Source organism: Callorhinchus milii, unplaced genomic scaffold (assembly GCF_018977255.1).
Source record: "Callorhinchus milii isolate IMCB2004 unplaced genomic scaffold, IMCB_Cmil_1.0 Scaffold3, whole genome shotgun sequence".
NCBI classification, from domain to species: domain Eukaryota; kingdom Metazoa; phylum Chordata; class Chondrichthyes; order Chimaeriformes; family Callorhinchidae; genus Callorhinchus; species Callorhinchus milii.
Genome location: NW_024704744.1, coordinates 31,739,898 through 31,811,986, shown reverse-complemented (window position 1 = coordinate 31,811,986; position 72,089 = coordinate 31,739,898). Strand labels below are relative to the sequence as shown.

Genomic DNA, 72,089 nt, shown 5'->3' with positions numbered 1-72,089 from the left:
AGCTTGTCACACCAACCACAGGAACTCTGCACCTACTCAATACAATACTCAGCGTTGATAATACCACAACCAGCATTATAATGGGGAGCTATTGTTGACCAACAAATCTGCATTCACTTGAGCACATGTAGAAAGCTGTCTCAAGGACAGGCGCTATGCACATGTAATTTATTGTTGTTGTTATTGTTGGCTCGCTTCACAGAGCTGATCAGTTTTTTTTCTCACATTTTGGATTTTTGGTAATTAAATGATGGCGTCCCATTCGTGCTCTAAGCAAAACCATGTTAAAATGAAGCACTTTATAATGGGATCCAATTGAACCTACATTAACATTAAAGTAATGTAACTGAGCTCTTGCAGGTCATCAGAATCCTGTTAATAAATCCTGCAGAATAGACCCCATAATTTTGCATAGAAATGATGCTGGAGCTGGAGAAGCTGGGGCATCAATTCCAACAGTGCAGTTTTTCAATTTATTTAAGTCTCTTTAGTTTCGGTTAGATACTGGAATCATTTCAATTTCCTACCCCCATCTGAGTTATTTCTGAAGCCTGTAACAAAGTCCATACGCTGAACTCGAACATAGAGAGATATACCTTGACCTGCAGATCCACTTTCTCAATTTTTTTGAAAAGAATGTGACATTAAAGAATTTTGTAATTTGTTACTTAGCATCATTGTTCCTAAAGTACAGATTTAATATACTTCGAAACATTTGTTTAGTTTCTTGAGTAGAAAGCTATGTGAATTTCTGAAGGCTGTGGTATGTTAACAAGAATGCCGGGCAGTGTTGTTCCAAAATATAATAGGTGTCGTCTGTCTAAAGAGGAATACTATCTCTACAGAGGAGATAAGAACTTAACCTGGTATTTCTGACCTGGGAAAAGGTCAGCAGAAACTTAAGTTCAGGAGGTTTATGTGCATCAAGTTTTCAGTAAGCCTTTAGAATGGTGTACAATAAATTGAGTGTTTTAACTGAAACGTGAGATATACAAATAATATCAACAGGCCCTAATTTCATTGGAATGGACATTTTTGTTTAAGAACATGAGGAGATAGAAAACAATTCCTTGCCCCCGCCGAAGGTTTACAGGAATGTTTTACAAATACCCGGGTCTGGGAGTCACCGATCCCTGCACTCCGCAGCATCAAAGGATTATGAACACGCACTCGGGGCTTTCTGGAAGAACATGCCGTAGACATGAAGTTTTCATAGGGATTAGGAGAGCTAGAGTGAAGAGTACGGGTTTACTTCTCCCTATATTAACTGGTGCATTATGTTCATTCCAAGAAACCTAATACACACTATAGGAAACTGAGTTCTGATGAAGGTTTACACATTCCTGAGACGTCAACCTATCTGCTCATAGGTGAACTTTGGTTTCCTGTGTGTTTCCAACCTTACCTTATTTTACTTACAAACTTTAATTACATAGAATTACATTAAAAAGTTGCAGAATTCAAACAGACCGTTTGATTCAACCAGTCTGTGTGGGTATGCATGCTCCTATTCCTCTCTCCTATGCTCCTCTTATACTTTCTCCCTCATGTATGTATCACGTCACCTCTTGAATGCACTGATGATTTTTGCTTGAACCACAGAATGTGGAGTAGTGAACTCCACATTCTCACAACTTGCTGTGTAAAGAAGTTCCCTTTTAGAAACTCCCTTTTCTAATAGCTGCCTTATATTCATGTCCTCAGTGGAAACTGCCTATCAACATCCACCCTATTGAATGCTAACTTTAATGTTGATTTGGTTTCCACACCAAATTCAGAGGTGCTTCTGAAAAATTTACACAAGTAATTGAACAAATATGACAGCAAGCTAAACTAGTTTACCGATTTACGGAATAATAAATAATTATTTCCTCCATGTTCTTTGCTTCTTAGCAATTTCATCACTACCCCTAATTCCCCTTTGACTTTCTTCTCACTTCTATGCTGTCATCCTTCAACTGAGATGGGTGGGCCACATATGTCTCCATGGGGCTCTTAGTATTGCTCTCCATCAATTGACAGGAAATGAAACTTTGTGGGCAGTGATGGATCTCACTCCTGAGTTTTTTCTCAATCCACAATGGTGTGCTCTACTGTCATCAAGATTGCCACCTGGTGGCTGAGTTGCGAGTCAGCGTAATTTTGACGATAGAAGGAACTTTGAGTTTAAGCGGCATTGAAGGCTGGGATCAGAATCAGGATTCCTTTAGAGAGAAATAACAAAAGTAGTACTTTACTGATGGCTTGCAAATTGGATTTCCTCTAGCTATGCGCACTAAAGAGCCTATATCCGTGACCTTGTTTCCCTGGTTACATCGTATAACAGTATAATGAAAGGCTTCTTTGAGCTTGCAGACTACGGACATGTAATATGCCATGTTCGAGTGCAGTATCTGTCTCGAATGTGTTTAGGTCAATCTGTTACCTTGAGATTCTTTGCTGTTAATAAAACATGCTAAAACTAATAATGTTATGTGTCAGTTTTGATGTCAGCGAGTGCAGAACGATTCCTGGTAAAAAAAAAGCTGCTGTATTCCCTGTCCAACAATGCTTGTTAATGTCAGGTCAAGGTCCTAAATTTAAAATCAAACAGCCAGTGATATCCATGTACTCCGGCTGATTAGAACCAGGGCTGTGGAAAATAGATCCGTGCAACAAAATGTAAAGTAACATTAATGGTAAGTGATCAGAATGCTCCAAACCAAAATCACTGTACCTCTTGTTTTTAGTCTTGTAAAATTGCCCCATTAAATATCTATAAAACTTTTCAAATCCTTTGAGAGCTGCATTGTACAGTATTTACCTGTACTGTTGAATATTACCAGCATTTACCAGCTAGGCTTTCACAAATTCAATAATAGCTCAGGTAGCGGGCGCTGTTGTGCTCTACCTTGAAGCTCTTTGAGACATCCTCCTCATGTGAAGACGTGCAAATTAGATAACGGGATAAAACAACAAAAATAAATGATCCATTTGTTTTTTGAGGTAGAGGGATTTGTGAATATGATGCTCTTTAAATTGATGGATGTCAGCGATGGGTATTGCAGCTGGCTACACTATAAAGTTCTCGATACATTGTCCAAATTTGATAGAAGTTCAAAAATTTACAGGCAGGTTAATTAGGGGCCATCTGAAGCAGATATTCTGTACCATGACCATCCATAGAGCTTCAAAACAACATCAGTCATGTCAAAGGTGATGCCTCTTGCTAGATGCCCATGGCTACATAATGCACTACACTAGCATGCGACAGTCTGGACAAGTCAGCATCTGTAGTGCTATCTTTGAATGCAATAAGCTTACAGTAAGTACACCACCAGAGAGATCACTCAGGCAGAAGTCACACTTCGCATGCACACTGCACAGTACCCCTGGAACAATTAAATCATGGAGAAAAACAAGAACTTAATCCTCACTGTCCTGCTCAAGAACTGATTCAGGATGAGTGAGTCATCAGGGGGAGTTCCAGATAAAGAAAGTTGGCGATCAGTGCACCCTGCATTTCCTCACAAAAAGCCCAATTGACTACGTTAGGAAATTAATTGGTTACAGAAACTTAGATCTTGCCAGATGTGATGTTTCTGCTGGTTTAGCTGTTTATGATAGAGGCTTCAGAACACCACTCTCGCCTTGTTCACCATTCACCCTTTTTGACCATTGCTCAATGTTACTCTTTCTCTGCCTTTATCTGTTGAAATATTACAATGTAACATACAGCATACAATTTTAAACGAGGCCACTTTCTGTGCAATGTACTTCCCACCAATGCAAACAACAGATTGATTTACGCTTTGTTTTTCTTGTTTGACTGATTTTACAACCACAATTTCTTCCTTTTATGGTATACAACCATATTGTAAACCAATGCATTTGTTATGGAGGCACAAATGGCTGTGTAAATGCAATCTATGATTTCCTGTACATTTGGGAATCCGTTACATTAAAGAGTGATGCTACCTTTGGATCTGGTGCTGATGCTTACGACTTATATTGAGTTGCATTGAGCTGCCGTCTCATACTGGACATTAGTTTCCTCAGGGATTCTTACTTGAACAACTCTCTCCTGTTTAATAATAAATAATAAATAATAATAATAATCCTTGCATTTGATACAGAACCTTTCACTTTGGGAGGACCTCTCAAAGTGCTTTACAGGATTTTCTGTAATGACTGTGTATTTTATAGGCGAATGAAGCAGACAATTTGCACACAGCAGTGTCCCACAAACAGCAAAGAAGTAAGTGAATGATCAATTTTATCTGGGGGGTTGGTCCCCGAGACACTGGGAGAAACATCTTTCTATTTCAGATCTATTGGATCTATTTCGCAATGAAGACACATGTGAAACAGAGCCAGATTTGAAGTAACTATTTTACAACTTAGCTAAATGCTTGAATTCATTTTTCCATGAGAAACAATATCTTCTTTCACCCTGTGCTTACTGTATGTATATACATATGAAAAATCCTTCTAAAAAAAGTATTTAAATAATCCAAACAGCCGTTGTTTTGGCACTCGATGAGTTAACTCACTTAAAAAGTTGAAATCTTGGAAAGTGATGGACAGTAACTGGATTTTTGCTTCTGAAATCCGATGTGGGTCAACCTCAAAGCCCCCTCCTGATTTAACTTTGTGTTTCGCACAGTGGGAGTTGGTAGTCAGTTGATTAAATAATTAATTTCAGTACTCATGTCAACTTTAAATTTGGGTCAAGACCTTCGCCCATTGGATTTTCCCACCGTTACGATACCCTCACATTCATTAAAAAGAGGTTCCCTGCATTCCAGCTCTTTAAAGTAGCTGAGATAAATACTCGCGGTTCTCAGTGCAGAGAATGTTATTCAAAAGATGTTCGACATGCTTCAATGAATCTGACACTTTAAGGATATTAAATTGACCCATTTTAGATTGTAGGTCTCATGGAAACAAGGTTTTTGGCACCACAGGCATTTGCCATGTCTACCTGTTCCGCTGGTCACACCTTAACATGTATGGCATTTAATTAATAAGAAAAATTTTACATTTCATATAATACCTTTCACATCAGAAGAATATCTGAAAGTGCTTCACAAGGTATACTGCAAAGTGCAGTGACTGTGTGATTTGTAGGCGAACGTGGCAGCCAGTTTGCACGTATTATTGTTCTGCAAACAACCATCATCTGAATGATCAATTTTTTATTTGGAGGATTGTTGACCAAGATACAGAGTTAACTCTCTTCTCTTTTTGAACTGTACCAAGGGATTCTTTAACATTCAACCGAACACCCAGACGGGATCTTGGCTCAACGTCTCATCCATAGGATGGAACCTGAGACAATGCAACACAAACCTAGCACTGAATTGGAGTGCCATCTTAAACTATATGGATTCCAAGTTCTGCAAAGGGGCCTGAACCCACAACATTTTGACTCGGAGGTGAGTGTGTGTGTGTGATCAGTTGGGCCAGACTGACACCTTGATAGGATCAATGCACGAAGCGTAAACTGCATACAATGAATCTCTGGGCTGAATAAAGAGGAGTGTATGAAACAACATGAAACAATTACCAAAAGAGCATTCCCGACTTTCAAGATGCTTTAATAGAATCAGAGAAAGTTCTGCAAACAAAATATAGACCTACGGTATTCCCTGGACATGTTTAGCCAGCTTCCTGTGCTAAAAAATACCTGACTGCTGGGCAGTCAGATCACAGGTGATGTCACTTCCTGCATGTTGTGCTTCTGCGCTATGTGCAGGAAGTACTGCTGTAATCAGTGCTGAAGGAAGATAGATGGTGCAATTGAATTTTAAATCTTTACAGACTTCTTTTTAGTTACAAAAAAAATCTTGTCATCACAAGAGATGCACTGACTCTTTAGTCTGCAGTATCATCTTTGTAGTCAGCTATGAGATTGAGACTGATTGTTATGTATTTATTGCATGCCAAGTGGATAGAACAACAGTACAAAACATACACATAAGGGAGACATCTGTGCATGTATCTAGTTATAAACATATTTTTTCAATATCTTTATAGTACAATGCAATTGTTTGGAAAGTAAAATCTAATGCGATGTGGATCCTACCTGTAAGTGATCCCTTTTTGTAATTTCTAGGTTGAGCAGATTTCCTGATATTGACAGTGACAATAAATAAATATTGTATTTAGGCTTCCCTTGTGCAGATTACCTTGTCAGACTCTTCCAGCCTGTGACCTTGAAAACATATGTCTGCATGTTTCTATCTGCTGCTATTGGATTTCAAGGCAGCAATAAATCCCCTTGGTTAAATAATCCCCCATTGCTGAATCAAGAGCAAACTGCACAGAAATTGTCTTGTTTCCTAAACTGATATTGCATCAACAGTCAGATTAGTTTCAAGCACTTTAATGGTTCTTCGAGCCACTTGTTAACAAATATCCAATTCGACACAAAAGCAGGAATATGAAATACAATGAAGATGACATCCATTTGCCATCTCCTTCCAGATGAAAAATTCTCAGTAACTGCAACAAAGGCCGCCCTTTGTCCAGTGCTCAGGGTGCTGACCTGACATCCTTTTTACTTTAATAGGCTAAAGAGGAGAAGGCAAAGAATAATCTTCACGTGAAAAGCATTGGATACTACTATTTATTACATATAATGCCTAAACTCTTTGGGAAACTTTTTATGAAACAAAATCTGCACTTAAATTTGCAAATTAATAATAGCTAGATTTTACGAGGTAAAATGAACACTTTACTATCTAAACAATGCAAGTCTGAGCTCAGGACTACCTGTCACTCACATCTGTCAACTGCACTTATGATGAGTTCCGTTAGTTTTATTCTGAGCTGCTAGGTGCACATCTATTGGCAATCGGCATGGAAACATGTTTGTCTGGAATGTCCTGGCTTTCCAACTGAAAAGGGATGAATGAAAACAGTAGGAGCCTAAATGTATGAGGCTAGAAGTGGCATCAGTTGAGAACAAAAACATTACAGTATCCATCATTTTAAACCGCAATAAAAGTTGGAGTCAGCTTAGTTTGTCCTTGGCACCAAGCTCCTAATTTCTTCTATAGCCTAGCTGTTGTTTATAAATCTTTCAGATCTGGTCTGAGAGGATCAAATATTCATAGCAGTTCATTGATGAATTTCTTTTAAGCGTTCATATAATTTTCATCACGTCTTTTTTTTTAAAACTCCCTTTCACTTTGCTTACGTAGGCCTGAAAATAATTTATTGATGGTTGACAATTGTTTCTCAAAATTGAAGATCGGGCAGATTTGTGGAAAATAATAATAATGATAATAATCCTTGCATTTGATATAGCGCTTTTCACGTCTTCTAGATATCTCAAAGCGCTTCACAGAATATGTGAAGTGACTGTATATTTGTGGGTGAAACGCGGCAGCTAATTGTGCACAGCAGTGTTTTTGTTTTTTGGAGAGATTATTATTAGAAGTGTGGAGTAAAGAAACTTACCCAAGGTTTCGCCCTGCCTGGAATTGAACCCAGGTGTCTCGCTTGCAAGGCGAGTGCTCTAACCACTGAGCTACAGGACTCCACATAGCTAAATTTAGCCTTCATTTGGAACCAGTTCTTTTTAAGAACTGCGGGAAAACTGGCTTCCAACTTAAAACTGAGTTTAAGAATTTTAATACAAAATGGTCTTAAGGTCTGAGACTAGATGGAGTTTCAGCCCTTATGTGCTTCCTTTGTCACCAGAGGTCACCACAAGCTTCCAGGAATGACTACTTTCATGTTTGTGGCAGAATTGGAGTGGGTAATAATTTTTGCAGTGTGTCCCCGTCACACTGTAAATGTTCAGAAATTAAAGTACTTTAAACGAGGATTCAATTGAAGTCATATTTAAATTGGGATTCTGCGTGAACTATCTTCTAATTTCTGGGTTCATTTGCTTCTGTAAAACATGCAGTACTGGCAGCACTTCCGACCAGATCTGTCTCTGTCAAGATATGTTACTGACACTCTGGGCACAGTATGACTTTACTCTTTGTTTAGCCCTCCACTACACAGTCTCTCCATTCTTTGAAAGCTACAGACACAGAAAAACACAGCCAGCCATGAACAAAAATACTCCCTCAGTTCAGTAGTTCTTATCAACAGGTGAGAAAAAGGAGTAAAATCTTATCGGTGCTGTTAATCTCAACAGAACAAAATCACAATCTTTGAGACCACTCAGTAAAGGAAGAGAAACCTTATGTGAACCTTTTAAGCATAGTTTACATTCTACTCTTAACCTTTGAGCATTACACTTTCTGCCCTTTTCTCATTTTATTGCACACTTTCTGCTACACAAGTCTTCTTACTTGCATAATCCTCCTCCTCACCATCAAAGGAGGGGCGACCCCTTGATGTTGAAGCAAAACATTCTGGCACCATTATTTTCTGTATGGCATCGGCACTCCATTACCATCATAGGTCCTTTTAAATATGTCTTTCCTGTACAAGATTCACAGCCTCTTTTTCACTCAATTCCCAATCTTTGATCAGTGAAGGAGTAAATACTTTAATCCCTTTCATGTACAGGCCTTTCCAAAAGTGTTACGATAAGGTCTGCAAGAGTTCCAGGTGAAACACCTGATCCTTATCCACTGGACATGGAGACCAGCCTCTTCCCTTCCATCCAGTCCCATTACTACTGAGTCAGCCGGAATGCTGGAGTTCAGATACCGGCAATTGAACAGACTCACACTGTGCACAATATCTATTACCTATCCATCAGCACTACTCAGCAAATCTAGTTGTGACCTAAACACCTCCTCACATATAAGAATATTATTTTTAGTATAACTGCACTGTGTCGAGTATCTAATTTTGTGTGTCTTAGAATAATGTATTATTCCTTGAACTGTATTGTCGGAATATCGCCAGACTACGGCACTACCTCACCCCTCACGCTGCTGAAACTCTGGTCCACGCCTTTATCACCTCAAGGCTGGACTATGGGAACTCTCTCCTCGCCGGCCTTCCCGGCACCTCCCTCCACAAGCTGCAGGTCATTCAGAACTCTGCAGCTCGTGTACTGTCCCGCACCAGGCTTCGCGACCACATCACTCCCACCCTCGCTCGCCTCCACTGGCTCCCCATCCCCCAGAGGATCGAATTCAAGATCCTCATCCTTACCTACAAGGTCATTCACGGCCTTGCTTCCTCCTACCTCTCCGACCTACTATCCCCCTACCTCCCTGCCCGTACCCTCTGCTCCTCTGGCTCCGGTCTGCTCCACATCCCCCGCCCCCAACCGCCCTACCATCGGTGGCTGTGCCTTCAGCCTCTCAGCCCCTAGGCTCTGGAACTCCATCCCCCAGTGCCTTTGCCTTGCCTCCTCCCTTTCCTCCTTCAAGGCCGGTCTCAAGACCTTTCTCTTTGACCGAGCCTTCAGCTCCCCTCTCAACTCTCTACCCCCTCCTCGCTCCCTCGCTTCCCTCCCCTCACCCCCTGCTTGGGTCCTGACCCAACTGTACAGCGCCTTGGGACGTCCTCCCGACGTGAAAGGTGCTCTATAAATGGAATCTTGTTGTTGTGGTTGTCTGATTTGCTCAGATCCCTTGCATCACATGGAATTCCTCTATTTACAAAGTGGAATCTATGTAAAACTTTAACATCAATAATACAGGAATTTATCCTGTTAAGACTATTAATGAAAAACTTGTCCAGCAATGTCACCTTGTCAGTAAGGAGTCCTGTAGCTCAGTGGTTAGAGCACTCGCTTTGCAAGCGAGAGACCTGAGTTCAATTCCAGGCAGGGCGAAACCTTGGGCAAGTTTCCTTACTCCACACGCCTAATAATAATCCCTCCAAAACCAAAAACAATAATAAATTGGTCATTTTCAATCTACGACTGTTTGTGGGATATTGCTGTGCGCAATTGGCTGACGCGTTCGCCCACAAATATACAGTCAATTCACTTTACAGTGTGTTCTGTGAAGCGCTTTGGGACGTCCTCCCGACGTAAAAAGCGCTATATCAAATGCAAGGATTATTATTATTATTGTATGACTCTGTTAACCCATAGGTAGAACATCCATAAAGCTATCATGGGGAAGTTTATTACACACAAGGGAGCAGAAGTATTAAATAGTTTGAGGTCCATCAAGTAGCTGTAGATGCAGGACTTCTTGTTCTATGTTTGCTTGCAGTTGTAGTTATCACCTTGGTACTGCTTTAGCTAGTCGGGCAAAGGAAGGGTTTCTTTTTCTTCCTTGAGGTTGAAACAAAAAAACACTGACATGATTATTGTCTGTATGACAATGGCTCTCCATTGCATTCATTGGTCCTTGTAAATATTGTATGTCTTTCCTGTATAAGATTCACAGCTTCTTTTTTCACTTAATTCCCAATCTTTGCAAACACAATACAATACAAATTTACATTTATATAGTGCCTTTTATGTTGGGAGAATGGCTCAAAGTACTTGACACTGCTGGCTGGGCACCCACACTCAACTGGTAAGGAGACATTTACAGCATACAAGGGACAAACCTGAGAGTAAATCACAAAAAAATACAAAAAGTACTTTGACTAGACAGAACATTTCACATCATTATAACAACATTATATCAAGGTAAGTGCATTTGTGTTCCTCTGATTGCAACTGAGCCTTCAGAAAGATGCTGACAGGTTATATTTAGCGCACAAGGGAAAATTAGAGATTTTAAGCACCTCTGAGTAACCGTGAGTGGGCTGCCTCTAAGTCATAAAGGTGAGGCATGTGGTGTGTTATGTGATGATTATCCCCAGTGAATAATTTATGTAAAATAACATCTTGGAGCAACTGACAAAGGGAGCAAGGGTGAAAGGGAGGAAGGGGGATGTAATTGTCGGCTTTAACACTGGATTTAGATGTAAATGTGTTTTGAGACGTCTAGAAGACGTGATAAAGTGCTACATCAAATGCAAGGATTATTATTGTTATTATGATATATTTAAAGACAGATAGAAAGGCAGTGAGATTGGAGAGTTAGAGTGAGGGAGTTCCAGAGGTTAGGAGTGTTAACGCTGAACAACCTTGTAGGGCATCAAGGAAGAGCATTGAAGCAAAGATTGGTGGATCAGATTGTTTTAGTTCATTATTTTCACAAATATAGAAAGTTAAACAGTTCCTGAGATGTACAAATGGATTCTAGGAAGGTCAGTTTGCAGCTGTTGGAATTAAAACTTTGGATATACAATATTTGATTTGCTGTCAGCACGACAAGGGATCCTCTTGCCTACAGACTGGTTATATTCAGCCTGGAGGAAGGGCACCTCCAGCTGGGCGGAGGTCTGAGCCCATTCTGGGCCCAGAGACACTCCGCTGTTTAAAATAAGTCCTCCCCAAGGGAATACTAAATATTGTTAGAGAATAGCACCGTCTAAATAATAATATTCCTTGCATTTAATGTAGTGCCTTACATCAAAACACTTGCACAGGGTTTTCCTGGAAAGTGTAATGAAGTGTGTATTTGGAGCCAAATTTAGAGGTTAAGTACTGTGCATTTGGAGTCCCAGTGAATCACATAGGACACTTAGAATTAATCTCATTTTTATCTGACCTGCGGGGGTTGTGGGAAATCACGTGGGCAGATTACAACAAAATTATCATTTTACGCAATATGCTCATTATCATTATACTTGCATTTGATATAGCACCTTTCACAACAAGAGTATGTGCTTCACAGGATTTACTATAAAGTGTAGTGGCAATGTATTTTGTACTTGATCAGAGCAGCCAATTTGTGCAAAGCAATGTTCCACAAAAAACAATTTGTGGTATCTTAGAGCACTTTAATCTGTCATCTCAGCAATCATATCTGTATGAATACAGTATACAGTACAGCTGTGCACGCATTACTTATATCAGCAGTAATTGGTACTCATGTTATTGTTTGATTGTAATGCTTTCACAAGTACTAAGACTTATAGTAATTAATAATACTTGCTGTAACAAACATGTAACTTCACAATAACAACAAAATTACATTTGTAAAGCACCTTTCATGTCCAGAGAACATCTCAAGGCGCTGAACAGTCGGGGATCAGGACCCGAGCGTGGGGGGGCAGGGTTGGAATGTGGGAGGGCAGAGAGGTAGGAAGGTGGCTGAAGGCACGGTCAAAAAGTAGGGTCTTGAGTTATGCCTTGAAAGAGGCAAGGGAGAGAGCAAGGCCAAGGGATTGTGGGATGGAATTCCAAAGGGTGGGGCAGAGAGGCTGAAAGCTCGACCGCCGATGGTAGGGCGGGTCAGACAGCAGACATGGAGCAGGTTGGCACCTGCTGAGCGGAGGGAGCGGATAGGTTGATAGGGTATCAGCAGGTCAGGGATGTAGAAGGGGGCAAGGTTATGCAGGACCTTGAAAGTTAGGATGAGGATTTTGGATTCTATCCTTTGAGGGATGGGGAGCCAGTGGAGCCGGACTAGGCTGGTGTGGGAGAGAACACGAGCTGTATAGTTCTGGATGATCTGCAGCTTGTGGAGGAAAGAGTTGGGGGGCCGACAAAGAGGGAGTTTCCATAGTCGAGCCTTGAGGTGATGAATGCTTGTATGAGGGTTTTGGTGGCGTGAGGGGTGAGGCAGTGGCGGAGTCTAGCAATGTTACGGAGGTGGGGGAAGGTAGAACGGATCATGGCATGGATACTGGGGAGAAAGGACAGTTGAGGATCGATCAAGATGCCTAGGTTCCTGACTGGCTTGGTGGGGTGGAGTGTGCATCCATGGATGCTGATGCTGCCAATGCCAGAGGTGCTGGCATGAGCCAATCTGGAGGGCATCAGTCTTGCTGACATTTGGCTTTCATCCAAGACTTGATGTTTGACAGACAGTTTGTTAGGATGTCAGTTGTCCTGGAATCAAGGATGGAGGCAGAGAGATAGAGTTGGGTGTCATCCGTGTACATTTAGAAGTTGAATCCATGTCTGCGTATGATGTCACCAAGGACAGAGCCCTGAGGAACAACGAGCGAGAATGTGCGGTGGCTGGAAGAGAAACCGTTGGCAGAGACAAATTGGAGACAGTGTGAGAGATAAGATCTGAACCATTCAAGGACAGAATCTTGAAGATTGAGGTGAGAGGAGAGGAGGATGGAGTAGTCTATGGTATCGAAGGCAGCAGAGAGGATGAGGAGGATGAGGAAGCAGAGGGAGCCCTGGTCATAGATGGACAGGATGTCATTTGTAACCTTGACCAGAGCAGTTTCCGTGCTGTGAGAAGCATGGAAGCTCGATTGGAGAGCTTGGGAAGGGAGCGGCAGGAGAGGTATGAGCGAAGCAACAACTCTTTCATGAACCTTGGAAAGAAAGGGAGGTTGGAGATGGGCCAGTAATTAGAAAGCAAGGATGGGTCCAGGGAAGGTTTTTTTCTGGATGGGGTGATTAAAGCTGTTTTTAGGCGGATGGGAACCGTGCCAGATGATAGGGAGAGATTGATGGTTTTGGAGAGTAGAGGGGTGAGAAGGTCGAGCTGGGAGGTAAGGAGTGGGGATGTGGTCAATGGAGCAGGTGGTGTGTTTCATGCTGGATATTGTGGTGATGAGAGAGTAGGGGGAGATAGGTTCAAAAACGTAGAGGGAGGGATGGGTAGGTATTTGAGAGTGGGGGTGGGGGAGAAGGGGAGTGAGGCCACTCTTAACGGATTCCCTCGATTTTAAACTCGAGGAAATCCAGCATTCCTCACAGTCAGAGCTTGAGGAGGGAATGGGTGAGGTGGAGGGTAGACTGAGGAGCCTGTTGGTGGTGGAGAATAGGAGCCTGGGATTAAAGTATTGGGGTTAAACCACAGCACTGAGATTAAAGTCAACCGCTTAGGCCCCAGCACAATGTTACCTAATTGTAATAATAGGTACATCGTAAGGTATGCATTGTGCAGAAAGAGGGCGCCAACAACTAGTGCAGTTTATATACCAATAGAATATCTAAATAGGCAAGAGGTTCTACATTGATATTGTATGAATAAGCAATACAGTTTCTATATTGGTATACTGTGCATAGAGAAGTAACATTCAAAAATACCTCACAGTAAAATTATGAATATGTATTGAGGGAATCTTCCCTGGTGATCAGATGGCTAAAGACACAATCTGAGCCACACAGAACAGAACCCACAGAATTAGATTCTGGTTCATGCTTACTTTCAGCTTTCATCTGAGGCAGGTATTGTAGAGGTATAATTTAACTCAACTGAGTTATAGTATCCAACTTAATATCAACTGAGTTATAGTCTGGTGGGGAAAATCAAGTACAGTTAAATCCCTTCGCTGATCACTATCCAGAGTACTCTGCTGGAATGCGCTTGGATGTTAGTTGAGGACAGCATTGAGCTTGACTGAGATGTTCTCTGAAGGCAAAAAGTCTGCCAACACTCACTGTCAAGTATCACATATGAAGAATGGTCTCTAGGTCAAACTCTTGAAGACAGCCAATGCTTATTACAAAAATACCCTAGTAGAAATTAGAAGGAAAGAGTAAAATGCTTTCAGCAGAGGTGCAGTGCAGAAAATTAGAAGAATAAAATAAATAAAAATAGAAAACAACAGCTTTACTATATAACCTACCAATGGTATAACTATTATAGATCTGAAATTTCACTTTGTATTAACCTTTTAAGACTATTTTGTCTCTCCTTCAATTTCCTTAAAATTTAAAAGTGCAGAAATATGATTTTTTTTCAGAAATGTGAAAAAGTGTTTAAATTAACTCCTAATCTGCAAGTTGGTTTTCTACAATATTTAAAAAAAAACACCCGTTTCTAAACCAAGGCTGATTTTCAGAAATTTACACATTTCTGTACAATCTTAAATTTTAAGACACAATGGTCCTATATGTCAAACCAAAGTGGAATCTCTGGTCTTTTATTGATAAAATTCAATGTCTGCTTCCCTCTGTATCCTCTTAAATTCTTTTGATATTTGCTTTTTGTTTGCTAACAGCTAACCAGTGCTTAAGTAGTTGTTTTGTCATGTTGTTGGATTCTGGATGATCTCAATTCATCTGAATTTGGACCAATAGCATAAGATAAAGTACCTGAATTTCTGGAAGTACTTTAGTTTTGTGTTACTCAATATGAGTTGATATTTTTCAGGAGCTGATGCATTGAAATTAGTATTGATGGGTATTACTTTAAATAAATTGACCTGGTGAATTGGGTGGTTTAATTTCCAATAGAATATTTCATTTGTAAGTTTGGCATCTTTATGTCACCCGAAGTTTTCAGATTTTATGATTGGATTGGAAGTTTATGTAAGGATGACAAGCCACATCTATCTTATGAATTTTGAACTATTTCACAGTTAATAAATATTAATAATCTTTACATTTGATGTAGCACTTTTGCATTGGGAGGATGTCTCAAAGAGCTTCACAGAATATAGTGGCTGTTTGTGGGCATTCAACATTTTATTTATAGAACAACTGTTACCTTTATTTTAGTGTGTGGTATTTTTTACAAGTGTATTTATTTAGAGTTTATATATATTGCAGCAGTGACACTGTCCAGAGCAATTCATTCTTAAGGGATTGAGAACAAAGTTAAATACAAAGGGAAAATCCAGGAATTTTACAAAGTACAGTACTAAAGGTCACACAGGGGATTAGATTCCCATCAGTAGAAGCAATACAATAAGACTGCTTGGGTATCTATGAGAGTGTTGGATCAAAAGAGACAATCACAAGCATGGTCTTAGTGTTATCAGGTGATGTAAACCAAGATGGGTCTAACTACTTAACAGAGAACATTTAGTGATTGATTCACAGGATACAAATAAGCGTTTTCATTATCATTACATCCCATTATTTTTTGCCATCATGTTTTACTGGAGTTGAGATATTGTTAATGTAGGAACTCAATACTATACAGTAGATAGTATTTAGTACTGTATAGGAGTATACGGTTGATAGTCAGCTGAATATTTAACACACACAGAATCCAAACAGACTGAGTTTCTCATAAGTATGACATCTACTCTTGGAAATTTCCCTTCATCTGGAATGGAACGCACAATCTCTCCCCAGAGAGATCCATCTTGCTTATCTAATTCTGGAAAGTATTATTTGCAGATTGGTAAGAGCTAAGACTTGGGCAGAGTATGCGATGGAGTCTAACCAGCTAAAACCACATACCGTATATGTAAATATTTTCTATTGAACAAATTTCCACATTAAAATCAATGAAAATGCCTCAATATAAAGCGGGACACAATAAAAAAAACTTACCTGTGAATGCTGAATGCAGCTGGGCTGTTGCGCAGGTGCAGCATGTGCACACACAGCCCAGCGACTTCCTATGCTCACAGGTGAGTTTTTTTTTGCTTTGTAAATTATTACACAATGATTTTTTTTGTGTGTGTTGTTATGGTTTCTGTCAGGCAACCTTTCCCGCTGCTTGTCCAGCTAGGACTACCCTACCCGTTAGGGCTTTCATTTGCAGGATTAACAGGAGCTCAATGGGATGAATCCTGCCGGCATAACTGGTCTTCCCTTCCAAAAAAGCAATCCTGGCTGATCTGTCATCAGCAGTGCCCTGGAGTAATGAAGCCCGGCTTGGCTCAGGGACTAGACTACCAAGACTGGCACAGAGAATCGACTTGATTCCCAAATTCTCTTGCCAGCAATGTCACCTTGATGCCAGTCCAACTCCCTGAAAACCTCAATGACCTTCCCATCTGAATCATGTATACACACACATACAAATATTTTAGGGCTTTTTGCGGGAGCGGAAGGTCTTTGAGAGATGAAAAATGTAAAGAATGTTGGAGGAGTATGGGAGACTCAGACACAGGGTATTGACAACATGTCTGGAACTTGTTTGTTTAATGTAGCTTTATGATCTTAGCTGTTCTGTTGTGAAAATGAATCCAGTGCAGGTTGAGGGCCCCTCTCCACCATGCACCAGTGGGATAGAGCAATGGAGAATCTGAGGGAGAGTTCTTGTCCAGTGGTATTGGTTTAATTTGATAAATAAAAGTATTTGTGTGAAGAGCGTCTTTTCAGGTTTCCTGAACATGTCTCAGACCAGCCCTCTGAATCTCCTTGCATTGCAATTCTCAAGGTTGAAAAAGAGATTGGAGTTTGAATCAATTCAGGAGGTTAATCTGAAATACCTGCAAGATTTACTATTTTCATGAAACTCACAAATTAGATTGAATTGTGCTCATGGTTTACTGAAAATTGCATTAATAATAATCCTTGTATTTGATGCAGCATCTTGCATGACATTGAAATGTCTCAACCACTTCACAGAATTTTGAAGTAAAATGTAATGATTGTTTGTCACTATGGTCAATTTGCACACAGCAAAGTCTCACAGAAAGTGAATGAACAATTCTCATCTAAAGCATTGTTGGCCACTACACTGGGAGATACTCCTCCTTTCAAATATTTTTTACCATCCACCTGAACAGACTGACGGGACCTTGGTTTAACATCTCACCGAAGGATGTCAACTCTGACAATGCAATGCTCCTACAGTATTGCATTGGAATGTTGGTCTAGACTATGGGCTTAAAGTTCCCATATGGGCCTTGAACCCACAACCTTCTGAATCGGAGAGAAGATTTCAAACAGCCAGGCTGACACTATCGGCAGAGGTATATCTTCCAATAATATCCCCCACCAGATGTTTGGCCATGGGAAGTGAGACACAGGTAGGGAAGAATTTACTCTGGAAGGATTTAAAGCTAAAAATATAGCTTGAATATCTTTACTGCAATTTTTTCTGAACATAGAAACAATGGAATGTACAGGAATGGAAACCTATCACCTGTTTAAAACCTACATGACTCTATATAATATATAATCCTTGCATTTGATATAGTGCCTTAACACATTTTTAAGACTCTCAAAGCCTTTCACAGAATATACTGTAAAGTGAATTGACTGTATATATTGAGGGCGAAACATGCCAACCAATTGCGCACAGCAGTGTTCAACAAACTGTTGTGAATTATTAAGTGACCAATTTATTATTATTATCTTTTTTTTAAGGAATTATTACCCCTGAAAAAGCAATCCACCAATCTACTGACAACTGGGTTCCTACTTATTGCTAGGTAAACAGAGGCACATGAAGTAAGGAAACCTGCCCAACATTTTGCCCTGCCAGGTATTCAACCCAGGTTCTCTCGCTAGCGAGGCGAGTGGCCTAACCACTGAGCTACAGGACTTGTTCCAAATTAACTAATTGAACATGTCTGCACAATACAGAACTGCCAGGCTTTCTCCCAGGGAAGGAGTGGAGAGGCTTCTGGGGATATGTTGGTATCCACAAAGGAGGGTATTTTATTTTTCATGAATAAAATAACTGGAAGTTCCTCCCATCCCTTTCTATACTGAGATGAACTGCTAGTACTGCATTTATAGCAGGTGGCCAGATCCTTTCATAAGGAGGCACCGGTATGGATAGAAAGGACAATTCAATTGTTACATCAGAGTTTTCCTATTTTTAAAGGAAGTATGGATTTTTCACTTAAGTAAACTTTGCAATATTGAATACACATCTAAGTAGTTCAAAAGAAGCTATGGCCATCCAGAAGGAGTAATGCAATTTGGTTAAAGATTGTGGTGAGTTAAATATGATACCTGAAGTAAGTGATTGACTATGGCCCCAGGAGATAATGTATTTTCTGTATGTTTTATATTACTTAACCAGATCAGAGGAAACTCAGCAAAACGTTTTTCTTTGGAAACTTTCAAAGTGAAAGAGACAGAAGCAAGAACAGTGCGAGTGCTCTAAACTGATGTAAAACACTGATTCCATTTCCATCAACTCCCATCTAAGGAAGTAACATACCTGTAGGGCCCTTGGCAAAAGTTGGAAAAATGTGGGATAAGTTAGAAATCTGTCCACTTCTTCAGTGGCAGTTTCTCATTTTCCAATTCCCTAGAGCTTTATCCAAGGAAGTGATCCAAAACCAGCTGTCAGAAAACAGAAACTCTGACTCCCCCACTGAGTCCCATTGTCCATCCACCATCTGCCTTTAAATAGGAGAAAACATCCCATTGCTCTGTATGTAACTCAGTGTACAGGTTTCATGAGTCAAACTGAATTCTTATGGCAAAACTCATGATAGTGAAAAGGATTTAAGCAAATGCTGTGACAAAGTCCAAGGTCAGGGCAGACAAACTTCTAGCTGACCATAACTAGCTCACTCAGTATGATGTGTTGTCAAATCCAAATGTAAATGTCTCTTGCGCCAGCGAATTCTGAGTCAGGTCTCATAGAGTGGCAGCATTGGAATTATATCCAGACTTGTAAACTAGGTTGAAAGAAGTTCAAAGATTCCACAAGACTTTTGGTAGAACAGTAAATCAAGATGGCAATGCTTCAGAATTCACAGTAGTGTGAGATGGGCCACCTTTGAGACTATTCACTGGCAGGTTTTGGTTCTGTAAAATATGTGATGATACCTCTTGGGGAATGGGAGAATCAATCAAGGGTTTAAGTGGCCCATAAATCACAATAGTTAATATAACTGATAGAAATCTTCATGTAAGACTATACACGTGTTAAGGTCTGCAGTTGCTCATTTATTATCAAATTGCATTGCGCTGAAAATGTATTGGGGTGAAGATCAAGTTGTCTGTTTGCAACATGTTGATAATTAGTACAGAAATGTTTTCTTGACATGTACATTTTAACCCTTGCTCAGCAGGTGGTAAGGAGTGGTTGCCATTCATTTGCCGCAAAAGATCTTTGAGAGACTGAAACACATCTGTAATTCATCTCCAACCATCTGTCATTCCATATAATATATACACAAGTGAGGGATAAGCATTCAAGTTTGTGCAGGATTTGGCTTTTTACCACAAACTTGTGTGTTTGTGAAGTCTAAAGTCAAGGCCATAGAGTCAAGCAGTCCCAGTACTCAGATAGGTAGGGTATAGCATCAGCTAAACCAGCATAGATCAAATATATCCTTAGAATGACCACCAGTGAATATGGACACATTTCCCTCCTTTCTGGAAGACCATCATCAACAACAACAACTTGCATCTATATAGCACCCTCCATGGTAGTTTCCTGGAGCTCTTGAAATTTGATCAGGGATCATGAATTAAATAGCAGGGATGTAAATCTGTAGTTTCTTCCCAAATTAAATACTTACATTTATACTAAGTTTATTTATTTGTATCTATTTTATTCCAATTTTATTTAAGTGGGATCAGAGGCACACTCATCACTGTACCACCAAATTGGCCAGTTGAGTCCCAAACTCAATTGGCTTGCTTCCCCAAGATACTACTACGTCTATAGACAATAGACAATGGGAATGCAAACACACAGGAGGATGGTAGTGTACATGTGAAGAGCGCTATTTTCTTACTTTCAGTCGTTTCATAAAATGAACAGGTGCATTACAACCCAAAATCATTTTGAGTTTGGCCAACATCAAGTGCAGTGTATAATCTTGCACAATGCATACTACAGCGGGTACTGAAGTAACAATAATTAAATCTGGACAACAACAACAAGATTTCATTTATAGAGCGCCTTTCACGTCGGGAGGACGTCCCAAGGCGCTGGACAGTTGGGTCAGGACCCGAGCAGGGGGGAAATGGTCAGGGAGGGAAGGGAGGGAGCGAGGAGGGGGTAGAGAGTCGAGAGGGGAGCTGAAGGCACGGTCAAAGAGAAAGGTCTTGAGACCGGCCTTGAAGGAGGAAAGGGAGGAAGCAAGGCAAAGGCACTGGGGGATGGAGTTCCAGAGCCTAGGGGCTGAGAGGCTGAAGGTCCAGCCACTGATAGTAGGGAGGTTAGGGCGGGGGATGTGTAGCAGACTGGAGCCAGAGGAACGGAGGGTACGGGCAGGTAAGTAGGGACAACTGACAACAATTATAACTGAGGCCCAAAGGTGTGGGTGTGTTCTCTGTTTATTCCTCCTTATTCTTGGTAACAAACTGCAGTAACTACCATAACTACTGTTTGCCCACAAAAACGCACAGTCAATGCACTTTACAGGATATTCTGTGAACCTAAGGTGAAAGGGTGCTATACCACGTGTAAGGATTATAACTTCACTTTTCACTCTTCCTTCTGTGGGAGAGCCCAGATCACTTGTAAAAATAATCTGTTCTGACTTAAGGATTTTGCCGGACCTCTCATTCCCAATTGTCGTCTAAGACCTTTATTACTCTGATATAATGAATACATGAGTGTCTGTGGGACATGTGCATGTGCGCAGGTTGGCTGGACATGTTCACTTACAAAATGCACAATCACTACACTTCGCAGTAGGTTCTGTGAAGCACTTTGAGACTTTTCAACATCAGGAAAAGGCACTACACCAATTGCAAGGATTAATATTTATTTATTATTACAATATCAGTCATAACATTGCATCTGCCTATTCAATCTGCAGTCATTATTGTTTTTATATATTAGTACAATAAACATCCTGATCCGCATCTGTAAAATACAACTGCAGCCCAACTCGAGTCTCAAAATTGTGGCTGGCTACATTAACAAGGGACCTTATGAATAAGGTCTTATTAACAGATATGACTATCTCCAAATTTAAAGATGTCTTTCAGCCCAGGCCAAGTTAATTGTTTTTCAATATTTGCAAGAATGCAATTTTCTACAGTTCACTTCTAACCCTGTTGCACTAAGTGAATGAAATCACCCAAGCACAAAATTAACTTCAAAAATTACCAAATTCTCATTAACGTGCAATGGGTTAATATTGTGAAATTCGACAATAGTAGGAGCGAGACTTAAGTGGTCTTCTTGGATGATGAGAAAGAGTTATGTGAGGCTCAGTCTCAGTTTACAATAACTCCAGCCATGTTGTGGTCTTGCTCTGTTGGTGCTGGGCTCGACATGTCTGATACAAATTGTTCCTGTTAGTTTTTTCATAGTGCTGATAATAGTAATTTTATAAGGGTGAAACCTTGGGCAAGTTTCCTTACTCCACACGCCTGATAATTCCTCAAGAAAAAAAATAAAAATAAATTGGTCACTTCAAACCATGACTGTTTGTGGGACACCGCTGTGCGCAATTGGCTGCCGCATTTCGCCCACATATATAAGTCAATTGACTATACAGTCTATTCTGTGAAGCGCTTTGAGACATCTAGAAGTGAAAAGTGCTATATTATCATTCTAAATCTTGCATTTGATATAGTGGTTATAATAATAATTATTATAATTTGATACAACATAACATGTTGTGAAGACATCTTAAAAAACTTCACAAGTTTTTTTTACTGTGACATGTAATCACTGTGCAAACTCAGCAGCCAATTTGCGCACAGCAGTTCCCTATAAACAGCCACAAAGCAAGTCACAACTTTTTATCATGCCGTATCAGTTCATCATGTTGTCAAAACATCTTAAACACTTCATAGAATTTTTTTTTGCTGTGAAGTGTGTATTTGTAGGTGAACATGGCACCGAATTTGCACACAGCAATGTCCCACAAACAACCATGAAGTTAATGACAAACTGAACAGGAGAATAGGATAATTCTTTTACAGAATTTTATAGACAAATTATATAATAGAAGAGTAGAGGCATTGGTGTTAATCCACATAAATTTTGGGTGTACTTGAAATTTCTTAAGAAATTTTAGATGGAAATAGTCAATATTATTCAATGAATCCCGCAAGCAACAACTGTGTCTTGGTTCTCCCATTCAAAGAAATCTGTTGTGCACGAGTCCGAAAGTTTGTGTAAAATTCATTGTTCACTTCCTCTCAGAATATCAATCCATTGTACTATTGTACTATTTCCATCACATGGTTGTTGGATTTACATAATACACTTCTTCCACCTCTAAAAACAATCACATATTTGCTGATATAGTTCATACAAAACAACTTGAATTCCTGTAGCACCTTATCAAGTCAAAATGTCTCAAAGCATTTAACAGGTAATTACAGTCCAATTTATTGCAATTTTGTAGGCAAGGGTGGCAGCAGGATCCTTCAAGCAACCATGAACTGAATGACAACAGATACATAACAGCTACATAAATAATAATAGTAATAATAATAATATGGTCACTAATCCACAACTGTTTGTTGGACACTGCTGTGTGCAATTGGCTGCTGTGTTTCTCTCCCAAAATATGCAGTCAATTCACTTTACAATACATTCTGTGAAGTGCTTTGAGACATTTCAATGATGTGATAAGATTTTGTATCAAATGCAAGGATTATTATTATTTACAACAATTTTCACTTACAAAGCACTATTCATGTAGGAATTGCATCTCAAAGCGCTTTTAAAAGACTGTGAACTCAAGCTGGGAGGGGGACGGGGTAATAGAGATCTGGCTGAAAGCACATTAAAATAGGTCTTTGAATGAGTTTGGAAATCAGAGCAGTTGAGGGAGAGGTGGAAGGATTTCAGGAAAGAGTTTCAGAAGGCAGGGCAACATGGCTGAAAGCTCGCTCACTGATAGTGAGATGGAATGGGTGACCAGAATGATTCAGGCTAGATATCACAGAGGATATGCAATAATAATAATAATAATAATCCTTCTACTTGATACATTTTATCACAACGTCAACCCATCTAACAGCTTTTCACAGGAATTTACTTAAAAGTGTAGTGACTGTGTATTTGTAGGCAATCCAGCAGTTAATTTGTGGTCAGCAAATGTAAGGATTATTATTTATGTATCAACATGTCTCAGTTGGTAGCATTCTTGCCTCTAAGTCAGAAGGTTGTGTCTTGAAGTCCCATATCAGGATGTTTAAGCACTTGTCAAGCTCTTTAACCCCATGTCAAGCGCTCCAAGATGCTACCTCGAGTGAAGGGCGCTACATAAATGCAACTTGTTTTTTTAACTCATAATCTAGAATGATACCAAGGCGGCGCTGGGGAAGTGCACCATTGTCAGAGGTGCCATCCTTCAGATGGGAAATTAAACAGAGATCCTGTATGCCTGTTTAGGTTAATGTTAAAGATCCCCTGGCACCATTCAGAAGGAGAGCTTCTCCCAGTATTCTAGATAACGGTCTCCCAGATAAAAACAAATTTTCCTTTACTTCATTGTGGCTGTTTGTGGGACATTGCTGTATAGAAAGTGGCTATCATAGTTTCCTACAAATAAACAGTTATTACATTTTACAGAATATGCTTTAATTGGATGATTGGATGTGATAAGGTGCTCTACCAAATGCAATCATTATTATTAATACATTGAAGTTATTGCTGTTTTATCCTGTATCTCTTTTGTAACCTTAATAATAATTATCCTTGCATTTGATAAAGCATCTTTCATGTCATTGAGATGTCACAAAGCGCTTCACAAGATATACTGTAAAGTGGATTGACTGTGTTTTGTTAGCGAAATGTGGCAGCCAGTTGCGCACAGCAACGAAAATGAAAGCAATCTAAAATAAGCATAATGGGGGTGATTCTTTTCCAGATGATACATTTGCCTTGGCTTGTTGTCACCTTTAATAGTAAGTAAAAGTATAAACTGATACCATCAAACTTGGCGAATTCACTATCAGTCATGTACTTGTCTACAAATTAAATTTACTGACTTTTGGAGAATCAACCCCTGGTGCCTTTTTTTTCTAAAAAAAATCGTTGCAGCAAAAAACTCTGAGAGGCAGCATAATAATGGATTATAATGAAAATCCTACTCTCAGAACATTGCATTAATTAAATTCCTTCTACTTTTGCAACAGTCCTGATGAAAAATCTGTGTTTATAACAACAGATTGTCTCCAATAAATTTAGATTAACAAGTCACTTTTTTATTAAAAAATGTCAATTCTGAAACAAATGCTCAGGTGATTATGGTGTGTGGGGTGGAGAGCAAATGACAAATTACTGCCAAAGTCAAGTAATTCTCAGAGAAGCCTTTGACCTCTGCTCCCTCCTGCCAATGTGCAGAATGTGTTTCATTGACACTGAATGTCAAAGTCATCAATCCTGGTGAAGTGAATAGAGTCTTTCTTGAGAAGAAATTCAGCATTGTATTACAGGGCCACAGTGAAGCAATCCACCTCACAATCCTGACCCTCAATAGCCTCACAACAGTGCTCGGCCTGCTTAGAAACTGGTTATATTTCATAGGGCTTTAGTGACACAAGTGGAAATGTAACTTTGTACCCACTAATGTCAGTAAGTATAACTGCTTGTCTGCTGAGACGCAGAGTTAATCAGTCAAATGTTTCTGAGCTATAAGCCAGAGTACTGTACTACACACCTTTGTAAAGGCTCACGCATCATTTTGCATTATTTTAGCTTTCTGACATTTATTTACTTTGTTGGTCGATACAATTTGAAGCAATAGATGAGCATTTAATCTACTTTGCAGTGGAGGCTTTTCTGCATAAAATGGCAGATTATAAAGTCACGCTGAAAGGAGCTTCCTTCAACCCAAGCCATCTTGGTTGGGGTAATAACTCTGATATAATAATTCTAACATAAGTATGAATGAAGTAAGGGTACTCTACATATCCATATTCCTTCGCAATTTAATCAACCATTTGTATTTATATGGAGTCCTTCATGCATTGTCACTTAAAGTCATCAAGAACCAATATAGGGGTATATTCAGCTGTGATAGATTATATGATTTTGGGTGAAAGTGCTCTTGACCCTGGTGACAAGGGAGTTGTTTGTTGGACAGTGCTTTGCCTCTATCCTTTTGGCAACAGAGAGCTTGTTTTGAGGAGCTGAATTATGCTAAGGACATTGGTGCTTGATATCCTGCGCAGCTGTATTGAGACTGTAAAACTGGGGTATTTGTGTAATTGAACTAATTTGGAATAGGAGGGAATTCCCTCTTTTGGGATCTGAAACCCACAAAAAGAATGAAATACTTTATAGAATACGTGTGCCTGTGTAGAATTGCACTACTGCACATCCACCAGATTCAGGAGGAGAGAATATTGACATATTTATTCAAAACGTTGCTTTGAGACATCCTCCAGATGTGAAAGGCATTATTTTGAATTGAAAGGATTATTATTTATTTTAAAAGGAATTTTGAAATAGCCAAAAAATACTCATTATACATTTGAATGCGTAAAATGTTGTCACAAAGGAGAGCTTTTTTTAAAAAAAAGTTTACCCCGTACACCTTTCATACCTGTTTTAAACCCATCCATGTGAAGGTGGCATACATATGTGAAACTCTCATTCTGGTTTGAATATTCTTTAAGCATAGTGATGGGTTTGCACATATGTTAGACATCTGGCTGATCAAATAAAAATAGCCATTTAGGAACTTACAATTTAACTCTCGGATTTTTTCTCCCAGGTTCCATTATGTTTTAGATCGCGATAACATGTTTAAAAAGGGAACTTTCACTCAAATTCAACCTGTCAGAATGAAAATTTGACAGAGCTGTTTTCCAGACAAAAAACCTTGTCAATTTCTGACAGGAATTTTGCACTTAAACCGGGAGCATGAGCTGTGAACGTACAATGTCATAAGCGTCACACCCCGGATCCACTAAGTGCTGGAAAGGGTGGAAATGGCCTGTCCATTGGGTGATGCTTTCTCTTTAAGTTTTATTTTGTTGATGTGACTCTTTCTGCTCAAAAGTAGTCAATAGAAATGTAAGTGAGACCTGTACTATGATCTGCAGCCCTCCATGGGTTAAACGGGTTAATAATGATAGCAGAACTCATTTTTGTTGAGAGTCTAAGCCACACATTCATTCTTCTATGGGGCAAAGTAAAAATCTTCAGATCTTGAGTCTCGCTTGAGGCTTCTTAATTACATTATTTTACAAGGTCCTCTTGGAGATAAATGTCAGGACAATTAGACTCAGATGTAGCAGAATCAGACCTATTACAAGCAATCATCTACCATGTTTCCAGACGAGACAAGAATTCATTAACAAAACTTATAGAAGGGACACAACCTGTCCCCCCTCAGAGCATGTGAGCACAATCCCAGCAGCTGATATACAATGAAACTCCTGTGCTGATCTTGTGAGAAGCTGGGTCAATTTTAGGACTAAAGTATTTCATATTAAAGTCATGAGACTTTCTTCATTATTGCAACACACTACTGCAAGTGAAGCATTAAACGGAAGGCTAAAGCTAGTATTAGAGCTAATATTACTGTAATATCAGTAAGCAATTTCTTGTATGTTATATTGCTGATTATAAATGCTAGATCTCATAATTGTACCCTCGGTATAGCCTTGTCTCGTTTATAGTCTATTGTACACACATGCTAACCGGAAGCACAGTACATCTGGCTTCCATTACTGACTAACTGCCCTCCTGTACTAACAGAAATGTCTGAATTCTGGTTTGTCAGGTCTCTGCGCACTTTCTGCACACTGCGCAATCACAATATGCACAGGAAGAATTGTTAACATCACTTCCTGTGCACTGCCCATGCGGACTGCATGCATAAAAATCCTTGCATTTGATATAACATCTTATCACGTTTTTGAAACATCTCAAAGCACTTCACAGGATATACAATAAAGTGGATTGTGGTAATCCTTTTTGTGGGTGTGCATACAAAACAATGCATTCATATACACTAACCTTGACCCATAATCCTTGTATTTGATGAAGCACCCGTATGACAAAATATCTCAAAGTGTTTCACAAGGAATTCCTGTAAAGTATGGGAACTATATATTTGTGGATGAACTCGGCAGATAATTTGCATACGGCAATATTTCACAAATAGACATGACTGTATTTTTTAGCTGGAGGATTATTGGCCAGGATATCAGGTGAAACTCCCTTCTCTTTTTGTATAGTATACATTTATGGGATTTTTAACATCCACTTGAACAGGCAGGTGGGACCTCGGTTTACTGTCTCGGTGTCACAAACTCCACTGAGTATGAATGAGTTTTTTTGACTGTCTTGCTGAGCTCAGACACCTGCGTGGATGATCTTAACCCTATGGGGTTGAATACTTTCTCACAAAGACGTCAAAGTTCCGTCTAATTCCGAGGCTCTTGTAATTATGAATGTTGAATTGGTTGGTGATTTTCCACTGAATTTTTATGAACAGATATTCACAGAGAGAAAGTACATTTTACTTTCTTGAACAAGTTCTTGAACAAAAAAGAATAACCGCTACAGGTAGAGGTGTTGTTGCTTTGGCTCTTTGTTTACCACTACACTTTGAAAGGTCTTGAGTTTTTCTCAGTTCCCAGAGCAGACTGACCAGGCAATCCCAGTCTGCTTACCTTCTTGTTTTTTCCCATCCTTTCTTGTTGTGAAAACTCTCTCTTGTTTTGAGAACTCTCCCCTCTCAGACTCCACTCCCACCCACTGACACTAAACAGAAGTGTGAAAGACACAATAAAGACAGGATATTGATAAGGATTAGTGTTGATTGCTGGAGGGTAACACCTGGGACCAGGAGAACATTCATTGAAGGAGTTTTGGTTAGAGACAACAATGGTGGTTTCTCCGGCCTTCCTCTGATCAGGCAGATAGATGACTAGTCCATGAGTTGTTAACTGGTATTTGTTGAGCAAACGACACTGATACTGTGATTTCCCCTTTGGAAACTCATAACAATGCTTAATGACACTCCCATGCCAACTAGTGTCAAAAATAACTTTTTCTACATTCAATTTATTACATCTTCTGATATTGATCTTGGCTTTGTTCAAATTTGAAGAATTTAGTAGTAATACTAGTTGTAGTATATTATTCCGAAGTGCGCGAACATATTGGGATTATTTTAAGGCAATAAGGACTCTGTAGAGGAAGGAATCATGCAAAAGGACTGAAGAATAGCCAAGGTGCTCCCCCTTCCACAAATATACGGTCAATTCATTTCACAGTCTATTCTGTGAAGCGCTTTGAGACGTCGATAAGATGTGAAAAGCGTTATATCAAATGCAAGGATTATTATTATATTATTATTAATAGCCAAGGTAATACTTATTATTATAAAGATCAACAGAGCTAATACAGAAAACTGCAGGTCAGTCACCTTAATGTCAGTTATGTGCAAGGTATCAGAATCTATAATCATCTGGAGAAAGAGAATATAATTAAGAGTGTGGATTTATGAAAGGAAGGTCATGCTTGACTAATCATTGAATAATTTAATCTTGCTGAAAAAGATGAGGGAAATGCAGTGGATGTAGTATATTTTAAGCGCTCGGGGTTGTCACCCAGCTTGGAGGGTGCTAAATAAATGCAAGGTATTGTATCCAGAAGGCCTCTGATAAAGTGTCACATGAGAGGCTCATGAATAAATACGGGCAACCGGAATCATGGGAGAGGTAGCAGAATGGTTTAAAGAATAAGCGGAGTCCTGTAGCTCTGTGTTTAGATCGCAAGCGAGAGACCTGGGTTTGTAATAATGATAATAATCCTTGCATTTGATATAGCGCTATTTGTGTCTTCTATACATCTCAAAGCGCTTCACAGAGTATGCTGCAAAGTGAATTGACCGTATATTTTTGTGGGTGAAACACAGCAGCCAATTGCGCACAGAAGGGTCCCACAAACAGTCGTGGATTAAAAATGACCAATTTATAATTGTTTTTTGTTTTGGAGGGATTATTAGTAGGCATGTGGAGTAAGGAAACTTGCCCAAGGTTTCGCCCAGCTGTTGGTTCAAAGCGAAATGTTGGGCAAGTTTCCTTACTCCATATACCTCTGCTTACCCAGTAGTATGTAGGAACCCGGTTGTTAGTCGATTGGCAAATCCCTTTTGCGGGGATAATAATTCCTTCAAAAAAATTATAATAAATTGGTCACTTCAATCTATGACTGTTTGTGGGACACTGCTGTGCACAATTGGCTGCCATGTTTCACCTACAAAATGTACAGTCAATTCACTTTACAGTGCTGTGAAGCGCTTTGAGACCTCTCGAAGACATGATAAGGCGCTATATCAAATGCAATGATTATTATTAATACTATCACTCTATGGCCTACTGAGGTAATTAATTATATATTCTCATGATTCTTTGTGTGAAGATGTTTGTATTATTATTAAAGAATGGTTAGGAAATGGAAAGCAAAGGGTAGGAATTAAAGGTATCTTCTTATGGTGACAAGAAGTAGGAAATGGTATTCTACAGTGATCCGTGTTAGGACTGTTACTGTTTTCCATATGAATAAATGATTTGGATTCAGGTATAGGAGGTGTGGTATCAAAATTTGCAGATGACACCAAACTGGAAGATATGGCAAATAATGAAGGGGATTGCAGAAGAGTGCAGGAATCCATAAATACCATGGGCAGATAGATGACAAATAAAGCTGAATGAAGGAAAATGTGAACTGATTCACTTTGGCAGGAAAACTAAATAAGTCATCTATAGTCTATGATAAGAACCTAAGAGGAGTAGCGGAGCAAACAAATCTCTAAAAGTAGCTAGATAGACTATACAAAGGCTAGTGGGAACTTGGCCTTTATATCCAGAGGGATAGAATATAAAAGTGAAGAGGTGATGTTCAATTAATATAAAACTTTGGTTTGACCACATTTGGTCTCCACATTATAAGAAGGATATATGAGTGATTGAAAAAATAAAGCATAGGTTTGGGAGAATGATACAGAGCTGAGGTTACTGTTATCGGGTTAGACTGGAGAGGTTGAGTCTTTTTTCACTAAAGATAAACATCTTGAAGCACTTAACAGAAATAACAGAGAGCTGGTAATAAAATGTGGAACAAAAGACAGAAGTCAGGATCAAAAGAGAGATCCTGTGAACTACCATCATAAAATCAATTTCAAGACAAGCCAGGATGTCTTAAAGCACTTCCCCAAATCAGCTGGGAGCCCAAGCTGGGGATGAGGGAGCTGCAGGAAGGACAGGGGAGAAGTTGGCCCAAAAGTGCGGCCGAAAAGGACTTTCGATTAGCTTCTGCATAAAGAAAAACTTCCTGGTATCTGTCCTGAAATTGAAATTTAAACTCAACTGATTTAGGAATTTAGCCCAGCATCCTATTTTACCTTTTTCATTGCTGCCTCACTCTGTTTTGACCTAGTGAGTGACGAGTCAACTAACATTCCCAGACCTTTTTCAGCTTCCCCCTTGGCAGTTCAATTCCATTCATGGAGTACTTGTGTTTCCTATTCTTGGATTCTATATGTATTACCTTGCGCTAATCAGTATTAACCTTCATGTGCTGGTTATGAGTCCATTTTCATACCCTACCAAGCTCTCTTTGGATCATTGCTGCCTCTTCCAATTCCATCTTCATCTGCAAACTTAACTATCTTAAAATTAATAAAAATAAATTGGACACTTCAATCCACAACTGTCTGTGGGACACTGTTGTGCGCAATTGGCTCTGTGTTTCGCCCACAAAATATACGGTCAATTCACTTTACAGTATATTCTGTGAAGCTCTTTGAGATGTCTCGAAGACATAATAAGGCGCTATATCAAATGCAAGGATTTTTTAAATCTTACACCGGGACTGTAAACCCAGTGGGGTCAACAATATGTACGAGGAACAGGAGTGGTCCCAGTACAGACCTCTGAAGTACTCTTGAGTAGTACCTCTCCCCATTTTGACTTAGCTCCCTGAACAAATACCTTCTGCTTCCCTTTCCTTCAGCCAATTCTGAATCTACGTCAATGTCTTGCTCTTAATCTTCACTGACCACAATCTGTGGAGGAGTCTTTCATGTGGTACTATGTCAAAAGATTTCCCACTGTCAATTTTGGGCTGTTACCTCCTCAAAAAAGTATATGAGAAAGGTCAGACAAGACCTACCTTTCTGAACCTGTATTGGCTATCAATTATTAGATTATTCTTATATGGGTAATCTTCATCTTCAGGTGATTCTCCTATGCTTTAACATTATTAAAGAGGCTATTGTGCAAACTTTAAGAATATTATAAACAAAAACTTGATTTTCAGTTCTGTGCACTTCAGTGTAAGTGCAAAAATTGTGTGTGTATGAGTGTGTGTGTGTATGGATGGGAGGAGGTGGTGTCATTTCCAGCACAATTAAAAGCATTTTGGATTGGACAATATAAACCCAGGTTCCCATTCTCTGACACTATACTACTGAGAGCAAAAGAGTTTTGTTGTTGGTTGTATAACCACAACGCAAGAGTAACTGGTTGTAGTAATTGTGTTTAAATATCATATGAGTATGGTAAACCATCTTCATGAATAATGCGTGCTATTTATACTCTTGTATGCTGTTTACTCTATCCCCCAGTGCCTTCGCCTTGCCTCCTCCCTTTCCTCCTTCAAGGCCGGTCTCAAGACCTTTCTCTTTGACCGTGCCTTCAGCTCCCCTCTCGACTCTCTACCCCCTCCTCACTCCCTCGCTTCCCTCCCCTCACCCTGACCATTTCCCCCTTGCTCTGGTCCTGACCCAACTGTACAGCGCCTTGGGACGTCCTCCCGACGTGAAAGGCGCTCAATAAATGGAATCTTGTTGTTGTTGTTGTTGTTGTATTCTATATGTAGTTAAAAACACGTTTTAAAGAGGTAATTTGGTCATTCCTGCTCTCAAACTACCGCCCATCTCCAACCTCCCTTTCCTCTCCAAGGTCCTGGAATGAGTAGTTGCTTCCCAGCTTCGCTCCTTCCTCTCCCACCACTCCCTTCACAAAACCCTCCAATCGGGCATCTGTGCCACCCACAGCACAGAAACAACCCTGGTCAAAGTGACAAATGACATTCTGTCCATCTGTGACCAGGGGTCCCTCTGCCTCCTCATCCTCCATTGACCACCTTATCCTCATCCACTGCCTCTCCTCTCACCTCAACCTTCACGATTCTGTCCTTCAATGGTTTATACCTTTGGATGAGAGCTAACTTTCTTCAGTTGAACGTCAACAAGACCGAGGCCCTCCTGATCGCTCCCGTCAGTGCCTCCACACCTCAGACTCTGAGAGCATCACTATCCATGGTTGCACACTTCACCTCACTAAGCCAGTCAGGAACCTTGGGGTCTTGTTTGACCCTCAACTATCCTTTCTACCCCACATCTGTACCATGACCCACTCTGCTTTCCCCCACCTCTGCAATATTGCCCGGCTCCGTCATTGTATCACACCATAGGCCTCCGAAACCCTCATAAACGCATTCATAACATCTAGGCTTGATGATGCAAACTCCTTGCTTGTCGGCCTCCCCATCTCCTCCCTCTATAGGCTGCAGATCATTCAGAATTCTGCAGCCCATGTCCCCTTCTGCACCAGGCTCCTTGACCTTATCACCCCCATTCTGGCCAGACTCCATTGGTTTCCCATCACACAGAGGATGCAGGTCAAGATCCTGGTCCACACCTTCAAAGCCTTCCATGGCTTTGCTCCCCCCTAACTCCCCATTGGTAGGCGGGCCTTCTGTTACTCTGCCCCCACCTTCTGGGACTCCATTCTGCAGTCCCTCCGCCTCGCCCCCTCCTTTGCCTCCTTCAAGACTCATCTAAAAAACCTCCTCTTCGACCGTGTTTTTGATCACCCTTCTGCCCCCACCCTCCACTCTCCCCATCCTGATCCCCAGCTCGGGTTCGAAACAATGACTTCTCAAACACACTCCTCACTGTTCTCCTAACCAACCATATTGTCAGGACAGCAGTAGTTCTGGAGTCAAGGGTGGAGACAGAGAGATAGAGTTGGGTGTCAACCATATACATCCAATAAAATCTCTCACATTTTAGTCGCTCAAATTCACCATAAAATATTATTTTCCAAAAAGATCACATCTGTGGCAATTTTACAATGTTAAACAAGTCCTGGAAGCAATGTACAATTAATTGCCCTTCCTCCTCACCTTTTAAGCCTGCATTAAGACGTTTCCTCCCCCCCCTGCACGGTGTTGGTAGCATTCTTGTCTCTCAATCAAAAAGTTGTGGATTCAAGCCCCACATCGGGACTTGGAGCTCATATTAATTACACTGAGACTCTATTGCAGTGCTTGAGGTATTGTTTGAGGTGCCATCCTTCAGATGAGATATTAATAATGCTTGCACTTGATATAGTGCCTTATCACGTCATTGAGACATCTCTAAGTGCTTCAGGGAATATATTGTAAAGTGGATTGACTGTGTATTTTGTAGGCAAAACGTAGCAGCCAATTGCGCACATTGAATTGAGTATTGAGTGACCCAATTTTTTTTAAGGAATTATTTTAGAAATTTAGGATAAACAGCTGTTAAAACAGTTTCAGTTCTGCCTGTTCAGGTGGATATTAAATATCTCATGGTACTATTTGAAAAGAGAGGTGAGTTTCTCCCGGTATCCTGGCCAACATTCTCAATAAAATAGGTCACACATTTTATTGCTGTGCACAATTATGCTGCCATGTTTGCCTACAAATATACAGTCACTCCATTTCGCTGTAAAGCCTGTACAGCACTTTGAGACATTGTTCCAATGTGATGAGGCACTATATCAAATCCAAGAATTCTTATTATTACCTTGTGAAGTGCCTTGTGACATCCTCCTGATGTGAAGTGTGCTGTACCAAAATGTGAAGATTTTTATTACTTTGTTCTTTGCTCAGTGCACGTTTCACTCTCCTCACATTACTAACTGAATTCAATGCCAGGTCAAAAAAACTTGTGGTAACTCTCATAAACTCCTCAAAGGAGTTCAGTAGTTGAAAAAAAATACCACAAGAATGATAGACTCCCCAGATTTTTTCCCCCAAGGCACGCTACTAATTTACTGACACAACCTACAGCTCCACTCCAGATATGTTTTACTCATTATGAGCTTACGAGTTTCATGTTGTAAACAGCTTGGATACCGTGGTACTATCCTCTGCCAGTGCAAACATAAAAAAGAGAGATTGTAAATAGGAGCTTTCAAAAAAGGGCCTACAAGTTGGAGCACTTAAGGACAATGATAAACATTTTGGTCCATGGAGGTTTTACATTATCAAGCTTGGCCAAATGTCGATAAGCCAGCCTCTTAAAAAGTCATTAATTTTGCTCCAAATTTAAACAGCTGTCAGTTCTGATATTCTTCAGGTGGGCATGTGGGAAAGATTAGCTTGTGTTTATAAACCCGAATGTGTCAGCAAAGTGTCTGCTCGTGTAGAACCCCCTTCAAAAGTAGTGAGCTGGGTTTGCAAATCTCCCACACTGTACTGCTAATTGGAGGCAGCCTTGAATTATGTGAAATGTTGACGAAAATGTCTATAGCCTTATTAATATCAGATGTTCTTCTTCTAATATCTTAATGGATCAAATAAACTTACAAAGCCCACGACCCAGATGTGTATGACAATGCCATGCTCAAATTTATAAAAAATGCAAAAAATGTTTGAAAAGATTTTACCTCCTTTGATGTAATTCATTAAAGTTATTGCATTGTTTGTTTTGAATCCAAGTCTTACATCTGAGGTAAGGTTTCTTTTGGCAGGTTAGCCCAGCTTCAGATAAATCCCAAACCATTTGACATGATTCCCACAAAAAGAAAGTAAGTACCAAATACCAGCTTTGCATTCCAAAGTGATCATTTCTTCTTTAACTGATCTGCGATAAAAATGGGTGGAAAGTCTTCTGTGTGTTCCAAACTGGAAGGAAAAGAAACTGTGTTTTCTGAGTTCCCTCCTGTACACCATAATGATGCATTTCATTGTAGGTACATTGCTGTTGTAAACTGTAGGAGGTTTTTGGTGGTGTTAGTAATTTTGCAGATTCACATTGGAAAAGCGATAATAATTTTTAAAAATATTATAACAATACTTGCATATGATATAATGCCTTTCACATTGAGAGGATGTCTTAAAGTGCATCACAGGATATACTGTAATGTGTTACTATGTATTTTGAAGGTGATTCAGAATAACTTGTATTCGAATACAGAGAAATTGCGCATGATATTCCTCCTATCGCGTTTACACATGAATAATGACAGGAGGTGAATGGGGAATCTCAGTGGTGCAGACATTTCTCTCATACATTTCAAGTAGAAGCTGGAATTTTGCTCCTTGTACTACATTAAAGCATTTAATTGATGTTGGAAGCTATCAAGACAGGATATGTATGGTTTATGTTCCCTCTGGGGATTACAGAATGTGGAGATTTTTTCTATTAGAAATAAAAAGAAACCAAGAAACTCTGGAAATCCACAACTAGTCAATCTTGAAAAGGATTATTCACAAAAATGGCAATCTGTTTTGCCATTTCAGATGTTGATTAATCTGCTGCAAAGTTCCAGCATTTCTGCTTTTACTGCAGGTATTTAATAAAGGCCTGAGTAGGTGATAAATCTGAGATCATTTTGTAGAGTTCTGCAGCTTTGGCAGAGTGTGATTTTTCTTGGTCAGCTGGTTGTCCAACACGTGTGAACAAATCTCACCTTACTTCAAAGTACTGTATCCAAATCTGACTGAGAATGTATGTATGTCACCTACACATGGAAATTTCCCTATGTCTGGAATGGAATATACACTGTGAATCGGAGGGAGGCTCTCTTTTTAACTAATTCCAGAGAGTATTAGGTAATGTGAGAGCCATGGTTTGCGGACCCCAAGAGGGTGACTTAGTGCCGACATTCCGTTGCCAAACATGTCACTTTGGGGATAACCTAACCAGCTTCGATCAAAAAAAATAGATAAAAAAACAATATTGTTTTCAAAATATTGGATCTTAGCTGGTTTGTATAAACACAACAGATGAGTGAAAACACTTGTGAAGTGGTGCTAATGTGTTGCTAAACCACAAAGTCTTGTGGTTTTGTTCACTAAGTCATAAAATGGAACCCTATTATACTTTATAAGCATATAAAGAATAATTAGTCAAAGGTAGGGTGGGGCCTATACGAACCAAAGAGAAAATCTTCTTTTGGAGGCAGAGATCATGGCTGACATATTGATTGAGTACTTTGCAAGAGGACATAGACAGACTGGTAAAATGGTAAGATGAAGTTTAACGTGGAAAAATGCAAAGTGATGCATTTTGGGAGGAAGAATGAGGAGAGGCCATATAAGTTGATGGTACAATCTTAAAGGGGATGAAGGAACAGAGAGACCTGAGGGTTCATATAAGGAAATCTTTGAAGGTGGCAGGACAGGTAGATAAAGCTGTTAAAAAGGCACACGGGATACTAGGCTTTATAAATAGGGGCATAGAATACAAAAGTCAGGAATTTATGATGAACCTTTATAAAACACTGATTAGGCCTCAGCTACAGACTGTGTTCAATTCTGGGCCCCACACTTTAGGAAGGATGTCAAAACATTGGAGAGGGTGTAAAGGAGATTATCAGAATGGTACCAGGAATGAGGGACTTCAGTTACCAGGAGAGGCTACAGAAGCTGGGAGTATTCTCCTTGGAGCAGAGAAGGTTAAGAGGAGACTTAAAAGGGGTTTTCAAACTTATGAGAGAATTCGATAAGGTGGACAAGGAGAAACTATTTCCACTGGCGGGTGGGTCGGTAACCCGAGGACACCGATTTAAAATAGTTGTTAAAAGAAACAGAGGGGAGGTGAGGAGAAATTCTTTCACACAGCGAGTTGTTCACATCTGAAATGCATTGCCTGAAAGGATGGTGGAAGCCAACTCGATAACAACATTTAGGGCAAGTTTGCAGGGCTATGTGGAGAGAGCGGGGAGTGGAATTGATTTGGTTAGCTCTTTTAAATGAGCAAGCACAGACACGATGGGCCCAATGGCCTCCTTCTGTACAGTATAATGCTATGATTCTATGATGCTAAGCCAGTTGACTTCTTTTTTTAAAAAAAAAGGCAATCACCAGGACAGCGGTCACACAATTGCACGAGGATGGAAGGTGAGAATAACTCGACACATTCAATAGCATTTCAGCAAACTGAACTAACTAAGCAGAAGGGAACTGCTTTGTAATATAAATGGGGCTTAGTTTCTTAATGGGGGAACTCCTGCCAGTAACTAATACTATGTGATGACTGAATTGCGGAGACCTTCTGATGTACGCCCCTGAATGGGAACCCATGAGTTAGTACTGACATGCTGTCCGATATCGGCAGGTTTCCCTTAGAGAGCTACTCTTTGTGAATCCCTTTGTGATCTGCCCCTTTTTTCAACCTTGATATTCAGTCCCGATTAAAACATTTGATTGTATTTTGAATTAATCGTGCTTGAGGGCTTTTTGGAATAACAACAAAATGGATGTTTCACAATGGAAACACTGGGTCTTGTGGAAGAATTAAATCAGATGGTCTGAAAGGGTTTATCATCCAAACTAATCTTATGATCTTGTGAAAAAGGCAAGTGGTTTCTTAGATAGCTTTCATGTCTCAGCCTCACCCAGGACCCTGGAGGCACATTCATACAGACTGTGAAATGAGTGACATACAAACTGTGCAAAACAATTGTGCACTGTCTCATAAATGCTAGGACACATCAAGAAAAGGGAGGTTTAATTAAAAGGGTTTCTTGAACCATAACATGACGTAAGTAATGACTGTTAACAATTAACAAGTATTAACCGAATATTTCAATAATTGTCAATCTTCTAATGTCCACTTGTTCTGCGTCCCAAAGGTAGGTCACATCTCCATATAGGTAAGGTTTTATTAGTTAGAAGCTTGCATAAAATCATAACAATAAAGAATTATCAGTATAAGATATCCTTAAAGGGATGAAATGGATAACAATTCATTATCAAACACATTGTCAAACACTGTCCCATTTGTTAAATATTGCCAGTCCCTGTAACCTCCCCCCTTGACTCTTGCAAGTTGAGAGGATTGTGGAGGGTTATAAGCCCGAGGATGTTTCCATGCGAAAGATATAATATTTACTCAGTGCCAACCAAGGAGCCTCAAATTATTGCTTCTTTCATAAATGTGTCTCACTTCTGATCACCAAATGGAATTGGCTATGGTGGCAGAGTTAACTGATCTGGGAAACACTCCTGGGCCAGCTGTTGATATTAGGGGCAGTTGAGCAGGATAGCACTTGCTCCTGTTTCACCATTCCCTTCAGTTTGGTGAACTGCATTGTCAGAGAAGTCAAACAGGTGTCTGAGTCCTGAGCGAGGAGGAAATGGGTGTTGGATATGAGACAAGGTCAATTCAGTGACTGACCACGGAGTAAACATCCTGTAGCATCGTGTACAGCTGTTGCTGGGTTCATGTCATCTGCATGAGGCGAGCAAGCAGTAGCATAATTTAAGTCCATCAAGATAGTATCCAAGAATACAGAATTCCCAGCTTTTTTCAAGAATAATTTTTTGCGTGCATTTTCTTGTAATAATAACAACCTTTTCATTTGATATAGCATCTTATAACATCAACAGTGTTTTAAAGTAAACTGTGTATTTGTAACTGAATGCGGCATCCAATTTGTATACAGCAATGTTCTACAAAGAGCCTGGAGGCGAATGATCAATTTATTTTGGAGGATTATTGACCACCACCACCAACAACAAAATGACATTTGCATAGCGCCTTTCACGTCCGGAGGATGTCCCAAGTACACTGGGAGTAACTAACCCCTTTTTTCTTTGTGAATAGTGTATCTGAGGTCTTCCACATCTACCTGAACAGACAGAATAGACCTAATTTTTATATAATAATAATAATAATCCTTGCATTTGATATAGCGGTTTTCACGTCGGGAGGACGTGAAAATTACAGAATAGACTGTAAAGTGAATTGACTGTATATTTGTGGGCGAACGCGGCAGCCAATTGCGCACAGCAATGTCCCACAAACAGTCGTAGATTGAAAATGACCAATTTATTATTGTTTTTGGTTTTGGAGAGATTATTATTAGGCGTGTGGAGTAAGGAAACTTGGCCAAGGTTTCGCCCCGCCTGGAATTGAACTCAGGTCTCCAGCTTGCAAAGCGAGTGCTCTAACCACTGAGCTTCAGGACTCCACAAATATTTCACATCGAGGACAACACCTCCATCAATTAAACACTTCTCCAAAATTGTACTGGAGTGTTTTTTTTCTCTTTCCCTCTTGGCCATGGGATTGATTTAGTTTCAAGAAGGCTGGGCAAAGAGGATGAGTGTCAGAATACTGGACTTATTTTTAATAATAATAATAATCCTTGTATTTGATATGGTGCCATATCACGTCTTTGAGAATATATTGAGTATACTGTAATATACTTACAGAATATATTGTAAATTGAATGGACTATATTTTGTGGGCAAAACTAGCAGCCAATTGTGTGCCACAAACAGTCAAGGATTGTTAAAAAACAGCTTTAATGTTGTGATGGGAAGACTGTAGTTGGATATTCTGGAAGGATTTCACCAAATAATAATAATAATAATAATAATCCTTGCATTTGATATAGCGCTTTTCACGTCGGGAGGACGTCCCAAAGCGCTTCACAGAACACACTGTAAAGTGAATTGACTGTATATTTGTGGGCGAACGCGGCAGCCAATTGCGCACAGCAATGTCCCACAAACAGTCGTGGATTGAAAATGACCAATTTATTATTGTTTTTGGTTTTGGAGGGATTATTATTAGGCGTGTGGAGTAAGGAAACTTGCCCAAGGTTTCGCCCTGCCTGGAATTGAACTCAGGTCTCTAGCTTGCAAAGCGAGTGCTCAACCACTGAGCTACAGGACTCCACATGGAAGAAAGGGCCATCCTCAACCAAACCAAATCAGATTTATCCCCATCTTTGGTATTTCTTCTTCCTTCCCTATATGGCATTTCATTATGATGACGACCAGCCACCCTGGCTCATCGATAGGAATGAGCTATGTGCAAAGATTAGACAAGTGGGGGCTCTTCAGTCTTAAAACGAGAAATCTCAGAGGGGACCTTGTGGAGTTATACAAGACATAATGTTTCCAGTGGTTGCAGTAGAACTAGCCCCCACCCCTCCATACATATATACATAATATATACACATTTGCACACACACATACACACACCATGTATAGTGTGTTATAGGGCTTCTGGTTTTAAAACATTTGTTTTGCTACTTGCACCCTTTAAAATATTATTTGATGGTCAACCAAGTCCTATTACTTTCTTGCCATGTAATTAACTAAAATAGATTACCAGCTTCCAGACAACCATTCACTTTCCATGCTAAGGGAACTTCTGCCACATACAAAGTTACTTCATGCTGCTTCAGGACTAGATCCACAAATGAGACCAACTTCCTGAAATTATTTTTTTGTTAAACTTTCTGCCAGTTGTATCAGCTCTAAGTATATGTGGAAATTAGTATTTTTCTTGTAAAATGTCTCCAACTATGCCAACTATTTAATCAAGCTCAATGTTTATGTTGGTATAAAGCACAACTGTAAAACCATTGCTATTTTTGGCAGAGCATTTTTTTTCAATTGCAACATGTCCCAAATGTGCACCACATTTAAATAAAAGAACTTGTGCCAATTTTTTTTATTAAATGCTTGATTTTATAAAGTCCACACTGAAGATTGACTCACAAAGTTGGATGGAACACAATGGGAATGGGGGAGCAAGGGTTTAATGTTGATTGTAAATTGATTTGTTCACAGGAAGCAGTGGGTATTTGGACATAGAGCTGCACTGGCCATGAAAGGAGGCAACTAGCAAGTGCTCAGGAATTTGTGCTAGAGCCAATGCTACTTACACTGTATAAATTACATAAAAAGGCTTGTTTCCTGATCCTGCTTCAGACTTTGTCAGCCAAGCTCTGAGAGAAGTTCGTGGAATCAAGCCCCACGTTGGAAATTTGAGTGCATAGCCTAGCTGACACTCCAATATCATAATAATAAAAATAATGTACCAATTTGATTTTGTACTTCACCATGTTGAAATGTTTCAAAGCACTTCACAGGATTGTGTATTTGTAGGCAAATGTGGCAACCAATTTGTACACAGCAATGTCTGATAAACAGCCATGAAATTAAAGACTAATTTTATTTGGAGGATTGTCAGCCTAACAATATAATGCTGGGAAGCTGAGTGCTCCATTGTTGGAGAAAATGCTCTTCAGTTGAAACGTTACACTGGGGTCTTGTCTTTCTGTTCAGGTGGATGTTAAACATAAATGGCACTGCTTGAAATCAGATGGAAGTTTCTACTGTTGTCCTGGCCATCAACAAAAAGGGGTATGGCTATTGCAAACGAAAAACAAACTACAGATAAAGTGCATGTTGTTCCATCGGGAAACTTGTTTCAAATATTCCTCTGTTATCTCTAAGCCTGTAAAGAATAGCATGTTACAGGTTAATATGAATCTATGCATCTGTCAGAGCCATATCAGCAATTTTTTATTATATTGCCATCAATCCTTCAAATGCAGTACAATTGCAATGGCTTAATCCTGAAAATAATTTTACACTTGTCATTCTTGTCAGAAACATACAATATATTACATCAACGCATTGTCAAACTAGATCCGTGATACCATAGATATTTTGGGTTTCAAATTTACATCTCATGATTTACAGTTTAAAGTTTGCTCATTTTGCATGGGACTCCAGCAAAATCATATATATATAATAATCCTTGTATTTGATATAGCGTTTTTCATGTCTTCTAGACATCTCAAAGCACTTCACAGAATATACTGTAAAGTGAATTGACTGTATATTTGTGGACGAAACCCAGTAGCCAATTGCGCACAGCAGTGTCCCACAAACAGTCGTGGATTCATATCCTTGGAATATCCATATACTGTATCTTGTCCCAATAACTATGCGGAATTTGTTCTTGTTTTCAGCTGGAACTGATCAGGAAACCATTGTGATAAATTTACCATGTGTTTTACTTCTGATCACTATTCACAAAATCAGATCAAGCTTTATATTCAGGAAAATGTGGCAAGGGGAAAGCATTTATAGTATATATATATATAGTACCTATTCCCTTAGGTAAATGCAACAGATTTGTCACATAAAATAAAATTCCTTCCATTTGATATAGTACATGACCACATTGAAATGTCTCAAAGTGCTTCCCATAGTGCTCAGTATAATGACTGCCTTTGTAGGCAAACATGGCTGCCAATTTGAGCGTACCAGTATCTCACAAACAAACAGAAGGTGCTCAAACAATTTAACTCGAGCTGTGTTGGCCAGGACCCAGGAAAAACTCCCTTCTCTTTTCAATAGTATCATAGTTTTTTTAATGTCCACCTGAACATGTAGATGGGACGTCAATTTAACATTTTATCTGAAGTTCGGCAACTCAATCAATGGAGCACTCCCCTACACTGGAATGTCCACCTAGACCATAAACTCATCATCCCCAACAAGTGACTTGACCCCACAACCTTCTGACTCAGAGATGGGCACATATTGATGCATTCTGGCCTTTCCTGCTCTGCTACTGCTAGTAAATTTGTTGCAGGGAGGTGATGGACAATTATGAATATGAAATTAAAAAGAACAATTTATACTTATTTCAATGTATTCATAATTTCAAATTGGTAATTTTAATTATGTAATAAATATGAAATTACAGATGTTATAATTCATTTGTCTTTTAAAGGGCACAGCAACATACAGGCATTCACAAAGAATGCAAAAGCTACGGAAAAGTCAAAACAGAGATATGCAGCAGAATATATTTTGGACTTGTGTTTGACCATTTAATATTAGTTCAGTTTACATATAAAATAAAGCCATGCGATTTTAGCTTGTTAGACTCCAATAGTATCTGAATGCACACTCTGGAGTCCCCAAGCCTTGGTTCTTGCCAACTGCGCCTAATACTTTCTGGATTTAGGTAAGCAGGATGAGTCCCTCCAGGGAGAGAATGCACAAACGTCCAACAAATTTCTTTGGAATTTCCATGTATAGGTGAGATGCATGGCATGTTTGGTTTGGTTTAGAAACTTGATTGGTTTCCACATGTGTCAGCACCCAGATACCAGTGTTACACAGATAACCCTTCAGTTAGTCAAGTCCAAAACAGCCATCCAGCCAAGAATCACAACAGGCACATAACACCCATTCTTTTTTATCACAAGTAGTTGCCAACTTGGTCAATAATCTCCAGTTACTGTACATGCTCCTTGCTGTGATTTAGAGTGCATTCTATTGGGATTCTGCTGGTCAAGGAAGGCATCAGTTGCGTCTTATTTTTCTTTAAAAAATATCCTGAGGTGTAAACCACATCGCTTTAACTGATGCTGAAATAATTGCCGCACAGTCTAATTGCAAATGATTCCCATTGCAAGCCGAATTTGTTTTTTTACATTGAAATGCATTTGCAGTGCTCGGGAATGCTGAGCTAGCACCATGCTAAATGCTGGCTGGTCTTTGTCTGTACTCTGTTAATGGGAGAAACTCAATTCGCCTCACACCTGAAGCACAGTGAAACCCAGGTGCTTTCACTCAAGTGCTTTCGCTTTTGCTACAAAAGTAGATATTGACATCATCTATAATTTTTTGGTGTTATGAGTTCCTAAACCATTTGTGCAGTTTTACCGGCTCTTTGCTTTTGGAGTTTTATTTTAGCTGCTGCGATTTATACTCTTTTTGAACAGAATTGTGCGATAACAAGAAAAGTGCTATATAAAATAAAATTACTACTTTTGACACTCATACTATTGTTATAAGTACATTAATCAAAGCCCTTCTACTTTATTACTCGTACTCTTGCAAAATATAGGATTTTCAAGTCTTTGTGTTCTCTTAGTAAACTGTGGAGGCACAATTGTTTTTTTCTTAGCTGAAGGAGATTCACTATAACAAAGCTTGAGAACCCCTGCCTAAGAGCAATGAGTGTATGTATGCATCCTTTCACAACATTTTTTCTGACATTTGTACTTGTTTATCAACCTTCCCTCTGCTTTGAAGTATAAAAACAAATCAAAAATTGACTTATAACTATGTTGCAACCATGTTCATGATTACAATTCTGGTTTGTGATTGACTGAAAGTGACGATTGAATTGCATTTTCAAGCTTATAATGTGATCATTGTGTTTCACTTCAAAGCTGTTTGCAGGACATTTCTGTGCACATATTGGTTGCTGTGTTTGTCTCCAAATACACAGAGGCTTCCCATTACAGCAATTACTTGGAGACATTTTGACATTATAGGTGCTGTTTCAAATGTAAGGCTGAATATTATTATTTACTTGTCACCGGATAAGTGGAGCCAATGGAAATATGCAAAGGCAAATACCAAACAATTCCTTTTGGTGTTCAGTGGATGAGACTTATTTTGGCATCACCTTGATCCTCTGTGGAAGCTGGAATGTCTACGGAAGATGGGAGATCACCTTGGCAATGAGCCCATAAAACTGCTTTTGTGTTGACATCACAAATCAGCATAATATAGGAGTGAAAACCAATATTTTTCATTCAAATATGAGACTTGTCAGTATACTTTTCAACACATGAACACACAATCTAAGTAAGCACTGTGCATTCAGTTGAAGGTAGGTATCAGTCAGTTAATTCAGTAGGTGTTGAAATACTACATCCTGAATATGGAAGCAACATTGGTTGACTAGGCAACTTCCTGACTTAGATCTCAGCCTCAACGATATGAATCTTAAGCTGGCCCATTTAGCTCTCATCCACTTATTTTGGTGAATTCTTTTAGATTTTGTGTGTGCATTGAGAATGTCACACACTGGCCTCCAGGAGGAGTGGTAAGGACAAAAAAGGATTGCATAAAAACTCTTGCTCATAATGATCTGGCTAATATTCCTCTTTCATTTAAATTCATTAAAACCCATGATTTGGTGATTCATCTCAATGCTGTGTAAGGTGGGGAACCTAATAATTTTAATCAAATCGTTAGCACAACAGCATTCTTCTTCACACTACTAAGAAAACATAGATTTGTTATAAGTGCTGTGATATTACCAATAACTATGGACTATCAAAGCAGTTCTTTTTACCGATTTTCACTGCTAAGTTCCCCTTTTTCATTGAAAGACAACCAGAAAAAAAAATTCACCACAATTAAACCTTGAAATCTGAATTGGCTGATTTTATTTGGGGTCCATGATTGTGCATGCATGCGCATCCTGAAATCCGGCTGACTGCAGTGCCCGTTTCAGGACCATGCAGGTTCATCGGTTCCAGTATTGCGAGCACACTCTCCCTTTGAGCATATGCAATGCTGATCCTAGGAATATGCTCCAAGTCAGTTCCAGTAATAACAACTTGCATTCATATAATGCTCTTCACGCGGGGTAGCATCCCGGAGTGCTTGATAGTAATGCATGTGCAACACTATCTGAGTGTATTTGTGGGGCTGGAATTACAGCCAGACAGGCTTCCTGATGTGAGAGGCAAGCAGATGTTCAAAACTCCAAGCACTTCGTTTCTGTGTTATATTTTTTCCACCAATTTTCTCCATATTTTTTAAAGCAAAAATAGACCCTGTTTGCCCCCTGAAAAATGAAGAAGATATTGTTATGAATAAAGAAAACATTTATTGGTACTTACCAATGAGCCATAATAGTAATGTTAGAGAAAATAAAGTATAGCATTTGAAAGTAATGTCTCATTTCACTTCTGTTCTATTTTGTTTAGACATAAGGCAAATAGGATTTTACCTGTAGAGAAGAGGATGGCAGGGTATTGGACAAAGGATTGTCCCACTGAAAAGACCGATTGTAAACTGTTTGACTGGTATTACATGCGGTTTGAATTCACAAAATGTATTTATTCTTAAGCGACCAAGAATTTATTTTGCAGTTGTCCCTAATACAGTACTGTACAGAAACCTGTGTTGTTTTTCTGGCAGGTGCCCACTGAAAATATATTTACATTCCTCATTTATAAGCATGCCTTTTATTATTTAGGCATGGTGTAGACAAGATGTACTGATAGCTGAAAGGTTCCCGACAGTTCTAATTAAGTGCTATAAATTGCATCTCTGCCCTAACACTCTGCAACCCTACAAAATACAGTAATCTATCAGATCTCTTAGGCTGAAATACTTTTAGAGGTCAGAAATACCCACAGAATAAGTGAACACAAACAAAAGCCTTTTTTAATGCAGAACTGTGGAAATTCAGATCTACATATTGCAGTTGATGGAGTCACTGTTGGCTGGAAAGCCAGCCCGTGTAAGTTAACCTTAGCACACACAGCGATGTCAGGCTTCCAACAGAGACTGATCAGATCAGCTGCAAATGGGAGTGAGTAATGGTTAGACATGTCAGCGAAATAATACGACTGTAGTAAAGAAATCTTAAATACAAAGAGAGATTTTTATTGGAAATGCCACCATAAAATAAAAAGGAACTGAATGTCTAGTAGATATCATGGAGCAAAACTGGTGAAAGTGTAAACCAGTAATTCTTTGCTGAATTTTAATGTACAATATCCTGTGAATTCAATTTTAAGAGCACCCCTTGAACCTTGCGCAACATATAAATTATATCCCATTGGTATGTGACTGCATCAACTACATGGATTCCTGCACATAGGGAGCCATGATAATACATGTCAGGTGCGGTCCTTCACGCTTAGGCTAAATTGCTCGGTAAGATAAGGTAAGCTTAGACTATTTCTACTTAGTAAGCCAAAAAACAGGACTGGCAGATGTAAATGGAAATCGGGGAAAAATAAATTTAGAATAAATGTAAAAATAAAAGTTGTTACTCAAGAGGTGATAAACGTTTGGAATATTTTACCAAAAATATTGAGGTTATTTAAAATAAAATTAGATGTCATAATGTGAGAATTATTCATGGACTAGAGGGATAAGCTTCAGTGGCTGACTGAGCTTTGCTCATCCATGACTTTCCTCATGTTCACAAACTTGCTGTTGTTGAATCTTTACCCATAAGTCTGGCCTTGACTCAAACCCTAATCCCTGAATGTAAAGTAATGTGTGCTAATCTACTGCCCCAATAGTGATATTGCTTTGTTCTCCTCTTCACAACTTCTCTCTGGAAGGCTATTAGCTCCTTTACTTTTCCACTGAGGTCCGGTTGTGGTTATGACCTTATCTAAGTGGCCATTATTCATGTGTGAGCCTTGATAGTGCAAGTTAGCAAGCTGTTTGACCATAGGGAGTATGACAGCTGAGTCTGAATCTGTCCTCACTGGACATACACACACACACATACCTTTCAGTAATGGTGTCTGGATATTACGATGATAATAATAATAATAATCCTTACACGGCCTATACTAACCTATCACTAAGCACACTAGAGGCAAAGGTGACTTCACAGTGGGCAAGTCTATTCGCCAAGGCCCCTCATATGAGAACATGGATTGAGTAACCGGTGCTGGACCTTGAGAACATGTACTATATATACTATTGTTAAGCTTTGCCAGTATGAAATATATGTTTGTATATGTTTGAAATCACTTAAACATTCTAGACTGTTAGACTCTGTTGACTATTATGCAGTTGTATTATTACACATTTTACCGAATGGAAGTTACTCAACATTTGTACTGCTATACCTTTAAATTTAATTCTGCTGCGAACTTTTGTAACCTTGATAAGAATGAATACTGTCTGTTTGTCCTTAATCCAATGTCCTTGTTTTTGCCTTGTGCAGTTATGCAGAAAAAGGATGTGTGACCAGAGGGTCTTGGTATGTAGAAGTGTGATAGAGAACTGTGTTGAAGGTCTCAAAGTCTGAAAAGCAGGATGTAGCAGCAAAGAGAAACCAATATGAGTTGTTTGAAGTCTTTGTTTTCTTAAAAATATAATAGATGCATGTAAGGAACATACAGTAAAACTTGCATAAGACTTATCTTTATAAATTGTATAATTGCCTAAATCGTACACAAAAAGACTTATATGTCAACAATTTCATTTCAATGAAATACAAATAAATATAATTAAAATATTGTGACAATTTAAGTCAACAACTGGGATAGAAACTTTGTTGTTTTGTTTATTGTTTGAGCAGAGCATACAGCTGCTAAACCTCACAATTAAATGATAATTTGACATGTGCCAGAGAATGTTACCAGGCTTGCATCTTGAACTAAACAAGTTCTAGATATACATCTGGATCAGCCTGAAACAGCTGGTAACACTTTCGCATCTGAGACAGAAGATTGTGGGTTCAACCTTGTTAGGATTATGAATTCATATAATCTAGGCTAATTCTTGGGGTGTGCTGTATTGTTAGTGGTGCTGTTCTTGGGAGGAGATGTTCAATTGAGTTCCTATCTGTTTTGAAAGATGTTAAAGATCCCATGGACCTACTCAAAAAGAGAAAGCAGTTTCTCCTGGTCCTCGCCAACAATTCCAAAATAAAATTGGTCATTCACTTCATGGCTGTTTGTGTGACACTGCTGTGTGCATATTTGCTGCTGTGTTTGCCTGTAACATATCCGGTTTGCCTACTAATATGCTTTACAGTATATCCTGTGAAACTTTCAGAGATGTCCTCCTGACATGACAAGTGCTATATCAAATGCAATGATTATTATTGTTATCACCTCACCATCACCATTGTTCACCTATGAAATACACAATCACTGAACTTTACAGTAAAATCATATGAAGCATTTTGAAACATCTCAACGACATGATAAAATGCAATATCAAATGCAAAGATTATTATTGTTTTTTAAATAAAGAAGTGTTGTTATGGTCTAGGTGTATTCCATCTGATAAACTTTTTNATTCAGAACAGAATGACAACACTTATAGCCCTATAATGCCAACAATCTGTTTTTAATAAGATCAGCCTGCAAATCTGGGATCTAATTAAATTCCCAATAAAATCTAGTTTGTTAGGTGCTTGGTACATCACCTGTTTCACCCTGTTCCCAAAAAGCGTATAACAAATCTCCTCCAACAAGGTACAGGTTAACAGTATTATCATTAATGCATGCTTCAGCAGAAACTGATTTATTTCAGTAATGTAAAAAAAATGATTAATGCAAGGCTTTGGTTAGCCAGTGATTAGCAGTGATTGACAGTGACTGTCGCAAACCCAGTTCATTCATGTTGCATTAAAACCCAGGAACTGTGACCTTCATTGCATGTGTAAAATATGATTGCTGTAAAACAAAAACTATTCCTCCCCAGAATAGCACTAGCAGTGCATTGTTTTGGCTCAGTAGTGAATCAAGTATTATTCAAATTCATAACTAGTCAAAGGAATTCTCTCTCAGCTATAGATATGCTCATCTTTGAGCCAAGAAACTCATGTAACAACTTGAACTTTTATATAGCACCCTTCACACAAGATAGCACTGTGGAGCACTGGCATATATGTATTCCTCATATATATCATAGCATCAATAAGACCACAAGCAATCAATAACTTTGCATAACATCACTACAGGGATGAGAAATGCAATATTTCACAACATTTAAGAAAAAGCCCACTTTAACCCCAATTAGTTTCAACTGTAATCAACTTAATAGTAAATGGATTCCAATTACACCAATCGACTAAATGCTATATTTTTACACCTGCTAAAAAACACTGAAAAGCTTGGAGGGGGAAATTCTGATTAACTAATACATTTCCAGCATTGCCCTCGCTTACATCAGTTATTGCTTTAAGATTTTACAAGCTTTGTATTATTGTGTTATGGCAAGCCAACATACTTCAAGGACATACAAATATTGTGAAAATAGATCTGATCAACTGCTGCTCAAATAATTTCAACTCTATTGGCACTTTTCTTTACTTTGTCCTATAAATATCATTAATACCATATGGAACAAAACTAAACACACTTGAGAACTGGGTAACTTAAGGTCATGCATTTAAATCAACTGTGAAAATAACTTCATGGCTTGTGACTTATTTAAAATGAAAACCAAAATAAATTATAGTAATGAAAAAGTACCAAGCACTGGATTTCCAAAAATCAATTTCATGACTTACTTGTAAAGCAAGGTTAACCACTATATCTCATTTTTATATATTTGGGCTTGTTCAGAATAAGAATGTCAATAAAGTGAAGTTCACTTAATGGCTGTTAGTGGGACTTACTGGAATAAAAATAAAAATGCACTTAAAAGTTACTTAAACCACCCATAAAATCCACATCCTTATCAAATCTCATAAACCAGGTTCGTTATCAAACCTTATAAACCCATCTCCTCACCAAGAAGCGTATAAAAAGAACCTTTTAATCTTCAAACCTTTCTGGCATCTTAAAATGATCTTCCACAGGGTTATATTGGACAGATCTTTTTGGAAAGTTGGAGAGCATATGACATAATACTTCAGACTACTAAGCACCTTTCAACATTTGTGATAATACACGATAAGACTGAGTCAATGGCTTGGCTGTGAATGAATTCTTCAGTTGAGTCTGATTCTAGGCTCTCAAGCCTGACAGAGACCCGAATTTCACTTGCATCTTTGTCTGGAGAGGATGAATTGAGCTGCCTAGCAAATTGATTTCATTAAGGACCGCATCAGCTCACAATATAACAACATAAAGGAATCAAAGCAACCTTGATAACAACATATTAGAGTATGTCTTGTATTGGTATTTCCACATATACCAATAAGAACTATCCCCTAAAATAGGAGCTATAAATGTCATGTTGTCTCTTAGGATTTTACTGAGGGCAAACAATCAATTTTGACTGATGTTTCAGCCCATGTTAAAAGAGATGACTATTTGTGTTTCCTTAATACCACAGAACGAAAATCTGACTGGGAGCTTTAAATGTTTAAATTTGGGTGTTAAAAAAGTAAACTAGCTTGTCAACTGACAATGCTACAAAATAACATGGTTACATTGTCTTATTTCTATAATCCTTTAAAAACTGAAATAAGTAAGTTATTAAGAGTAAGTAAGTATTAAGAGGCCTTTGCATGAATAAATTTTCTGCAGTTCTTTTAATCGACTTGAAATATCCATATTTTAAAACTTGCAAGGAAAATTCATCACTAGTTAGGACATCCCAGTGACAGGAATCCATAGCTTTAAGGTAATTTTAAAAGACTTTTGATTGAGTGTGACAGAAAAGATCAGTTGGCTTACTGCACCAGCACAATATGTTTCAGAAGATTGTCAGCATCATTCAGATTATGAACTAGGGTATGAAAATTGTTGTAAGAATTAGTAATGTATTCACAGACTGCTGTGCTGTACGAATGAATGAAAGCTGTGTTTTTGTCACTGGATCTGTCCACTCTTGTCTAAATAAAATAACATGGAGAAGGTGTTATTATCTTACATTTTACGGAGTTTTTTAAAAAAACAGAAAGATGAAAATATATGAGCAGAATGTGTGAGACTACTAAGAAGGAATAAATAAAAGTCCAGCTAAATAAATCATTTGATTTGCAATGTTCAGCATTAGCAATCCAGGTTTTCTCTCTTTTATTCTTACCTCTACTAATGACAGCACAGCCAGCCTGGGTCATCGGCAGGACCTGGAAGGGCAGCCAGTCACTGGGTGCAGGGAATCATCCCTTTTAAGCCAAAGCCCCAACAGGTAGGGTGGTCCTAGCTGGACAAGCAGCGGGAAAGCTTGCCGGACAGCAATATCAATGGCAAGCTATGGGGTTTTATCTGGTTAGACTCCAGCAGTACCCCAACGCACACTCTGGGATCACCAAGCCTTGGCTCTTGCCAACCTGTGCCTAATACTTTCTGGAATTAGGTAAACAGAATGCATCCCTCCAGGGAGAGAGTGCGCATTCCATTACAATAATCTATCTCTGGAATTTCCATGTGTAGTTGGTATGCATGGACTTCTCAGTTTGGATTGGATACTTCAGTCTGGATACTGTCCTGAAGGACCGCGCTGAGAAGGGGCGAAGGGCACTCTGGTCATGCTCATCCCTCTTCAAGGACAGCAAGGTCCCAATGGAGATCAACCTTGTGGCGTACAAGACCTGTGTGCAAATATCCCTTCTTTATGGATCTGAGCTCCTGGCGATGCAGCAGAGAGGCTTCCTCCAACCCACCTGCAAAGTCCAGGATCAAACAGTGAGCTGGATTTGTGGCAAACACAGGAAGCAGCTACAATGACCTGTCACTAAGCACCCTGGAAGTGTAGGCGGCTTCACAGCAGGCACATATATTTGTCAAAGCCCCTCACATGAGGACCTGGATTAAGCAGCTGGTGCAGAGTAAGTCTGGAACGCAACATTGGACTTGGATCTCAGGAACATCAAGTTGGCTGTCCCGTCACAACCTGTCATGTAAATGTCCGCCCACCATGCTGAAGGCCGATGCCCACCTGATAGGTGATGAGGTAACTCTGAGGCTTGGGGCAACAGCTGCAAGAAGACGTTACCTGGAGTCCTTGTTCGTGAACACATGTTCATACATCCAGCACCTGGAATCCACCTTGATTGGCCTGCAGAAAGACAAGCAGCTGCTTCTTAAACTCTGCACCTCTATTTGGTGGAAACGTTGCTCAATAGGAAGGGATGTATGCCTGAGCTGCACACAGGAAGACGGTGGCAATGCTCCCCTGCATTTCATGCTGAGATGTGTTGTCCACCTGGAAGTTCGTAGGGAGTTCTGTGTCGCTATCATCCACCTAGTGAGGGTTCAAACCCATGCTTGTCTCACGTCGAATGACCAACTAGTGACCTTCTTGGGGGGGGGGGGGGGGGGCGAGAGGTAAATGGGGTCTCCTTGGAGCTGAACTGGTTACAAGGTGACATTCCTGGCAATACAATGTCAGAATGGAACCAGCCCTCTGTGGCAGTCTTGGTAGTCCTGTTCCTGAGCCAGGCAGGTCTGGAGTATTCAAGGGCACAGTTGATGATAGCACAGCCAGCCTGGCATTGGCAGGACCTAGAAGGGCGGACCAGTCACTGGGGGCAGGGAGTCATCCCATTCAGTTCCTCTTAACCCTGCAAGCCAAAGCCCTAATGGGTAGGATGCTCCTCACTGGACAAGCAGCGGGAAAGCTTGCCGGACCACAATATCAATGGCAAACTATGCGGTTTTAGTTGGTTAGATTCCAGCAGTATCCCAATGTAACCAGTGAGGTCCCCAAGCCTTGGCTCTTGCTCGCTGACCAAAATAACATCTCTCTTACTAATAACCTGGGTTATGAACCACATACGTTGTGAATAAAAAAACTCCACAACAATAGTAGCACATCTACAGAGATTAGGATCTGGATAACTGGCCATGACAGACTCTCAATCCAATAGGACAGATGGTAACTTTAACTGCCATTCTTCCTATGGTTACATGTAAGCATTCATCATACCAATTTTTTTCTAAGTGGTGCAATTAATAAATAATAATCTCTGTATTATCTATCGTTGTTTACTTTTAAACACCTCTACTACCTAAACAGGTGATCGAATCCAACCATATTAACGCAGAATGTGAATCTATGTTGATGGATTTAGAAGAATTTCCTCGAGTTGGGGAACATTGGAGGTAAATCAGGAAAGGCAGAACCGAGTGAAGACAAAGACGTTGGAACAAAGAGGGGACGAAAACCTTGGAAATGCAGAGGATCGACTGGAAAAAGACACACAGTGAAAGGATTGGCTTCGCTTTGCAAAATGTTGGTTGTGCTCTCATGATCCCCTGAAATGAAATAGTGCATTATAATTGAAGTCACATTATAAACGTACAATTGCATCATCAAATATAACATTTCACTTAGTCGCTCGGAAGCGCACCACAGCAATTGAGTGACAAGAGTTTCGCCGTGAGAACCTGAACCCATTTCACCACTGTTCACACTCTCCTCGCCCATCACAACGGTGCATCACGAAGCGCTGGGGGGTTGCAACCGGCGAACACGGGCAACAACAACAACAACAAGATTCCATTTATAAAGCGCCTTTCACGTCAGGAGGACGTCCCAAGGCGCTGCACAGTTGGGTCAGTCAGTGTAATAACACACCGGGACCAGGAGGAAACTCGCTCTGACACGCAGCGACGTGGTTAATCCAGTGATTGCGAGGAGGTGACTGTGCGCCCGGGAGCTGTGGGGCAGCCGCATGTCCCCGAGCTGCTGGTGGGCAGTGCGTGGTTCAGATGGCCCCAAACCACAGGGACATGGGCTGTTCGTGATCCTCACACCTCAACAGTCCCATCACTTTCCTCTGCCCTGGACATAACTACACGTTTAACCCCGTTGTGACGCCTCGGGGTGTGTTTCCCTGGAGACCCATTGTTACCACAGGTTTAGATGTGTGACAGGAGACATCACCTTTTGCACTTCGAATAGTATTGCACCCACAACAAGTGGGCAGTGTACCCCAACCTCTCACACCCCCCCCTCCTCCTCCCCCTTCCTAAAGCACATGATGATTCCAGCCTCTGAAACCCTTCTGAAGTATGATAACCCAGTGCTGCTCACCAAGAACGTCGGAAAGGCAACAGGGAAGGCAAGTCCGCAATCCGTGTGTGTGTACCTGTGCTTTAGATGTAATGCGCGCGTATATGATTTAAACCATCGTTTTGGAGTCTCTCTTTTTTTTTTTCTTTGAAAAAAACAAACACTGTTATTCCGGCAAAGTTGTCATTTAGAACTTTTTCCCCAAGACAAAGCCAGAAAAAAAAAACAGGATTTGTTCTCGAATCGTCAAGTGCAACGCTCAAGCCACTGTTACTCGTTTATATTAATGATGTGTTGATGCAAAAAATGAGCCAAATCAAAGACAATTCATTTGAAAATTCTGCATTCGTGATATTCTATTCATCCATGCATTGACTTGACTGACCAAAATTTACAGGACGTTCATACGACTGATGTCCCACTGCAATGGAATATAGAAGTCTCTTATGTAGCATTTTATTATATAGAATATAGAAACAGGAAAACTCCATTCAACTCATTGATGGATAAATTGAATAGAGTGGGTGACAATGCACAGCTTTGCCTCACCCGCTTTCAAGAGGGATAGATGGGCTCAGTGAGCCACTCTCGACCATTACACAGATCTTGGAGCTGCAATATAAGTTAGAGTTTCGGTGTAATCGGAAAGACAGCGAGGGTGTTGCATGTTTTTTTTTGACAACTGGTGGCTTGTACTTTTGCTTACATTTACCTAAATTTAATCATTTAAATTTAGTTTAATGATTTAACAAATAGATGATACTCAATGTCAACACTGGTTATGCTTAAGGATGAAATTACATTGGCCCAAAGTGAAACAACACTTAATTCCTGAGCATTATCTTTCATTAAAATGAGCCCAGAAAGTGAACTATTAATGGTAAACATAGCTCCACAAACTGCCAAAATAGCTTAAGATGATCTTTTTCAAATTACCTAAAGGCTATTAATCTGTTTGGTTCACACAGGCAATATTTCGAGCAACAACACCAAAGCAATGTGCCATTTTAGCAACAAAGGCACAAGAGAATATGGCAAAGGAGTCGTTGGAAAACATTTTAAATGCAATCTTACCTCCAATGTAAGTAGACTGAACAGTGAGTTTTATAAAAAAAAGTAAATAAATAAGCTCAGTTCTATTTGTTTATCCATAATTTATATGGATTTTCAAAAGGTGTTTAATAAAATGCTACATAAGAGACTTCTAAGCAAAATCGAAGCCCACAGTGTTAAAGGGACAGTGGGGGCACAACTTCCAAATTTGTAGATGATACTAAGCTAGGAAAAGTAGTAAACAGTAAGGAGGATAGTAGCAGATGGCAAATGAATATAGACAGACTGGTAAAATGGGCAGACACTTGGCAGGCGAAGTTTAATGTGGAGAAATGCAAAGTGATGTATTTTGGGAGGAAGAATGAGGACAGGCAAAATAAGCTGATGGTACAATCTTAAAAGGGGTGAAGGAACAGAGAGACCTGGGGGTTCATATAAGTCATTCTTTGAAGATGGCAGGACAGGAAGATAAAGCTGTTAAAAAGCATATGGGATACTCGGTTTTATAAATAGCGGCATAGAATACAAAAGTCAGGAAGTTATGATAAACCTTTATAAAACACTGGTTAGGCCTCAGCTAGAGACTGTGTTCAGTTCTTGGCACCACAAGACATTGGAGAGGGTGCAAAGGAGATTTATCAGGATGGTACCAGGAATGAGGTACTTCAGTTATGAGGAAAGGCTAGAGAAGCTAGAATTACTCTCCTTCATGCAGGGAAGGTTAAGAGGAGACTTAATAGAAGTTATAAAAATTATGAGGGGATTCGATAGGGTGAACAAGGAGAAACTATTTCCACTGGCAGGTGGGTCGGTAACCAGAGGACACTGATTTAATATAGTTGTTAAAAGAAATAGGGGTAGGTGAAGAGTTGTTCAGATCTGGAATGCATTGCCTGAAATGGTTGTGGAAGTCAATAACAGCTTTAAAGAGAGAAGTATAACAACAACAACAACAACAACAACAAGATTTCATTTATAGAGCGCCTTTCACGTCGGGAGGATGTCCCAAGGCACTGGACAGTTGGGTCAGGACCTGAGCATGGGGGAAATGGTCAGGGTGAGGGGAGGGAAGTGAGGGAGCGAGGAAGGGGTAGAGAGTCGAGAGGGGAGCCGAAGGCACAGTCAAAGAGAAAGGTCTTGAAACCAGCCTTGAAGGAGGAAAGGGAGGAAGCAAGGCGAAGGCACTGGGGGATGGAGTTCCAGAGCCTAGGGGCTGAGAGGCTGAAGGCTTGGCCACCGATGATAGATAATTATTTGGGAAGGATAAGTTTGCAGGGTTATGGGGAGTGAATGGGAGAGTGAGAATGATTTGAGTATCTTTTCAAAGAGCTGACACAGATACGATGGGCTGAATGGCCTCCTTCTGTGCTGTACAATTGTATAATTCTATTATTTGCTAGTGTGGTGGAGTGTTAACTCTACAACAACAACTTGCATTTATTTAGCGCCTCTCAGGCGGGTTGATCCCCAGCACTCAGGAGAGTGGTGGCTCAATGCATTGGTGTGAAGGCATAGACATGAATGCTTTACATAGGTTTATGGAAATGGGACGCAAGAAGGTGTGAGGGGGAGGGTGGGGAAGAAAGGAAAGTCACCCTTGAATGAGTTTGTGTCTCCCTCAAACTCATTCAGATCAACATTTTACTTCTTAATTCAAAGAAACAGAAATCATTGAATTATTGTAAATCTTTTTTATATTTAATGAGGTGCTCAATGCTCCAACACAGTTTGTTTCTAGAATGACATTTCTGTATGTTGATGGCAATTCTAATAGGATTGCTGAAGAAATACTGGAAATTAGACTTTACAATTTCATAGAAGTTAAAACCAAGCTAGCTGAGTGTGGTTACAAGATCATAATAATAATAATCCTTACATTTGGGATAGTGCTCTTAATGTTGGGAGGATGGCCCAAAGCATTCCACCGGATATACTGTAAAGTGTAACATGGCAGCAAATTTGCACACAGCAGGTATCCCACAAACAGCCGACTTGTGGCAGTTTAGAGAATTTTAAGCAGTCGTCTCAGCAATCTGATCTGTGTGAGTAGAGTATAGCTGTGCACCACCTAGCCATATCAGTAATAAGTGGTACTCGTTATAATTTGGATTTTAATACTTTCACATGCATTAAGACTTATAGTAACTAATAACACTTGTTGTAACAAGCAAGTAACTTCACAGCACTGAGGATATAGCCAACCATGTTGTCACTGAGTGTATTGTGGGTGAAGATGGTTACAAGAGTTGGGAGGAACATCTTTGGCAATGTTGGCCATGAATAGGATCTCCCATTACTGTTCCACATTGCCAAAGGGTAAATGTTAATGATCAATGGAATTTTCATTACCAAATCAGGGAACTTTCATGTTTGATTAGCTGAAATGGACCGAAGGGTGTACTCTAATAATCTTGTTAATAAAATACATTTGTGGTCAACATCCTTCTGTGAAACGTATACACCAATGTATTTGTTGACATCTTTTTGTGTGTTTCTTTTATTTTATGTCCTTTAAATTATTATTTTTACCTTTTTTGTCATTGGATTTTTATCATTGTTTTCCCTTGGGTTGAGCTTTTCTGGTACACTACTTCCATTGTTTCCTTTCCTTATTGTGACATTCTCATCTTTTTACCCTATTTCTAATTTTGTTTCCCTTATTTTTCCCTCTCTCATTTCAAATTGTCATGTTGTGGTCATAATAGGTCCTTCCATTTGACCTAGCACCTCGACGTAGTTGTACTGTTTCAACCTTCACAGGATCTACTGTGACCCATTGTGTTAGTGGCTTGCTGAATAGTTGCATTAATAATAATACATATCATATAACATCTTTCATGTCTTTGAATGATCTCAAAGTGTATTAACAGATATACTGTATTTTGTAAGCAACGTAGTACCCAATTTGCACACAGTAATGTCACACAAACCACCATGAAGTGTACCACCAATTATATTTCAGGGTTTGTTGGCCAGGACACTAGGCAAAACACCCTTCTATTTTCAAATAGTGCCATGCGATTTTTAACATTCATCTGAACAGACAGACAGGACCTTGGTTTAACATCTCATCCAAATCATTGCACAATGCAGAGCAGCCTCAGCACTATATTGAAGTGTCAGCATTGATTATATATGAGTTCCAAATCCTGATGTGAATCTTAAACCCATAACCTTCTGACTCAGAGGTTAGAGTGCTATGAATTGAACCAGGCTGACACACAATGCAGGTCATGGAGCAGTAGTTTATGGAGAGATACAGTTTTAATATTTATTTTTCTAGTGAATGGACGGAGGGTGGACATCTGTGGATTCAAAATGTATCTACCACTCCAGCTACCCGAATGGACGTGATTAATTTGCAGGACCATCTGGACAGGAAATTGCAACAGAGGCAAGCTCGTGTGACTGGCATCTGTCCCATTCGAAGGGAATTATATGCACAGTGTTTTGGTAAGAGATTTCTCCTCTTAAAAATAGAGCATTTTGAGGTCTTTTCTCACCAAAGTATCTGAGTCATTCGATTGAGATTTGAAATTATTCAACCCTTAAAGCTCGGGATTGTCTTTTCATGTGTTGCACAAAATAACCAAGGGTACCAATTACACCATACTGTATTTCACTGTATAAATGTATCCATCAGGGCACCCTGACATAAGTATAGAAGGAAACATGCCTGAAGTGTCATGGGTATGTGGGGGTGAGGCAGGGCATAAAGTCTCTTAAAAAATATAAAAAATCATGCCATCAAGTTTATGCCTTCCACAGACAAAACAGAGTCTAATCTATTGCGACTCAGACCATCCAGTATCTCCCAGGGCAAGTGTTTTGTATTGCTCCCTGATCCCTAAAGGTATTCAAACTGAAAAAAAACTTTCAACATATTCATACTTCTCCACATCTCCAATATTCAACCCTGCTTATCTCTCCCCACCCCCAAGGAGGATAAATACCTGCCACTGTCTTTGTAAAAACCTTTGAGACATTCTCTCAACATGAAAACACTCTATTAATGCAAATTGTTGTTGGTGATAATTGAGTATTATTAGATTTAGTATTTGAGGTCATCTCTACCAAAGTATCTGAGACATTTAATTGAGACTTCAGCCCTTAAAGCTTGGGATTATGTTTTCCTGTGTTGCACAAAATAACAAACCTCTTATGTCTCCTGAGGTAACACATACCACTCTGTAGAATTCATTCCACCGTCTCAATGAAAATATTGCAGAATCAGTTGACTTAGAAAGGCAAGTCTTCATAGACCTTCTGACTCAAAACAAAATAGTAGTTGGGAATTTATTCAAGGCTTTGTTTAACCATTTCAGATATTACTTAGAAAAACTAATAATAATAAAATTATATTATTATTATAGAAAGCACTAATGTGTTATAATGCAGCATTATTTATGTGGAGTAATATTTGCTTTTGTATTGATTACTCTACAGATGAAATCATTCGGCAAGTCACCATTAACTGTCCAGAAAGGGGGTTGTTACTGCTTAGAATTCGCAATGAGATACTTATGACCTTTGCAGCCTATAATACTCTGTACGAAAGCAGTACAGCATTTGGCTTAAGGAAGGCTCTACAGGGAGACCTAGGGAAGCTTAAGTTGGTCAATAAGGTAAGTTGCTATAACAAAGGATACTCCGGCTTTGGTCAAATAATTGTCTTATATACATTTGACATCAACTTCTTTGTTTTATATATATATATACACACATATATATATAAATAAATGTCACTGTATATCAATTCTAGAATCCCATTTACCTTTTTATGTCCTTTTCTATCTTCAGTGTTGCATTTAAAAACATGCAAACATGCTCTCCCAGAACTGCCTGTTCCTCAATATAATAATAATCCTTGCATTTGATATAGCGCTTTTTACATCTTCTAGATGTCTCAAAGCGCTTCACAGAATATGCTGTAAAGTGAATTGACCATATATTTGTGGGCGAAACGCGGCAGCCAATTGCACACAGCAATGTCCCACAAACAGTTGTGGATTGAAAATGACCAATTTATTATTGTTTTTGTTTTTTGGAGGGATTATTATTAGGCGTGTGGAGTAAGGAAACTTGCCCAAGGTTTCGCCCTGCCTGGAATTGAACCCAGGTGTCTCGCTTGCAACAACAACAACAAGATTACATTTGTATAGTGCCTTTCACGTCGGGAGGACGTCCCAAGGCGAGTAATCTAACCACTGAAATACAGGAACTCCACAATATCAGAAGGAACCATACCATTTAGAGCATAGTTCCTTTCTGTGTTCTTTCCTAAAGCATACTTCTTCACATTTCTTGATATTCAACTGGATCTGCCTCTTATCTTTCCACTCTTTTAATCAGATAATATCCTCTTGCAGTTTCCACCATTCAATATCACATTTTCATAAGAGGCCGCAAAAGAGACGAGTTGAAACAACTGTGGCATATTATTGTATTCAACATAAATGGCTGGGTTGGATGAAGGCATGGGTGAAAGATAGACGGCAGATAGTAAAGGAAATGGAAGTTTCTGGGATTGGCTGGATGTCATTAGCAGTGGATCTGACCTGGGACCTCTATTGCTTTCCATTCACAGGTCGACACTGTTATAACATACATGGGTGTATTTATAGAGTGGGTGTCCTATGGACTGTAGTGCATCACACTTCTGGCTTCCAGTGCTGACTGGTTGGCTTTCCTACACAGAATGCCGACACATGATGCCTAGCATCTGGCAATATCCTAGCAACTGCTGGAATGCTCACAAGGGTGCATGTGCAGCATGTGGAAAATGAATTTAACTATTTTTCTCTCTGTTTCTCTCTGACTCTAACTCTGCATTTATATCAGATCATTGAATGAACATACTATATCTGAGGTTGCTGGTTCAAACATTCAAGATTAAAAAGTCTGTTGCTGTCTATGATGTGTGCATGTGCAATTGAAGATATTCTTTGAAACTTCAGAGCCCCTTTGCTTGCAGGAACTCAGTCCTGGTGTAGATCAGTGGACATGCAGTTGTCTGACATGTCGATATACTGTGTTCTCCTCTACTGAGAACAGCTACCTCACACAATGTGTGCAGGTTAGCAGAACAATGTTCTGAGGTTTGTAATGACTGTCAAAGCTACCTCTGCAGTTAAACAATAAAATATTCAAGATTAATTTATGTTATGCTTAATAGCATTCCTTGATAACAAACCTGAGTTGTGCAAACAGGGACTACTTCTGCTAAATGGAAATACATTGCACCAACCGGTGGGAACTCTACTTTAATGTAACGGGGGGAGAGCAGGGAAGTGGGATTGATTTGGATAGCTCTTTTCAAAGAGCCGATGGCCACAGCCACGATGGGTCAAATGGCCTCCTTCTGTGCTGTATAATTCTATGATTCTATGATAATCTACTTCCAATGCGTAGCTCCTAAGGATTAATGGGAAGGCTAATGGGGAGATTCTGCTTAAGGAACCAGATTAAGAGATACACTCTTAAACACTCTTATTATTAAGTTTGTAAAGCAAATGTGATTTGGTGAAACTCCAAAATCAAACTTAAATTACTTAACCACCTCCAAAGGATTTTGAACCTCATTTTCCCCCAAAATAGGTTTCTACTGTTGAGCTTGAAAAACGCAATCTTGAAGCTGAATATTTGGACCTAAAGGCCAAATTTGAAGCAGCAGAGAAACGAACAGGAGAGAAGAGAGACCTTGATGAAAAGAAACATGCGGAAGAAATTAATTTCCTTAAAAATACTAATCGGCAGCTGAAGGTAAGCAATAGAGAACATCTTTGCTGCAGGACCTGACAAGTAAATGGAATTATCTGATGGGATATTATTGTTAAGGATAGTCCACATTCACCATTTCTTATCTCTTGTATGAGTTTTGAGAATTATTTGCATCACATTTCAGCTGTTGGTTTTTATGCTCTTTTGATATAGAAGCTAATAATGATATGAAGGATTTGCTTGCAATTAGCAATATTGCTTTGACCACTGGTACTTGATAAGTACAGGGTTGAAGGGATTAATGGCCATTGCAAACTTGCATCCAGGACAAGAAGGACATGGATACTATTCTGTTGGAGTAGTTGCTCACTGACACAGTTCATTGCTGAGCAGATTTTTTGTATGCTTTATAGGATGCTTGACACCCAGAACTGGGATCCAATATTTATGCTGCTTCATTCACTTGGTGGGTTGGTTGGAAAAGTTCTGATTTGCACTTCTGGCACGGGAATTTTTGGAATATTTTGTGATGAATAAAGGCAACTTTAAAATGGATTGAATGTCCTTGTTAGGAAAGTTAAGTGAACTAATTTAAGATTAGATAGTTCTGAATTAGCATTTGGTAGGCCCACTCAGCCCTTCATCATTTTACTAACTGTTACCCTGAATAGTTCTCCTTTGGTGGTGGGTAAGTAGAGGTTCCTTGGGGGCAGATTCATTGTAATCCAAGGTGTTAATGATACTTGACCATCCTGAATTAGGGATGTTTATATGTCCTCCTTCCTGCAATTTCGGTCTGAACAAGTACTGTGAAACATATCAGGGTTTTGCACTAGCAAGCTGCACACTTATCTTTTAAAACAACTTTGATAAAATATTCTAATCTGTTACACGCCAATCTCAATTATTATACTAATGATGGGTTGATCCCAACGATCTTCAATAGGATATAATTTAAATGAACATGGAATGAGGAAAGACTTCATTCCATGAACTGTGTTAAATGACTTATTTAACACATTTCTTCCACACTTAAGGGTGAAAAAGTGATAACAGTTTAGTCATTCATCTCTACAAAATACTCAGACACTAGACTTTACATTGAATCCTTTTTGTACGCTTTGTAGAATGTTTGACACCCACAAGTAGGGCATTTGGCCTATGTATCCATGCTTTTGCTAGCTCCCCTCACTGGAGGTGTCTATTCTACTCACAGTGAAGCAATTTTAAATGTGTTCCAGAAATGAAGGGTTTCATTTATTCAATATTCAAATGTAAGGAATATTATTACTATACAACTATTGAACTATTTTACTCAGTTATGAAACATGATATTTTTCTACCTAAGTCTGGCCATTGGGTTAATTATCATATCACAAGCTTTAGAATGTGCTGTCTTATTTTGTCCTGTGCTTAATATAATGAATAATATTCCTTGCATTTGATATAGCAGCTTATCACATCTTCAGGATGTCTCAGTCACTGATTTGGGGCTGAACATCTATACTTAGTCATGTTATTTAAATAGAGGATTTTCAATATTAACATATAAATGGTTAAATTTGATTAACGTGTAATTGGTGGGTCTTAAAAGTTATTTCAGGTAGCACAATGGAATCTATGGTAGTTTTAAATATGGGTGTAATCTATGCATTATAAACAGAACAGAGTTAACAGTAAGACACTGCCCAAAAGACCTTATGTCCATCAGTTGAAACATTGCCCAGCAAGTGCTTATTTTCAGTGTAGGAAATTCCTGTGGCTTTGCAAAGTACTATTGCAGATATAATCTAATCTAATGCGGTTCACTGTCATAAGCAGGTTTCTCATAAGCAGGTTTCTCATTCTTTTTGCCCTTAACTGCTGCTGTGGCTCAATGGTCATTTTGTGGTCCTACACTACCTCATCTCTCTTATGTTTTATTTCTACCTGTCAAATCAGCATCTGTTATCTGACCCCTCCTCCAACACCTCATTGCTCATCTCCCCTTGCTGGAGCTCCCACCTGTTCACCATCTGCTTCAGTACCCTGCAACAGTACCCAGTCGGACATGTGAGACTCAACCTCTGCTCCCAAGACCTGCATCACAGCTATCATCAGCTCTCTCTCTCTCTCTCTCTCCACTGCTTACCCTCTTTCAAACTTGTAAAAAAGTAGTAATATTTTATGAGGCGTTTATTACACACATATTTTACTAAATTGTTACTCAGCCAATTCTGATTAGATAACCCTGTCTATCCCTCTGACCTTTCCTCCCCTATCTCAGCTACATCTGGTTTCTGGGCACGACCAGAAATACTCCTGTGGTCTGAACCTCCAACGACCCCAGGTCTCACTCAGCAATGGTGAAAACAGGCTGAGACACTGTCAAATTGGTGATTTTTTTCAGTACTTTTCTCAGTCCCATGAATCTTTTTGCTGGTTGCCATGCTATAGTTGGCAAAATGCTTGTAAATCATTTTGTTACATTCCATAACGGCAGGAGTTAATGTTGCCAAATATTCAGAATCACAGCATTTCAGATACCTGTGGAATATAAATCAACTGGTTGGTAAAATTACCAGCTATGATTGTATAAGTGTGTATAGTGGGACTTATTTGGAAAGAGTGCACGTCAAAATGTCATTACAGACAGACAAAGCTAAGGTTGGTAGATTTACTGATAGGCAGAATTTCACCCCTGTTCAATGCACACTGGGCATCTCAAATATATGTGACCTTAAAGAGAATGTCCAGCATATCAAAGTTGCTCTCAAGTTCAGGAACATTTTTATTTTACTTGTGGAGAAAAAAATTATTTTATTTAAAAATGGGCAGGTCAAATAAAAAGTTATCAAAAAAAAGACGAAACAAGATAAATGTAAAATCTTGCGAATGTTCTGGGTGGCAGCTCCTGATATCTCGGCTATGATATCACACACTGCATATCTGCACTTCCTCAAAGCATGGGCAAGGAAACTAGGTTCACTCGCTCTAATCAATGAACTTGCCTATTTATGGAACTGCAATAGAGGATATACATATGGCACATGCCGGAGACTTCAGAGGAAGAAGAAAAATAAGAAATTTGAATTAGCATTCAATGATAATATTGATAATGGTAACCAGAGGACACCGATTCAGGATAATTGGCAAAAGAACCAGAGGAGCAATGAGGAAAAACGTTTTTTACGCTGTGAATTGTTACGATCTGGAATGCACTGCAAGAAAGGGTGGTGGAAGCAGATTCAATAATAACTTTCAAAAGGGAATTGGATATTTACTTCAAAAGAAAAAAAATTGGAAGGCTATGGGGAAAGAGCTGGGGAGTAGGACTAATTGGATAGGTCTTTCAAGGAGCTGGCACAGGCAAGATGGGCCAAATGGCTCCTTCTGTGCTGTAGGATTCTATTATTTTATGTGAAAATGTGTACTTTCGAAGATCTTTGTGTTCTGATATTGTATATCTCTATATTACCAAGTGAATTTATACTCAGCCATCTGTTCTTTCAACTTCCAGCACACCCTGGGAACAGCCAGTTAATTATCATAATTATCATAAGATTGCTTATACAATACATGTTATGTGCACCATTAGTATGAATTAACATATCATACCTGGCATCTTTCACCCCATATTAACATACTCTCTTCTGCACATTAAAAAATCTTTCCTTCTTTTTTCACAGATGCAGCTTGAAGGTGTTATTGCCTCCAAGAAGTGAGTTGCATCAATCCTGCCTTGACTGATTAAATGTGAGGTTCCAGTTACTTCTTATTGCTTGTATTGCTTGACATGCACTATCAAGTTGCTGCAGTGTGCTAAGTCTCAACCCTTACAATTTCAATTTCCTGTTTGTTGTTTTTGTTACACACTAAAATGTTGTAAATCTTAATGTTGTGTATTAAAATTAAAAATATATCTGGTTGAATAAAATGGTGAGAATTGTTTTGGTTTAAAAATATAGTCAGATTAAAATATTACAAATGCCTACATTGGGGAAAGCTCATTCCTAGGCTCCAAAAATCAATTTGCTTAACAGCATTGTCACAGATTTCTGAAAAAAATGGAACGGTTGTTATTTCTCAATGGGTCAAAACAAAATAACAGCAAACTGCAGCAAAATAAAGAACAGGTTTATTTAAAAAAAAATTGCATTTGGCATAGCACCTCATCATGTCAAAAGGACATTTCAAAGAGCTTCACAGGATTTACTGTGAAGTGGAGTGACTATATTTGTAGGCACATCTGGCAGCACAATTGAGCACAGCAATGTCCCACACACAGCTGTGGAGTGAATGGAAATTCAATAAGATAGGGGTTTAGTGCATATACTCATCTTAACATACATGAGCCTTGCTCTCACTAAGTAGTGTAATGGTTAGCGAGTTCGCCTCACAAGTGAGAGGACCCGGGTCCAATTTCTGTGCAGGGCGAATCCTTAGGCAAGTTTCCTCAGTCCACACACCTCTGCTTACCTAGAGTATGTAGGAACTCGGCTGTTAGTCGATCGGCGGATCGCTTTCCTAGGGGTAATAATCCCTAAAAAAATGATTGTTTGTGGGCCACTGCTAGTGCAATTGGCTGCTGCATTTTGCCCACAAAATACACAGTCAATTTACTTTACAATATATTCTGTGAAGCACGTTGAGACATCTCAACAACATGATAAGGCTCTATATTAAATGCAAGGATTATTATCAAGTAGAGAATGACTGGGCCAGACTTTACATATTAATCCATGCATCTATCCACCACAACTCTGCTAATGGTACAAACACCAGTTGAGCCTCTTGAACCTCTACACATCAGTGAAGCACCAGGAGGTGAGGACAAACCATGACACCTGGAATCCGATTAGAATGACAGGTAGATACCAAGGTCAATGTGTCAGCTTTCAAGTAGTGATTCGTCACCACAAAGATATTCACATTATTGTGACTAACTTGTGCACACTGATGAATTTACGGATGAAACGATAAAAAGACACATGCCTGAGACACTTAATGCTCTGGGAAAACAAATAGTTTCTCTGAAGTTCATTGGGGAAGGATCGTAAACCAATATGGTGAATGTAAGGGAAACAAAAACCTCTGTGATACAAAGATTTTTTTTTGCCGGAGGGGAATGGGGGGGCATAATTGTCCATTTGGTCTTCAGGGCCTGAGAATTATAAATTGAATCGCAAATCTACAAAATGTGAGTAAAAGGCTTTTTTGAAGCTACTGTTTCAGGGACCAATATGCCAAATGAGCTAATGGAATCTCTTACTCAAACTTTTACCTTACTGGTTAGTTTGGAAAGAACCATCACTAACTTCCAATCTATGCTAAAGAATACCATTGCTTTTCAGAATGGGACCAGCAACTAAAAGTCATTCACCTCATGGCTGGTTTGGGACATTGCTGTGGGCAAATTGCCTGCTGTGTCTGCCTACAAATACACACTCACTAGTAATTACTGTAAAGTGCTTTGATACATTTTGATGTTATAGGTAATCAATGCAAAGATTTTTATTATTTAAGAGGCATATCCACACTTGATCACTATCAAATGACCTTTTGCTGGAAAGTGTGCCAATGTGTGTGTGCGTGCTTGCTTTCGTGAAAGATGAGGAGAGGACTGTCTGTAATGCCCCGCTGATCAAGTAGCCTGTCAACACTCAACACCTACGCTCACGCCTGAAGAATAACAATTAGGTGAGATGTTCTGTTGGTGCTTGAGGAGCTGGACCCCCTTATCTCTGATATAAATATTGCAACCTTGGTTTTCAAATGGGAAAATGCCATAAGTGGAGTCCTGTAGCTCAGTGGTTAGAGCACTCGTTTTGCAAGTGAGAGACCTGAGTTCAATTCCAGGCAGGGCGAAACCTTGGGCAAGTTTCCTTACTCCACACGCCTAATAATAATCCCTCCCAAACCAAAAACAATAATAAATTGGTCATTTTCAATCCATGACTGTTTGTGGGACATTGCTGTGCGCAATTGGCTGCCACGTTCGCCCACAAATATAGTCAATTCACTTTACAGTGTGTTCTGTGAAGCGCTTTGGGACGTCCTCCCGACGTGAAAAGCGCTATATCAAATGCAAGGATTATTATTATTATAAGGAGCTTGAGTGCAGTTTTAAGCAGATACAGTAGTCTATAACCTTTTTAGGCAATTGGAATTAATAATGACTTATAATTTTAATTGAGTAAGCTCTAAATTCATAATGTTATCTCCTCCGGTTGTTTATTAAATACAAAGAATTATCATCTCTTTCATATTTCCCACCAGCTCTTTCCTATTAACTTCATGTATAATCTACATCATCATTTCATAAATCATCAAGTCCAGACATTGTGCTACAGTATGGTATGTAAACTGTAAAACACCTATACCTCCCAGTGACCTAAGAAAGTTTCATTTTCTTACAACTATTAACCATTCAATACTGGATCTGTTTAGTGTAACATAGTTTCCACTCATTATCCCCATATTTATGCAGAAATAAAACACTGTGAAAGGGAACTGATACTGAATACTTCATGCTTATTAGAACTTGACGGCTGTTAAATTTTGTTATTTGCTCATAAAAATTACTTCAAAAGACATTCTTTCAAATAAATATTTTAGTGGTCTACTATTTATGTTTTTGTTTGCTTTACAGATTTATTTGATTTATTAAAATATTAAGGTCTCAATCGTTCCCACATGTCCACTTGACAAATGCAAATCTGGGCTAAGTAAATACTGATATTTTCTGCCTCACAAACATGTAGATACAGCGATTGTTTTTTTTCATGGAAGCAGGAGAGGCATTGGTGGTAGCACCTATCCAGATGGGTGCTGGGAATTGACTTTTGTTCCAAGGAATGCAAAGAAGTTGTGGGTCTTTGCACACATTTGGATCTATTTCAAGGACGTTGGTTTGATTGTTGGAAAATTGTTGGCCAGGGCATTGGAAGAATCTCCTTTCTCTTTTTAAATGGTGTCATGGGATCTTTGACATCCATATGAAGATCAGGCAGACAGGATCTCAACTGAACATCTCATTTGAAGGACAGCAGTGTTCCTAGCTAGTCACCAATTCAAAAGATAAAAAAATATATAGTTAATTAACCAAACTAGTTGCTCCTACCAGGGTCTCTGGTTATGATGGCAATATTTTGTTTCAACTAAAACATGTGCAGATCTGCAACATAAAAACTTCAAAGTACCTTTGACTGATGTTAAAATATTGGCAGGATTGCTAGGCTGTGACCTTTCAAGAATACAGGCATGTGATGATATACTAAAACTACTAAAATGTCCTTTTTTTGCGTGGTCACATAATCAAAGCAGCAAAGAAAAAAAATTGTGCTGATTTCTAAAAGTTTGAATTATTTTCGAAACACTTCCAACTTCAAAGATTTACGCCACACTTACAATGTGTCAGCAGTAAGCAGGTGAGAGAAGTGATCCCAGTGTTTCTTAGAATGATGCATAATATTATCTGATGAAAATGAATGTCACCATACCTTCATATTCAAAAAGAGCATGAAGTGCCTGTCAGCACGACCTAGATGTAATCACTGTTTTTGGATTACACAAACTATACATCAGAGATGCTGACAGGTTAATGTCTTCCCCACGACTTCAGTGACAACAGCAATGATAGAAAGCAGCAGCAGGAGCAGAAACGTATGGGCTTTCTAATCTCCTAAATCTTTTCGAGCAATCACCAAAAATAGATATGTGACAGTTCCAGAAGACATCTGCGCAAAATGTTCATGAAAACGAGAAAATAAATTTACTTCCCCGAGTGTGTCTGACACAACTGGGGAAACTTATTGCTTTTCTGCTAGATATGTTAGGGCTAAAATAAATTGAATAGGTAGATTTATAAGTCTTGGATTTCAGACACTACAATACCGCACAAGATGGTTGTGAAATTAGGCGATTTCTAAATTTGTATATTTTTGTCCGTAAAAATAATTAGTGATCCACAGAGAGGAATATCAATGTGAATTAATTATGACACAGGAGATTTCAGGCCTGCAATTTGCTTTGATTACAACCTGCTTAAGAGTTTTACACATGTAATATGCTATAGTACAGATCTTATGACTTTTTTGTTAGTTACTCTTCTATTTTCAATGGGGCATAAAGGTGGGGGATTCTTTACTAAGAAATCCCATTCAAATTCTCGCCGACCTGCAGGAATTTGCTCCGAGAGAATTCTCCTGATTACCAATTGTTGGAAGGAATCTCCATTTATGCCCCTTGATTCCTCAGTAAGCGATTCACAAATTTCACCAAAATAAAAGCATCAATAAATAAATTCACAGTGAGTATTACTTGCTGATTGTAACAAAGTTTACAATCTGACAGGTCAGGCATTTAGCACTGCCAAATGGTGACACAAGTGCACAGAATGGCTTAATTGGTATCGAAAGGTGTTTACTATGTGTTATGGCTCACATAGTTGAGTGGATAACAGTGACTATCACTCTATGTTTTGAAGAAAGTTGTGGATTCAGGCTCCACTTTGGACTTCAAACTCATAGTCCAGGCTGACACCCCAGTGCATAGTGCAACGGGAGTGCTGAATTGTTAGAAGTACCATAATTTGAATTAAACATTAATTCGAGGTTCCAACAACAACAACAACAGCTTGGATTTTATATAGCACCCTCCACGCCGGACGGCGTCTCAGAGCGCTTTACAGTAACGGATCCTGGGGCCGAGCCGAGGGAGGGGGAGGAAACTGACCAAAGACTCGGTCAAAAAGAAAGGTCTTCAGCAGAGACCTGAAAATAGGAACAGAGGGAGTGAGGTGAAGGGAGTGAGGAAGGGCGTTCCAGAGCCTCAGGGCATAGTGGCTGAAGGCACAGCAGTCGAGGATGGAGCGGAGGACAGGGGACCAGGAGGAGGCCAGACCCGGAGGAACGAAGGCAATGGGCACTGTTTTGAGGAGAGAGGAGGTCAGAGAGGTAGGGGGGTGCAGAGGAGTGGAGGGATTTGAATACAAGGGTGAGGATCTTGAAGTTGATCCTCTCTGGGACAGGCAGCCAGTGCAGTCTGGCAAGGACTGGGCTAATCTGGGAGCGGAGTTTGGTACGGGTGAGAATGCAGGCGGCAGAGTTTTGAATAATCTGGATTTTGTGAATGGTAGTGGAGGGGAGACCAGTGAGGAGGGCATTTGAATAGTCCAGCCGAGAGTTGACAAAGGCATGGACCAGGGTTTCAGCGGCTTTCGGAGTGAGATATTGGTGGAGACGGGCGATGCGTCGGAGGTGGAAGATAGCAGTGCTGGTGAGGGACTGGATGTGGGGGAGGAAGGATAATTGGGGGTCGAACCTGATGCCTAGGGTGCGTACAAGTTCGGAGAGTTTTAAGGGGAGGTCGGGTAGGTGGAGTTGATCATTCACTTCACTT

General features: G+C 39.4%; 1 protein-coding gene across 1 annotated transcript; it reads left to right on the top strand.

The window, feature by feature from the left end:
• Positions 1–52,835: 52,835 nt before the first annotated feature.
• On the top strand, positions 52,836–66,412 carry LOC103182334 (axonemal dynein light intermediate polypeptide 1-like). The gene is made up of 6 exons (XM_042332820.1): positions 52,836–53,051; positions 55,904–56,016; positions 59,272–59,441; positions 60,435–60,613; positions 62,586–62,750; positions 66,377–66,412. Exons 1-6 carry the CDS (start codon positions 52,836–52,838, stop codon positions 66,410–66,412), a joined length of 879 nt encoding a protein of 292 aa, XP_042188754.1.
• Positions 66,413–72,089: the final 5,677 nt, after the last annotated feature.

Excerpts from the sequence above, each read along its gene's own strand:
- LOC103182334 (XM_042332820.1), top strand. The coding sequence starts at position 52,836 with ATGCTGAAGGCCGATGCCCACCTGATAGGTGATGAGGTAACTCTGAGG. Across the intron at positions 56,017-59,271 it reads AATGCAATCTTACCTCCAAT|TGAATGGACGGAGGGTGGAC; the intron begins GTAAGTAGACTG and ends TTATTTTTCTAG. Across the intron at positions 62,751-66,376 it reads ATACTAATCGGCAGCTGAAG|ATGCAGCTTGAAGGTGTTAT; the intron begins GTAAGCAATAGA and ends CTTTTTTCACAG.